Raw genomic sequence first — 72,089 nt, 5'->3', positions numbered from 1 at the left:
CCTTCTTTCTCACCCTTCGAGTTTTGGGCTTGAGGTCCTCTGACCGAGAGACAACTTTTCTCTTTTTATCTTTCCCCGGTTTTAGGATCGGGGACTTGGTTCCTTCCTCACCACTCGAAGGCCTCAAAACAACATCCTTGGTTACGCCTGCATGAAAGGAAGTCAGTAACGCATGGAGCATAAAGAACATTTCGAAAAATATGAGAAGTGACCCTTATCGTGATTCTTGGCCTCCCACCTACCTTTCGCCAAATCACGCCAAGCGTGCTCGGCATAAGAGGAAGTCGAGGATAACTTCCGAACCCAATCCTCGAGGTCGGGTACTACTTGTGGCATCCAAGGGGCAGTTGTATATCGGAGGGAGAAATCATATAGAATCAGAGAAAGATACGAAAAGCAACGCCTTATGAAAATCACTTACGGTCAAAATTCCATTCCTCGGGGAACAACATCTCCTCTTCCGGGATAAGGTCATGGGTATTCAACCGAATATAACGGCCCATCCAACCTCGATCCTTGTCTTCGTCAATGCTCGACATTAAATCTTTCGTTGTCCGACGATGGAGCCTGATTAGTACTCGAAAGATTTGAGGCCGATACAATCGTAATAGGTGATTTAGGGTAAAATCCAGCCCCCCGGCCTTGTTGGAGAAGAAGCGAAGTAAGATAACTATGCACCATAGAGAAGGATGAATCTGACCGAGGGTGACCTGATATCTTTTGCAAAAATCATTGATCACTGGGTCGACGGGACCCAACATGAAGGGGTAAGTATAAATACTTAAAAAACCCTCCACGTGAGTGATGATGCTCTCTTCGGGAGAGGGAATTTACTACACAACCTCGGGACCCCAGTTGCAGTCTTTCGTCACAACCTCGAGATGGCCCTCTGTTATCGAGCACTTGTACATCGACACATGCTCACATCAACTCGGAACCGACGAAGGATTTTCAACCTTAAAATCGATCTTTAGAGTACATGAGCCAGGAACATACTCGTGGGGAGGCGGCTCCACTGGTGCCTTGTCGCTGGACAGCCGTGAAGAGGAAGCTTTCTCCTTTCGAGGTACAGTTTTTGAAGTTTTTGCCATTGATATAAGAAAAATAAAAGCAAAGGAAGATGAAAGGTTGATGGTGCCAAACGCTGGCGAAGGTGGCTCTACAAGCGGCGAAAAAGATGTAAAAGTGGTAAATGATAAATAGAAGGGTTATTTATAGGTTTATACCGTGGCGGTTCAGTATCAGCGGTGGCCAACCACTGTCTGACATGCATTAAATACCTTGAAAGACTATATTGACGAGACAATAATCACGTACGTCATGATCAAGCCCAGTGAAAACGTCAGCTTATAATCCGATCGAGCCGTTGAAAATCATATCGCTTCTCACCACATTCTTCCTGAGAAATGAGGGGACTATCTGTATACGGTCGAAATCGATTTCAGCCTTCGTACGTTTGATCAAATTCGAATAGTAAGCGACCGAAGTGAGACTTCGAGACGAGTTCTGAAGATAGTACAAACAAGCTTCGAGCTCCAAGACCGATCGAGGAATCGGCTCGGTATCATTATCGAGCCCATGACCAAATCGAACCACAAGGCAATGTGAAGGTTGTCGGAGACGCACAGACCGATTAACACTCACCTCGAAAGTCAAACTCGAACCAAGGATGAGGGCTCAACCCAATACCGAGCTCGAGCCAGTATCGAGCTCGCAGACAAAAGTCGTTGCAACCGCACTAGGGGAGAGAATCTTGGCGGGAATCGAGGAAGAGACAATTCTTCATGAGTTCTCCACTATATATTTTTTATTATTATAAATAAAGTAAGATCCTTCTACTATAAAAGGGGGAATCCTTGTGAGCACAGGGCATGTCCACACATTGTAACAAAGGACTACTTCTCTTATTGAAGAATAAATCTCTTGAGTTTGTTTTACTCAGCATACTCCATCTTCTTGTTCAATAATTTATATCCCGTTTTTATAGACAAGAATCTAAACATTTTCACTTCTACGTACGATTTATGTCAAGCTATATCACATATCCTTAGAATTACTTATAAATTTAACTATATCCGACTTTCCGGGTATACAAAAACCATTAAAAATAAGCTTTAAGCATGCATTTATATTTTTTCACTTTTAATTTACGATCTATCCATAGGCCTTCTTCTTTATTTTAGGTTGCGGGAATCTAAGTTATTAAAAACTTTTGGATCTTTTGGAAGCCAGCACTTCAAGACATAATTTTAATAATTGTTTACTACATTTTTGTCTCCTTTGAATCTATTTTTGCAGCTACGGGCATTTTTTGTGTTTTGCAAAATGAAGTTTACCTAAATTATTCTATCTACTTGAGAATTACATAATGGAACGGCTTGTAGCTCATAAGTTATCGAATTGCTATTTTACTTTTATTCAATTTTATATTTTTCTTTGTAGTATCATCACCTTTGAGTAGAATTGAGTTTAATCTTAATCTCTACATTATTTCTACTTATATTTTGAAATATTCACAAAATTTAAGCATGTTAATATTTTATCTCACTTCATAGTACTTATATATATCATTAACATACACAACACACTATGTAATGAGTGAGCTTCTTCCTCAAGATTAAAAAAAATCAAAATTTTATTAAAAGGGATATAAAGATGCAAGAAAAATATTGTTTATTGGAAAACAATTAGAGATTTTATACGGGTTGGAGGAATTACATTTGGAAGAAGCTAATTTTGATTATTTACCATAGCAACAACAACAACCTAGTATAATTCCACTAGTGGGGTTTGTAGAGGGTAGTGCGTACGCAGACCTTACCCCTACCCTGGGATAGAAAGGTTGTTTCCGATAGACCCTCGTTCTCTCCCTCCAAGAACTCTCCACCTTACTCTTGGGGTGACTCGAACTCACAACCTCTTAGTTGAAAGTGGAGGGTACTCATCACTAGAGCAACCCACTCTTGTCTACCATAAAAGAACCATAAACAAAGACACATTCACTTATATAAAATTAGTTTGTCTTTTCTTAAATCATTGGAGTATATCTAGTATCATTAAAAAATAATATATTAATCACGATCAATCTGCGACGACTACTGGTGAGCAATTAATTATTTAAGAGTTTAAATAGTAAGACATTTAGATAGATAGCAAGGCTAACATTGTTGACACATTCAAAGACCAAAAGTTTCTCCTCCTTCGTATTTCAAAAGGACACAAAACGAAACAAGTTCCAATGGCTCAATTGTGATGACCCAAAATGTTATCTTTAAATTTAATAATTAATTCTGTATTATAAGACCTCGAAAAGAACTATTTATCATTCTTCAACTTGCGTGCGCAGTCCGTAAAATATTCCAGAAAGTTTTTAGATGAAAAATGGATTAAAATGTGAATTAGAGCTTTAAAACTAAACTGAGTTGACTTTGGTCAACATTTTGAGCAAACAGACTCAGATCAATATTTTGACAGTTCCGGTAGGTCCGTATCATGATTTGGGACTTGGGCGTATGCCCGAAATCAATTTCCGAGGTCCCTAGCCCGAGATATGGAATTTTGATGAAAAATTAAAAATTTAAGTTCAAATAGTGACCGGATGTCGAATTATGTGCAAACGACCCCGAAATAGAATTTTAATGATTCCAACAACTCCGTATAATAATTTTGGATTTAGCAGCATGATCGGAATTTTATTTGGAAGTCTGTAGTGAAATAAGACTTGAAATGGCTAAAATAAGAATTTAAGTTTGGAAGTTTGACCGGGGAGTTGACTTTATGATATCGGGGTCGGAATCTAGTTTTAAAATATTTTACAGCTCCGTTATGTCATTTATGACTTGTGTGCAAAATTTGAGATCAATCGGACTTGATTTGATAGGTTTCGATATCGAATGTAAAAGTTGGAAATTCTTGAGTTTCATTAAGCTTGAATAGGGGTGTGATTTGTGATTTTAGCGTTGTTTGATTTGATTTAAGGTTTCAAATAAGTCCGTATGATGATTTAGGACTTGCTAGTGTATTGGGTTGAGGTCACGAGGGCCTCGGGTGAGTTTTGGATGGTTAACGGATCCAAAGTGGGACTTAGCTGCTGCAATTTTTCTGCTGGAAATGCTGTCAAAATCGGGTTGCCTGTCAAAATCGGGCTTCCTGTCAAAATCGGACTGCCTGTCAAAATCGAACTCCCTGTCAAAATCGGGCTCCTTGACAGATATGTAAGTTATAAAAACAGGGGACTTCGTCCCATTTGCCATTTTTGATGAAATGGAACTTGAGGAGAGGCGATTTTGATATATTTTCAAGGAAATACATTGGGGTAAGTGATTCAAACTCGGATTTGGTCAATATACGCGAATATATCATTGTTTTCACCATTTAATTAGTGTTTTGAAATAGAAATTTGAGAAATTTTTAGAAATCTCATAGAAACGAATTTTTGAGATTTCGGTCTCGATATGGAGTTGGATTTGAGTGAAGATGGTATGGTTGGACTCGTAATTGAATGGGTTGTCAGATTTTGTTAGTTTCGCCGGATTCCGAGACGTGAAAAATATAGTATTTTCTTATGAAATTGATTCCTATAATTTTTGTTGACTGTATCGAATTAATTATGACTAGATACGAGTCGATCGGAGTAGGAAAATCGAGAAAAAAGCATAATACTTGGTTAAATTGGAGCAAGTCGAAGTAAGTGACTTGTCTAACCTTGTGTGGGAGAAATTTCTCCTAGGATTGGTATTGAAGTAATAAATTGTAATGTGTTAAAAGTCGTGTACACGAGGTGACGAGTGTGTACACGGGCTAAATGTGAAAGATTATGTTTTTAAATTGTATAGATCACTATTGCGCATTTATTAAATTATTTTATCTTGTTATATTTTTCATCATTGATATGAGATATATACTTTAAATTTGTTTGACCTTTTCCTGCTAATTGTTTTATCTGTTTAGTTGAAATTTGGTTTCTTTTATACTGTGCATTATTTGAAGGTTGATTTTCTTTAAATTAAATATTATTAATGTGAAGTATTTGACATTTTTAAATTTGATATTGAAGAAATGTATTAAAGAGTTTGAAATATTATTTTCCTGAATTATTTATTCCTAAATATTTTTGTAAGATTTTTGTACTCATTGTGATGGAGCCGTGAGCTCTTTATTGTAGAAAACTATTATTGATGATTTATTTTGGCATGAGCCATGAGCTCTTTATTGTAAGAAAATATTGTTATTGAATTATTTTGGCAAGTTAAATTATTTGAGCACTTGAGGTGCAAATTGTGATATATTGTGATATGGATACGCATGCGGTGGTTTAAGGTCTGGGTATTGAAATGCATGCGGTGAGATAAGGGTGGCTTGATACGCGTGGCTACTAGAGAGAACTACTAGAAGTCATGCGGTGTGATAAGGATGGCTATAAAGCGGGATGCCATTTCGAGAAAAATATTTTCTTTAAAATAAATTGTGAAGGCACCCGCGGTGAGATAAAGAAATGAGATATTGTGAATTTATTTATGATTTGGGACTACGAGGCGGTACCTCGGGAGTTCCCTTGTTGGTATTGATTTGTGGCCGTAGTTGCCTCTGATTATTATTGTGATTTTCTTAAAAGTTGAGAAGAATTCTGTTTTGTTTCCACGGGGTATTTATTGCCATTGTTTTTGGTGTAATTCAATGTGACATACTACTTGATTCATTTCCATTGACATTTTATCTATTATATTGTTTAAAACATTTTCCATGATATTATTTATTCTCCAGTAGGGCCTGACCTGACCTCGTCACTACTCTACCAAGGTTAGGCTTGGCACTTACTGGGTACCGCTGTGGTGTACTCATACTACGTTTCTGCACATCTTTTTTTGCAGATCCAGGTACTCCTTACCAGCCCCGACATCAGTGAGTTACCTGTACACGGAGACTTCAAGGTATATCTGCCAGTGTCCGCACACTCCGAAGTCCCCTTCAATCATTATTGTGTTGCTTCCTTATTTTCTTTAGACCTTGCTATATATAGAGACATTGAGGATAAATTTTTAGAAGTTTGTGACTTATTTCTACCAGGTTTTGGGAATTGTAAATTATGTAATGTTTCAGATTTCTATTTTTATTCCGCATTGACAGGCTTACCTAGTCTTAAAGACTAGGTGCGATCACGACATCCTACGGAGGAAATTTGGGGTCGTAACATCAATCTATTAAGTCTCTCATATATGCACGGAGGTCCTCCTTATCCTTTTTATCATATAAGTAACTAAAAAAGTAATAGTGATGAGAAAAAAAATTAGCTAACAGGGAGTGACATCTTTAATATCATAGACTAAAAAACTGAAACTAGCTACGAACGTTGTCGCTAATCTATTGCTAAATTGCTCGTAGCTAGTCGAAATATTTGATAATCAGTTGTTAACCCTTGCTAAGTAGGATTAGCAAAGGATTTTGATTTAACTACAAAATTTGTCCAATGCTAATTTCTATTTTATTTACTTGTGATAAGTTGGTTGAAATCAATACTTTTTTCTATCTCATGTTAACTATTAGGCATGCTTATTGTTAAACACTCTTAGTATTTACTCTCTTGTGTTACTTTTTTATTTCTCATTTTTATTTTCTCAGTAAAGCACGAAGTCACTTCGCAAAATATTATTCTCCTTTTTTACCCTTTAAAATATAGATTACACTAGAAAAAATTGTCATTTAACTATTTTTAAAATTTTTAGGAATAGTCATTTCTCACGACCCGAAATTCCCACCTTCGGACCGTGATGCGCCTAACATTTTACTTGCTAGGCAAGCCAACGTTAGAATATTATTATCCATTTTAAAATAATTTTTAAATTTATTAATAACAAAAAAACAAATGCGGAAGTAAAGTCTGAAATGTAGTGAATAATTCAAAAAACAAATAACGGTGTCTAAATATCATCCCAGAATTGGTGTCACAAGTGTACGCGCTTCTAGAATAATACAAATAAAGGTCTGAATAAAATAAAGTTGTCTTGAAACAAATACACAACTAAAGTAAAGTAGACGGGGGACTTCAGAACTGCGAACGTCGTGTAGTTCTACCCCAAGTCTCCTGAAATAGCTGAAATCCGAGCAAGTCTATGGTATGCCACTAGGACCAACTCCGAAATCTACACAAGAAGTACAGAGTGTAGTATCAGTACAACCGACCCCATGAACTGGTAAGTGCTGAGCGTAACCTCGACGAAGTAGTGACGAGGCTAAGGCGGTTCACTTACATTAATGTAATGACCCGACCGGTCGTTTCGGGAGTTATAGCCCCGTTTCTCCCATTTCTATTTCATTTATTCTCTTAAGCTATATTATGATAAACTAGGTTAGTTGGTTCGGGTCCGGAGTAGTTTCGAAGTGGAACGAGACACTTAGTCTCTTATTTAGAACCTTAAGTTGGAAAAGTCAATCGGATGTTGACCTATGTGTAAACGACCTCGAGTTTTAATTCTGATAGTTCCGTTAGCTCCGTTAGGTGATTTTGTACTTAGGAGTGCGCCCGAAATATGATTTGGAGGTCCATGATAGAATAAGGCTTGAATTGGCGAAATTAGAAATTTGGCGATTTCGGTCGGCAGTGGAAAAATTTAATATCGGGGTCGGAATGGAATTTCGGAAGTTGGAGTAGGTTCGTAGTATTATTTGTGACATGTGTGCAAAATTTGAGGTCATTCGGACGTGGTTTGGTTGGTTTCGGCATCGGTTGCCTAGTTTAGAAATTTAGAAGTTCTTAGGCTTGAATCCGAGGGTAATTTGATGTTTGGATGTTGTTTTGAGTGATTCGAAGGTTCGACTAAGTTTGTATGTTGATATATAACTTGTTGGTATTTTTTGTTGAGGTCCCGAGGGCCGAGGGGTGATTCCGGGTGGTTAGGGGATTTGTCAAAGTTGGAATTTGTAGTTGAAGCTGCTGCTTCTGCTATTTCCGCACCTGCGGAAGGATGAGTCGTAGGTGTGAGGTCGCTGGTGCGCAAAAGGGGGTAGAAGTTTTAAATCAAGTAAGAAATTATCAAAGAAATGAGTTTTTTTTAACTAGTTTGGGCGAAGAAAATGACATTTCAATTAAAATGAAGCATCCAACGACTACTAATTTGGATGTAAAATTTATTAAATTAAAACATAATAGTAATTTCTTTTATTTGAAATAACTCAATTTTCGAAAATCAGTAAAAACCATAAACACAAATTCTGTAGAGTCTTTTACAAAGAGCCAAAGCCAACACAATACAACAAGGAATATCAAAACACATAATAAAATCAAATAATACATCACGGAAGAACACAAGAATTTACATATCGCGGAAAAACAAAATAACCAACGACAAGTGCATCCATAGAAAAATATGCAAGACATGGAGATCTCCCGAGGTACCGCCTCGTAGTCCCAAAAGTAAATATGCAAGACAGGGGGATCTCCTGGAATACCGTGTCGTAGTCCCAAAGTAAATATGCAGGGGAGGGGGATCTCCCAGAATACCGTTCCGTAGTCCCAAATAAAATATGCAGGGTAGGGGGATCTCCCGGAATACCATTCCTTAGTCCCAAAGCAAATATGTAGGACAAGGGGATCTCCCAGAATACCGTTCCGTAGTCCCAAAGTAAATATAATTTCAACAACTGCACATCAAGTGCTCACATATCACAAATGGCTCATCAAGTGCTCAAAATTTTCAACTTGCCACAGAAATCAACAATACATCATTTTCCAGAATAACGAGCCCATGGCTAGACCATAATGTACACAAAATTTAACAAAATATCCGGGAGTGAACAACTCAACAAAATAATATTTCATATAAATTCAAGATGGCAATCATACAAAATCATCATTTAAACACAATTTCAACAAACAAAGATCTAGGCATGACAAATAGAGGATTTAATAAGTGCCAATAATTTCCAACTTAATACATAAGGGGGTCTAAGGATTTTAATCAACGAAATTTGCACATATAAACCGAGTACGTACTAGTCTCCTCGCGTACATGATTTTCAATTACACAGTTTGCATATAATACTCAATGCGTAAGGGGTATTTCCCCCACTCGAGATTAAGCAAGACACTTACCTTTTTTTTTTAAAGTTATGCCGAGATTCTAAAATCATCTTCTTGCTTGAATTGACCTCCGGACCGCTCAAATCTATGCATATTAATTGTATAACTCCATTAAAATTCGTCGGAAATAATTTCGGATAATAATACGTCGACTTAAAAATTATTCAAAAAAGTCAACAAAAGTCAACGCAGGACTCGCCTCTTGGAACCCGACAAAATTTTCATGAAATTCGAACACCCATTCCGTTACGATTTCAACCATACCAATTTTATCGAATTCCAATAACAACTCGACTTCCAAATTTACATTTTCGTTTTTGGAAGATTTTAAAAAAAAATTGATTTTTCCTCCATTAAATCCGAATTAAACGATGGATTCAAAGACATAATCATGGAAATTAATCAAAACCGGATAGGAATCACTTACCCCAAACACCCACGCAAGAATCTCTCCAAAAATCGCCTTCTACTGAGCTCCCAATTAGATTTTGAGTTATGAACTCAAACCCCCCGTTTTGGGACTTTTAATTTTGCCGAAAAATGCCTTCATCGCATTCGCGACCATAGCTTCGCGTTCGCGAAGCACAAAAAATGTGCTTCCCATATTCCTTCTTCACGTTCGCGATATCCCCATCGCATTCGCGATGCCTTCCGACCTCTGCCCTTCGCGTTCGCGAAGGCTTAACGCCAGGCAGGCCCCCCAATCTTCCTTTCTTCTTCGTGTGCGCGTTGCTTGGGAAGCGTTCGCGAATGCTTGCCCTGCTAGTTCTTCGTGTTCACGTCCACAGATTCGCATGCGCGAAGGCCAAACTATCAGTCCCTTAAATTCCTCTTCGCGAACGCGGAACTCCCTTCGCATTCACGAAGAAGGAAACCAGACTTCAACAACAACAGTCCAAACAACTCCAATTTGGTCCGAAACACACCCGAGCCCCTCGGGACCCCGTCCAATCATACCAACCTGTTCCATAACATAACACGGACATGCTCGAAGCCTCAAATCACATCAAACAATATCGAAATCATGAATCGCACCCTAATTCAAACTTAATGAACTTTAAAACTTCAACTTATACCATCGATGCCGAACCCTATCAAATCACGTCCGATTGACCTCAAATTTTGCACACAAGTCACATTCAACATTATGGACCTACTCCAACTACCGGAATCAGATTCCGACCCCTATATCAAAAAGTCCACTTCCGGTCCAATTCTCTAAACATTCGACTTTCGCCATTTCAAGCTTAAATAAGCTACAGACCTCAAATTCACAGTCCGGACACGCTCCTCAGTCCAAAATCATCATACGGAGCTAACGGAACCGACGAAACTTCATTCCGGAATCGTCTTCACATATTTCTAACTACGGTCAAAATCCTAAGATATAAGCTTCTTTTTTAGGGACCAAGTGTCCCAAATCACTTTGAATCATCCTGTAACTGAATTCAACCACACTCAAGTCAATACGCGTCATACGAAGCTGCTTTGGGCCTTATGCCACAGAACAGGACTTAAAATCTTAAAACGACAAATCGGCTCGTTACATAAGTCATGAACATGATTATTCTTTTCCTGAATTTTTAATTGTCGCGACGCATATGCAATCACCTTTCCATCCTGCATCAATACTGCACCAAGCCCAACGCGAGATGCATCACAATACTCCGTATAAGATCCTGAACCTGTGGGTAATACCAACACTGGCATCGTAGTCAAAGTAGTCTTGAGCTTCTGAAAGCTCAACTCACATTCGTCTGACCATCTAGATGGGGCATCCTTCTGGGTCAATCTGGTCTTAATAGTTCTTCATAATCAATTACAGAATCGTCAATTAACTCCATGCTAACAAAAGTCTTGTTTTAAACCTTCACAATATTGATAACGAGATACGAGGCATTAAGACCTCGTAATTATTTACCCGAATTAACGAGTCGCATTTAATGCCACCTAGGCGGGCACCTACCTCGTAGGTTAAAACTCAATAATTACAACACGAATTTGGCAAGTATGCACAGAGAAATTTCATACATGAATTTTCAAATAAGCCTAACAGGCATGACTCCATATTATTGCTATGAATTTTCCTCACAAGGATCTCGTCCTTATATAACTTCCCCCGCAGCTCGTAGCCTGGTTTAAACATATCAATTTATAATAAAATGCGAAGATCTCGTCCTCAGTTCTGAATCACAAGTAATATGCACATCGTGCCTATCGAAAATTTCCTTTTTCTCCTTTTAAATAATTTCGGTTACACAAAATCACAACACATAATGAACCCCACACCATTAGGGCATATAATTCATAATTTGTAACTAATTATCTGGAAAGTACATCAAAACTTACCGAAATGAGTAACAGAAACCCATATTTATCCTCACAGCTCCATGGAATGATAGGCGTTGTTATCTCCATAGAATCTCCTAACAGGAGTAAACACATAAGTAGATTATAGAATTACGAAGCTCACTCATAAGTGGAGCACAATAAGAGGACTCGTCTCGATACTCAGAACCGAATCAAGTTATGCAAATTATTCCTTTATATTAAATCGAGGTCGTATTAGTAACAACACCATCTAATGTAGCGACCTCTGCCATATCATAAAATATCAAGGGTTGGGCCTCCACCTCTTGGACACCTTCTACCCGCCTGTCCTCCACCCCTAACCGGTCGTGTGGGTGGTGTAGTAACTGCAATGGGGCACGCAACCTGAGTGCTTTGATGAAATATGTATGTCCTAAGTATGGGACAATTTTCTCATGATGTGCCTAGTATCACCACATTCATAACAACCCCTTTGAGGGTCTGTTTGCTCATACTGAGTCTGTTTTAGATAACTGGAATGACCATTGTAGGAAACTCATGTCAGTGGTGCATTAAAAGAACTTACTGGAGCACCCCGATTAATCCGATGTGCGAGTTGAGCTGGCCGACTGCCCGAGCTCTCGTCATAATGATTTATACTTGCAAAGTAGAATCCACTGAATACTCCAGATCCTCGAGACGTCCTGGTCTCCTTAGTTTCCTTTTTCCTCACCCCGAACACGGTCTAATATCTTGGCAATTTCTAACACTAGTGGAAATGAAGTATCACCCTATAGCTCCCGAGTCATACAAAATTTTACGATCATAATTGAGTCCTTTAATGAGCCTGTGGACTCGCTCTCTTGCTATAGGAAGCAAAGTAGGAATATGGCGGGCTAACTTATTGCACCCGATGGCATATTATGACACCATCACGGTGACTTGACGCAACCATTAAAACCTTATACACCACGCATTACGGAGAGTCTTGGAACCAAACTCTTTCAAAAGCGTTCTAAGAACTGAGCCAAGTGGGCGGTGTTGCATTGGCTGGTCTGCCCTCTTCATAGGCTTTCCACGGGCACCTGTGGAGAATTATCTCTCCCAAGGCCAATTTCTTCTTTTGTTATGCTGACTCAACACTGTTGAGCTGACCCATTTCTTAAAGTACTCTTCGAATCTTCTTTGGGGTAACCCTTACCCCTATTTATACACAATGGTCGCAAAAGTAAAGCTCCATACATGCAAACCTTGGCACGAACCACATAGTGTAGAATCTCGTCAACCACTGTACTTCCTCCGAAGCACCCCAAAATCCAAAACCATAACGTCTACGCTGAGTAGACATTCTGTAAATTTAAAGTTGTTTCTCTAACTCCTTTGGTACTGAAGTATAAGATTATTAAGTAGGCGGACATACCGCAAGTCCCAACTTTATCCTCTACAAAGTTTCAGGCCTTAAACATGTGTATATTTTTGGGGAACCTTACAGTACCATATATATACATTTCATGCCAAAACTGATATGACACACGACCCCGCAATCCATCCATTGATAGTAGACTCCCCCCACTCGATGCAAAGTTATAGTTCACCATGTCCGATAATCCATAATATTAATCTTCACAACTCGTATAAATCAACCAGATGCCAAGGTCTGTTGCACCCTCCACATGATTCACTGGGTGGTCTCTCAATGCGGCCGTATCTTCAGTCGGAACCACACGTTGAGACAATGTTTGAGCATCTCTAGCTCTCTCGTAGTCCATCTGCGGCATCTCAAATCGTCGACGCACAACTGATACCGATTGCGCAATGTCATACACGAGTGGATACAAAGGAATACAAGATATATGTTTCAAGCTAAATCAATGTCGCATGATAAGGAATGAAAGAAGTGATATTGTTCCTAAACTTCATATCCTCTAAGAGATAAGTACAGACGTCTCTGTACCGATCCTTCAGACTTTACTAAGCTTGCTCGTGACTCGTGAGACCTATGTAACCTAGTGCTCTGATACCAACTGTCACGACCCAAAATTTCCACCTTCGGACCGTGATGGCGCCTAAAATTTCACTTGCTAGGCAAGCCTATGTTAGAATATTATTATCCATTTTAAAACAATTTATAAATTTATTAATAACAAAGAAACAAATGCGGAAATAAAGTCTGAAATGTAATGAATAATCCAAATATAAAAACAACAGTGTCTAAATACCATCCTAGAATTGGTGTCACAAGTGCACGAGCTTCTAGAATAATACAAATAAAGGTCTGAATAAAATAAAGTTGTCTGAAAATAAACACACAGCTAAAGTAAAGTAGACGGGAACTTCAGAACTGCGAACGATGTGCAGTTATACCTCAAGTGTCCTCTGAATAGCTGAAATCCGAGCAAGTCTATGGTACGCCGCTAGGACTAACTCCGAAATCTACACAAGAAGTGCAGAGTGTAGTATCAGTACAACCGACCCCATGTACTGGTAAGTGCTGAGCCTAACCTCGATAAAGTAGTGACGAGGCTAAGGCGGTTCACTTACATTAACTTGTACGCAATATTAGTAACAACAACAAATAATAGAAATAAATCAAGTAACTTATTTATAATAATTGAAGCCAACTCAGCAATCATAATCCATTATTATTTCAACCAATTTCCGTTATACCGTGCAAACCGCTTCCACAATATATTCATTTTCAATCCTCTCATATAATTATTTTTAATCAAGTATATATTGACTTTTAAATAAGTCTATTGCGGCGTGCAATCCGATCCTCCAAATATTGACTTTTAATAAGTCTCTTGCGGCGTGCAACCCGATCCTCCAATATGGACTTTTTAATAAGTCTGTTGCGGCGTGCAACCTGATCCTCCAATATGGGCGTGCAACCCGATCCTCCAATATGGACTGTTTAATAAGTCTGTTGCGTCGTGCAATCCGATCCTCCAATATGAACTTTTTAATAAGTTTGTTGTGGCATGCAACCTGATCCCCCAATATATTTATTTCGATCAATTCTGTTGCGGCGTGCAACCCGCTCCTCCAATATATATACATTTACCAATTCAATGTTGTTGCGGCGTGCAACCCGCTCCTCCAACATATTCATTTACGAATTCTTATAGAAGAAATTTCCCCAATAAATACAATAATTAATATACATTTATAAGACAACAAGCATACAATAATTATGAAACAAACAATGACAATTAGCAAGTTATTATGAAAAGCAGGGAGAAAATAAACAGTTTAATATTTAATATGCTAAATGTCAAATAACAATTAAGACACATAATTCAAATAGCATGTAACAATTAATGCAGGAATTCAAGAATTAATAATTGACAAAGAATATGAAAAAAATAATTATTATAATAATTAATTCATGATTTAAAATAATTTATAATTTTTCAACTAAGTAAACAAATAATTAATTTGACGACGTATAGACACTCGTCACCTCGCCTATACGTCGTTCACATGCATTTCACATAACAAATAATTTAAGGGTTCTATTCCCTCAAGTCAAGGTTAACCACGATACTTACCTCGCTTTGCAAATTCCAATCAATTACTCGACCACAACTTTTCCTTTTAAATTTGTCTCCAAAAGCTTCAAATCTATTCACAAACAATTTGATATACTCAATACGAATCATAGGAATTAATTCCATATGAATTTAATAATTTTTCGGGAAAAAAATCCGAAATTCATTTATATATTCGACAGTGGGACCCACATATCAAATCCCGAAAAAACTCGCGAAATCCAATACTCGTTCCGCTACGAGTTCAACCATACAAAAATTATCCAATTCCGATATCAAATGGACGTTCAAATCTTAAATTTTTATTTTTGGAAAATTTTATAAAAAACTGATTTTTCTTCCCTAAATTCACGGATTCATGATGTAAATGAGTATGGAATCATGAAATATAATCAATATAGGATAAGGAATACTTACCCCAAGAATCATATTCTTAATAACCCATCATTACTCAAACTCGAAATTGAAGATTAGGGGTTAGAACCTTACCTCTTTGATGAAGAACTTGAGGGATTTCTTGTTGGATTTCAAGGCTTGGACAAGAATTTGATGAACAAGACACTTTATCTACTTTCTCTCTCCAGAACACTCTCACTTCTCTCTAAAATCATCAGATAATTGCCCCAAAACCTATTTATCAAAATAGGGTAGGGTTATGAAAATAGGAAAATTACCCCTCTGAAAACAGGTAGGCGATCGCACAATGCACCGCCAAATAGGTATGCGGGTCGCACAATGGATCGCAAAACTGATGTCCAGAAGTGGTGTGCGCAGGGCAGATCGACGACCATTTTGCGGGTCGCAAACCTGTTTTTGCAGCTCGCATAATTGATTTGCGGTCGCACAATTTGCCGCATAATCGCATTTTTTAGCTTTTGGTAATTTGGTCATAACTTCTTGTACGAATGTCCAAATGACGAACGGCTTGAAGCGTTAGAAACTAGACTCAAAGATCTTTCATTTGATAGATAATACACCATATAAAACTTGGAATCATGAGAGTTATGCTCATTTGAAGTTATATCTTGTGCGAACTCACTTGAAACTTTAGTCTTATGAAATTTCCAACTTCTACATTCAATGCCGAAACCTATCGAATCAAGTCCGATTGACCTCAAATTTTGCACATAAGTTATAAATGACATAATGGAGCTACAAAATATTTTGGAACTGGATTCCGACTCCGATATCAAAAAGTCAACCCCGCGGTCAAACTTGAAAATCTTTAGCCTTTAAATTACTAGTTTCTGTTAAATGGTCATAACTTGAGCTAGGGACCTCCAAATTAAATTTCGGACATACGCCCAAGTCTCAAATAATGATACGCACCTACCAAAACTGTCAAAATATTGATTCGGGTCCGTTTTCTCAAAATATTGACCAGAGTCAACTCAGCTGAGTTTTAAGGCTCTAGTTCACATTTTAATTCATTTTTCACATAAAAACTTTTCGAAATATTTTACGGACTTTGCACGTAAGTCGAGGAGTGATAAAATATTACTTTTCGAGGTCTTACAACACATAATTAATTATTAAATTTAAAGATGACATTTTGAGTCATCACATTATTTAATTATTTTCCTGATATTTAGGAATTTAAAATTAACTAAACTTTGTGTATTGAATCCTTCCTTATTTAAGTTTCAACTTGTAAAAGAAAACTAATAAATAAAGTTTGTAAATGTAATTATCAAATCCTTCGAGAACTTTCAATTCCTTTTAGGCTTAAGAGTTAAGAGTATTCTTTGTTCGGTTATAAATATTTAGGTTACAAAGAGTAAGGCCACAAATTAAAACTATTCACTATTTTTTCTAATTGAAATCAAAATTCTATATCTATATTTATATTTGTATCTATCTGTATTATATTAAAAGCACAAAATTCTTAACTAAATATTATTTGCCTAAATACTGTTTTCTTAGTCATGTTTAAGAACTTGCTAAGCAAAAACATGAAGTTTTGTGAAGTACCCCAACAAAAAAAAAAAGACCCATGGAAACTCTATGTTTTTACATGATAACCGCTATTTAATTTCTTTAGACTTTCTTAGTCTTGTTTAAAAAAGAAAACAATACTTTAATATTAAAAAATATATAACTTCAAATTTCTCATCTTACTCTTTAAATAAATATATTTTTAGCCTCATAAATATCACGATATATTTAATAATACAAGTTTTAAAAGTATTTCCTTCTTAATTTCGGGTCCGATTAAACACCTTAATTTGAGATACTTTTATTATCTATAGTTAAATTACCAATTATTACAACATATAAATATCAATTACTTTATTTTAGTGTCTGAATAGTTAAATTAACTCTCACTACAGATAAAATACCAAATACTTTTGAAGTATTTTAATTTCTGAATCTTGTACTAACTTTAAATGAAAGTAGAGAAAAATCATTCTATAGTATAGTATTAATTAGAGTCAAATTAGTAAAAATATTAACTTGAAGCAATAAGAATAAAATAGTAGAAGATAACAACAACAACATTAACAACAATAACAACAACAACAACAATCCAGTATAATCCCACTAGTGGGATCTGGAGAGGGTAGTGTATACGCAGACCTTACCCCTACCCTAGGGTAGAGAGGCTGTTTCCGATAGACCCTCGGCTCCCTCCCTCCAAGAACTCCCCACCTTGCTCTTGGGGTGACTCGAACTCACAACCTCTTGGTTGAAAGTGGAAGGTGCTCACCACTAGAGCAATATTTTATAAGTAGTCATTAATTATTTTCTTTCTGTTTACATTTATTTTAATAAATGAAAGCTCCCTATATATTTCTTATATTTTGATTTATTTGTTGTAAAATATTAATTACAAAAAAGGTCCATTTTTACATCTTTACTTTGTAATTTTTAGATTAATGATTTTTCTCTTCTAATTTAGGATCATAGTAATTTTATAATATTTTGTAATTTTCAAACCACTATTATTTTTTACTCTAAATCAAATTTATTATTAAATTTTACTAATTAAATATGTTTCTATAAATAATCAAGAATATTTCACAATCCAAATCCGAATATAAATGTATGGAACGAAAACCTAATTTTCATAATCTTAATCCCACTTGGACTCGATTAGGGAATTTCTATGATGTCCTCCTACCTTCGTTACCTATATAAATGGATATCAGATACTTGTTTTTTTGGCCAGCTCTTACTTCTTTCAGTTTAGTTAATGTTCAGAGAAGAAAATTCATGACGTGAATTTGAGTTCAAGAATGTCCCGTAGGCAAAGGCGGCTTCATAAAATTAGTGGCCTAAAGTCAAATTTTAATAAAAGACCTTACACACATATGCAAAAAAAATGTCAGTGTTGCCATTTTTTTCATACTTGTTATTTATAGTATAATATTCTTAAATGATAAAACGTTTAACTAGTATTATTATTATTTATATTAGTAAGACGTAACTTAAATAAATAAAATGTTAGACATGTATTTTAATATTGTACCTTTGATAGTGTTGTAAAAAAATATATTTACTAATATGAAGATTTAAGTAATTTAATTCAAAGTTCTAAAATAATTTTAGTGTTAAAGAGTAGACAATATTTTTTTATTTCTTTTGTCCAAGGTTTTTTGTACTTCGTTTTATTTGCAAACTTTAATATTGTCTATGTAACGACCTGACCAGTCGTTTTGAGTATTACAACCTCGTTTCCCCATTTATTGCTCAAATTTTACTTTACAATTATTGTGTGAATTGCCGGGGCAATTGGTTCGGGTTCGGTGAGGTTTTTGGAATGAATTGGAACACTTAGTTCCAAGGTTTAAAGCTTAAGTTAAAATAGTAACCGGATATCGACCTATGTGTAAATGACCCCGGAATGGAGTTTTGATGATTCCAATAACTCCGTATGGTGATTTTGGACTTAGCAGCGTGTCTGAAAAATTATTTGGAAGTACATAGTGGAATTTAGCTTGAAATGACGAAAGTTAAATTTTTGGGAAGTTTGTCCGGGGGGTTGACTTTCTGATATCGGGGTCGGAATCTGATTCTGGATATTTGAATAGGCCTGTAATGTGAAATGTGATTTGTGTGCAAAATTTGAGGTCAATCGGACGTGATTTGATAGGTTTCAGCGTCGTTGTAGAATTTGGAAATTTCAAAATTTATTAGGCTTGAATCCATGTGTAGTTCGTATCTTTGAGGTTGTTTGATGTGATTTGAGGCCTAGAGTAGGTCGGTGGTGTATTTTAGGACTTGTTGGTGTATTTGGACGGGGTCCCGAGTGGCTCGGGTGAGTTTTGGTGTTAGATTATTGAATCTTCAAGAGAAATAGAAGGAAATTTCTATAATGTCACAAAACGAATTTTTTAAGTTTGAATACCGATTTGGAGTCAGATTTGGGTAAAATTAGTATGGTTGAACTTGTAATTGGATGGGTTGTCGTATTTTGTGAGTTTCGTCAGATTTGAGACATGGGCTCCACGGGTGATTTTTGGAGCGTAATTTCGGATTTTATGGAAAATATTAACGTTTTGATATGGAATTAATTCTTATAAATTGTGTGGACTGAGTCAAATTATTGTGACTAGATTCGATCTATTTGGAAGATCATACGCGCAGAATGGAATTCTTGGAGCACTGCTTAGCTTGCTCGACATTGGATTTGGCTTGTTCGAGGTAAGTAACTCTTCTAATCTTGGAGTTGAGGGTATGAACCCTGAATATATGTATTATGTAAATCGTTGGGAGGTAACGCACATGCTAGGTGACGGGCGTGTGGGCGTGCACTATAGAAATTGTGACATAATTATTTCTGTGAAATTTTGTAGTTAAATAATTCTTGGCATTTTACATGTTGTTTTATGTGTTAAAGAAATTGAGCTGAAAAGCATATTAAAAATCATGTTGAGGCTATGTGCCAGTATTATTGGGACCCACGAAGGTCATATTGCTGTGGATTATTTGTTTAAATTGAAAATTTATACTCAGTCATATTCATTTTATTGCATATCATATCTCAGTCTCTATTGTTATTTATTGATACATCATATCATCATTTTGGGCTATTCTCATGACATTGTGAGCCCATGAGAGAGAGAGACTGGGGAGATTGATGACTGAGGGAGGCCGAGGCCCTGATTGTGAGGATATTTTATGGATCGGGGTTGCCCTGCCTGCAGCAGGCCTTATTGGCTTCTTATTGCACGTGAGTTAGTCCTGCAGCACGTGAGTTGGCCGTGCGGATCCTTATATTATTATTGAACGTGAGTTGGCCGTGCGGATCCAGAAGTTTATATTATGGCACGTGAGTTGTCCGTGCAGCACGTGAGTTGTCCGTGCTTATAGCGCTTGGGCTGTAGGAGCCCCTCATGAGTCTGTACACCCCCAGTGAGCGCAGTCGACTATAAACAGGGATCGGGCTGCATGCCGCAGCAGGTGTTGTATAGCGTTGAGCGATTGAGTGTGCTGATCATAGTGAGAGAGAATGCGACACAGTGAGATTTAGTACTCTGAGAGTGTGAGTACATGAGTACAATCTCTGAGATACATTGCATTGACATGCACACATGACATATATGCATAGAGATGTGTTTTTCTCATGTTGTACGATATCACATTATTCATGATTTTTCACACATGTTGTCAGATGAGCATAGTGATGCATTTGTTTTACACTGGTTATCTGGAAAGAAAATGAGATATTTTATTTATTATTGAAAGGATTGTGAAAAAAATTCTGTTTTCAAACCTATTCACATTTTTGGTAACTTTGGCAAAAGATTTGGATTTTTACTGATGTACTTGAAAGGAAGAACTATTATTACTAAAATCATGATGTGACTGAGCATTTTATCTTTGAGTTACTTCTGGTATAATTTGTTTTATGTCGTTATTAACTGTTGTGGATTAGTGGTTTTGGACCTGACCTTGGTAGAAGCTCGTAACTGCTTTCAACCTACGGCTAGGTTTGTTACTTACTCAGTACATGGAGTCGGTTGTACTGATACTACACTTCTATACATTGCGTGCAGATACTGGCTGTCGTTGTTGCTGTGCTCGATGGTTGCTGGGTCTGAAGATGTACCTGCATTCCTGTTGTAGCTGCCTCTTGTTCAGGGTAGCCTTAGATTTATAAAAGTTCTGTTTATGTATTATTCAAACAGACTATGTATTTATTTCATTTTCTCTTTGTACACTCTATTCTTAGAAGATTATAATTTTTACTACCAGTTCTTGGGGAGATGTATTGGTTTTAGATATTTTCTTTTAATTAATTTTATTGGAATTGAATAGATGGAAATTAGCTTACCTAACGGGTTGGGTTAGGTGCCATCACCACTAGTGGAATTTTGGATCGTGACAGTCTAGCTTGAAATAAAATAATAAAATCTATTATTAAAAAATTTTGGGGACCTAAATCAAAGCTTTACTAGTCTCCTACTTGAGCCACCTGTCCACTCCTAACATTCCCAATCAAATTCTATAGAGTCTCAATTAAGATAAGACAACAATCAATGAATGTGTTATTTAGTTATCATATATGAATGGAGCTGGTTGAACAACACGTTCATGGGGCAATGATCTATAAATAAATGTTAATCATTAATCAGGGATGCTCAATGCAACTGGTGGCTTAAAACTAAAATATATGAAAAGTCCCTGAAACTTCTTTCATAAAATCTATATAATATTGCAACAAAAAAATTCTATATAGCTTTGATCTAATGGTGAGAGAGCAACGTATAATGTGTGGGTTATGTGCACGTCATATGGCGTTGAACTCTCCCCTATATAAAATATAGCATTAAGTAAAAATGGTAAAAAGGTTAAGCCTATTATTCATCGTGTTTTGAACTTTATGACACTTGTCTCGGAGATTTGTTAGTTTAAAAATATGAGACACAAAAGAACTTGCTTTCTGATGTATGGATCAATCAAATGTGACAAAAAGGAATAGCTAATTTAGTGAATCTGATTTGAAATTAGAAAGCAAAATAGTAAAAAATATTTTAAAAAAAGAATTGATGAGAAAATAAATATGTCATTTAATTTAGCGAGAGAAATTTTTTATCTTATTAACTCATTCAATCCTACCTCTATCAAATTTTAACAAAATATTAAAATTTAAAATATTTTATTAATAATTGTATATATATAAATTACATATATTATATAATGATATAATAGTACTTTATATTTTTGGGGACTTAAATATTTGGGGGTCTAAGGCAAGAGCTTCACTTGCCTTACCCTAGAGCCCCCCTTGCCCATATGAAAATAAATATCATGTGTTCCAACCATGTTTCTCCTGGTTGATTATGGATTCTTTCTACGCACTCACCGAGGCTTTTTCTGAATAACACCTTTGATCTTTAGCTTCCAGTTTGCGCGATGGATTATGTAACGACCCGGTCGGCCGTTTTGAATATTACAGTCTCATTCCCTCATTTACTGTGTAATTTATGCCTTACAATTATTTTATTGCTTTCCAGGGTAGTTGGTTCGGGTCCGGAAGGAATTCGGAATGAACACTTAGTCTCATAATTGAAAAATTAAGTTAGAAAAGTTGACCGGATGTGGACCTATGTGTAAAAGACCTTGGATTCGAATTCTGATAATTTCAATAGCTCCGTATGATATTTTGGACTTAGGAGCGTGTCCGAAAAATTATTTGGAGGTCCGTAGAGGAATTAGGCTTGAAATGCCGAAAGTTGAATTTTTGGGAAGTTTGACCGGGGTTGACTTTTTGATATCGGAGTCGGAATCCAATTCTGAAAATTGGAATACCTCCATTATGTCATTTATGACTTGTGCGCAAAATTTGAGGTAAATCGGACGGGATTTGATAGGTTCCGAAGTCGTTTGTAAAAATTAGAAATTTCAAAGTTTATTAGGCTTGAATTGGGGTGTAATTCATAGTTTTAGGGTTGTTTGAGGTGATTTGAGGGTTTGACTAAGTCCGTATGATATTTTAGGACTTATTGGTATATTTGATTGAGGTCCCGAAGGGATCGGGTGAGTTTTAGATGGTTAATGGATTATATTTGGCCTTGGTGAGATAGCTGATATCTGCTGCTGCATTTTTCTAAATGTTTCTTTCGCGTTCGCAAAGAGTGTTTTCTGAGTGTGAGGTTTTGTTCTTCGCGTCTGCGAAGGGGAGGACGCGAGTGCGAAGGTATGGTCTGTGTGTTCATCGCGAACGCGTGAGTGGTGTCGCGTTTGCGAAGAGGAGTGAGGCTATTGAGGACTCCCAGGTCCTTGTTCTACGCGTTCGCGAGGTGGTGGTCGCGTTCGTGAAGGGTAAGATTTGCAAAGCTTCGTGTTCGCGAAGCCACGGTCGCATTCGCGAAGGGTTAAATTTGTGGGCAGTCGAGTTGTACTTCGCGAACGCGAGGGACCTGTCGCGTTCGCGAAGAAAAGAGGTCTGGACAGAGAGTTTAAGTTCTGAAAATGGGACTTAGTCCCATTTTCAGTTTTTGACGGTTTGGAGCTCGAGAAGAGGCAAATTTAGAGAGTTTTTCAAGGAAAACAATGGGGTAAGTATTCTTAACTCAATATTCGTTAAATTACCCGAATCCATGATTATGTTTATCATTTAATTGGTGAATTAAGTTGGAAAAGTTTGAAAAAACCTCTTGGTTTAAATTGAAGAGTTGAGGGTCGAGTTGGGGTCAGAATTTGATAAAATTGGTATGGGTAGACTCTTGGTTGGATGGACTTTCGGATTTTATAACTTTTGTCGAGTTCCGAGATGTGAGCCCCACGACGATTTTTGAGCTAAAATACGGATTTTTATGAAAAATTAGCATTTTCTTATGGAATTAAGTGCAATGAATTTTATTGACTGAAACGAATTATTTATGGCTAGGTTCGAGGCGTTTGGAGGCCAATTCACCAGGAAAGGACATTGCAAAATAAGAATTTCACGGCTTGAGGTAAGTAACAGTTTTAAATCTTGTCATGAGGGTATGAAACCCCGGATTTTGGTATCATGTGATTATTTTGGAGGTGACACACATGTTAGATGACGGGCGTGTGGGAGTGCATAGAGGGAATTGTGACTTGGTCATCTCGGGAAAACTATAAAGTTGAATAATTTGTTGTTAGCTATATCCTCTCTATGTGTTGATAAAATGTGATTTTAAATCATGTTACAATTCATACTTAGGCTATGTGATAGTACTATTAGGACCCACACAAGTTGCGTAATTAACGAATTGTCTGCTAAATGCTATATATACTCAGTCTCAATTGTTTTGCACATTTTATCTCAGTATTTGTTATTATTATTGATACATCATATTATTGTTGTTTGGGCTGATATCATGATTATTGAGAGCCCGAGAGACAGGAGGAATTTATGACTGAGTGAGCCCGAGGGCCTGATTGTGAGATATTGATATCACAGCACGTGAGTTGGCCGTGCGGATCCTTATATTATACTATAGCACATAAATTGTTCGTGCAGCACGTGAGTTGGCCGTGCGGATCCTTATATTATACTATAGCACGTGAGTTGGCCGTGCAGCACGTGAGTTGGCCGTGCGGATCCAGATATTCATATTATGACACGTGAGTTATCCGTGCAACACGTGAGTTGTCCGTGCAGCACGTGAGTTGTCTGTGCAGATTATAGCGCTTGGGTTATAGCCCCTCCGAAGTTTGTACACCCCCCATTGAGCGCGAGTACTCATTAAGTGTGAGTGCTGAGGGCTGAGAGCCGAGTGGTTGAGCTGTTGTGATGAGTTGAGCGACCGTTTCCTGAGAGGCTATACTTGCTTTGAATTTTTTATTGTACTTGGTTGCTATCTGTCATTGTTGTGAAATATCTGAAAGATTTTATATCCGGATTACATAAACTGTATAAAATTGATTTGACTTAAACTGCAGGGTTTGAAAGCATGTCTATTCTTTGCTGCAATTACTAAAAGTGAATTATAAATGGGTACCTCGTAATTATATTCAGTTCCTTAGTTATTATTGTTACTTGCTGAGTTTGTTGTACTCATACTACACCTTGCACTTCGTGTGCAGATCCAGCTGTTCCCAGATATAGCGGGTGTTGATCATTTCGCGCAGTTTATTTTTAGGAGATTTTGAGGTAGCTGCCATATTCCACAGATCGTGCCTCTCCTTATCTATCTCCTTGTTTACTGTATTTGGTCTCAGACTATTATAGACTGTATTTTCCGGACTTGTATTCATATTAGATGCTCATGTACTCAATGACACCAGATTTTAGGGAGTATTCGTGTCAGTATTTGTGGGATATTGTATTGTATTAAATTATTATATTTTCAAGCTTAAGAGAAATTGTGGTTTATCGAGATTGTCGGCTTGCCTAGTATCGAGATAGGCGCTATCACTACAGGTTGGGATTTTGGGTCGTGACAAGTTGTTATTAGAGCCCTAGGTTACATAGGTCTCACGAGTTATGAGAAAGTTTAGTAGAGTCTTACGGATCGGCTCGGAGATGTCTATACTTATCTTCGAGAGGCTGCAGAACTCTTAGAAAAATTTCCCTTCTTGTATTCTATCGTGCGGAATTGATTCCGCTTGAAACATAACTCTTTAGATTCCTTCCACGCATTTCATATGCGCATATGATCGCTCGGTATCAGTTGTGCATCGCCGACTTTGGATTTTATGAATGAGGTTCAAGATGTGTATTTTGTGTTTCGGTAATGGGCCAGTCTGGAGGACTTGAGGCCGGGGTTAGACCGCAACTTATGCTCGGTAGCTTCAGTTATGTGAACTTGCACATTTGGACTCATATGTCCGGTAGTGTCATTATGAGTGGAATTCGTGGCTCGATGAGCGGTTGAATGACTATATGTATAATGTGAATGTGGGATGTGTTCAGATGGGTTGAATGAGACAAATACAGTTTACTTGTGCCTCAAAAGTTGACTATTGGGTACTTGATATCTTTCTTGATTTGACGTAAGGTCTCGAGTTATGAGTGTATTGAAGGATCTTTCACGTTGATAAGTTGTGAGACAAATTAAATTCTCATGTCTTGTCAATGAGTTTGGACTCAAGGAGAGTAAGTGATTGTGTAGTAATTGTGGTTGCGAATGGATATTTCTAATGTTGATGGCTCGAGAAAGATGATCTTCGAAGAGGCTTAGAGTCGGTAACATTTTATTAGTTTAGGTGCGACAGAGATGCATTTTGATTTGATGCAACAGTTGGGCAGCAAAGTGTGAGAGAAGACATGACGGGAAGTGTTTCGCGGTGGTTGAAGTACTAGCAGGTCAAGTAGGAGAAGTAGAGGTTAAGAAGTTTCTTAAAGAAGGTGGTTTAACCAAAGTAAGAGTGGCAGATTAGCATATGGATTTTATGGTAGGGTAGTCTCGTGCCTTGAGAAAGTGTAGAACGATTTGGAATCGTGATAAAATGTGATTTGGCCTACAGACTTTATTTGGAGTGATGGTTACTGTACAGAGAAATATTGAATATGACTTGAGTTCGGAAGGCATTGTTGAACTTTCAGTTAATGTCAATAGGGAAAGTGCAAACTTATACAAATGGTGGGCGAGCATGAGCTCAGGAGAATTTACTGATTTCATGGTCGTTGCACCTAGTGAAGCGTCCTTGGAAGATGTCGGTAAAGAATTCCACAGGTGGATTATCTCTGGTGAGTAGTTAGCGGTGGCGAGATGTTGATGAAACTTCTGCGAGAAATATTAGTTGCTACCTGGTAAGAGGTCGAGTGTGTGACTGTGGCTGGTGATTCAGAATGTTCATGAAAATCTTAATAAAACACTTCGAGAAGTCTGGCGGGTTAACAGTGTGAAATCTTGGTAATTGAGAAGGAGAAATTCTTGCGGGTTCTAATTTTATATAATTGCAGCTTAAAGCTAAGTGGGGGAGCCTGCTATTGACAATTCGATTTCATGGTTATGTGTTAAATTTTAGGTTTGGTCGGAGACATACTTGTGGATCATTTATGACTTGCAGAGATGGAGATCGAGGATGACCCGAGTAAGGAAATTCCTGAATACGGGTTATATGGCACTTTATAGAAATATGAAAATTTTAGAATGATTAAGTTGTTATTTTGAAGGATGTGGTGCACACGAAGTATGAATTTGATTGGTCATGTTAAGGCATGGTTACTTATTTGAGTGTTGACTATGCTAAAGGAGCACATGTCTTTCGGCCCGTTTGGGGCAGAGTAAATTAGATTTGAGCAGAGTGGATGACTATCGAGAGGGTTCTAATGGGTTCAAAATGTATATGTGGAAATTGAAAATTTTTTGAATTTGTATATCACTAGAATCAGTTACTTACGTTGGATGGTATCGGGACTTGCAGTAATTCTGTTTGACTATGGATTCTATATTTCAGTATAAGAAAGGAAAGAGGAACAATTTTAAATTCGCATAAGGTATTTTCAGAGTGAGTGTTACGGTTGGGGTATTTATGAAGGTTCTTAAGAAGAATACAGTGGCTTATGGGCCTTAGGGCGATGTGATTTTATGTTAGGATGTCTTGTAGTGAGCTTTGAGTAAGGATAATAGTGTTTTGACAAGGAGAAATGTCAACTTGAGGGTGATTCAGAAGAAACTCGGAGAAAATAGGACAAATGGGTAACATGATGGATCAGTATGGTAATGGTATGCTCGGTTATTTTGGTTCTTATGATGATGTGGAACTTTACGGGTATTTTGTGGCAATACACTCGGATTTGTCAACTTGTGTGGCTTGGTGGAGTTGGAGGAATTCAGCTCTGATAGTTTGGTTATGTGCAAATGGATTTCAAAGTGTTCATGATGGTTTCTACCATAGTTTGAACCGGATATTTTCTACCGGTGAATGGAACGTGTTGTGTATTGTGATTTCCTCTTGGAAAGGAGCAAGAGAGAGGTTTCTAACTAATAAGGTATGTAATTTGTTGTGACTCAGAGTTGATGATGGGATTCTTGTGCTTGTCACATGATGGCATAATAGATGTGGTGTGTTGTGCGGGATTAGAATTTACATGTACAAAATAACAGTTCAGTCTTAAAGAAAGGTAACGAATGTTGGATAACATGGTCAGTTTCAGATATTTCGATTAATGTATAACTGCTCTATAATTCCTAAGAAGGGTGCGCATTTCAGAAGGCGCGTTGTGTTTTGACTTACGGATGTTCATCGGTATTGCAGTACTCACCTGCTTGATAGACTACTGATATTCAAATTATTTCTATGTGACACAAAAGAATTATGAAAGTATTCCTCATGGGAACATCGTGAATGGAAGACATGTTAGTCATTCTAGTGCTGGAGTTGAGATCAGTTATGGTGATTCATGAGTTCGATGAATTTGGATACTGAGAGTTCTCAGAAGCATATTGTTTCAGGGTTGCGAACTGTTTAAGGTGAGTATTTTATTTAAATTAAGTGGAGTCACTAGTTGCGTTAATTATTTATGATAGTTATGCGCTATGAGTGCGCATATATGTGAGGTTTGAGCCCATGTGCGGGATTTAGAGAAAGTATTCATACTCGGAGGAATGCTTAGGCTATAATATGCCTAGAGTTGACTGTTAAGTATAAAGTTATAATGTTTCCCGTATTCGTACCTTTGTTGAGAACTATATGGGCTATACTTGTGGTTACAAAGAAGATGATTCCCGAAATAAACGGGGTAGTTACTAATTCTACGTAAAATTGTCGATTTGAAGTGTGATAGCAGACTTTACATATGCTTGTACTATGGAGTGCTATTTATAGCAGTCCAGGAGCATGAGAATCTTATTTCATAACCATATACAAGTGTACTTGTTTAATTACTCCCGTATGATATGCTGGGACTAGAGGCATGTGACCATGCCAGGCGGTTCATATTATTGGCACGTGAGTTGTACTTGTCGTGTGTGGGAATTTTATTTCTTTGATAATTTATCAGATTTAATTATTTTCCTTCCTCTACGATAAAAATTACATGAGTAGCGTATTTGAGGAATTGTGTACATGTGCCTACGGTTATCCACTTCACGAAATTTGAGGAGTTGGTTGTAACATTGTGGTTGCGGTGGTACTTGTTGAACTTGCAATATGGTTCTCTTCCTTGAGACTTCTCCCATATTTGGGTACACAGATTGCGCAGTGGTGGCAGGAGTTATATTGATGTGGCGTGTCTGTGGGATAGTTGTGTTTAATAATATAAGGTCAACGGACCTAGACTGGGTAGTATCATGTTTGATTATAGTATATTCAGAAGGATAACATTGAAAGTTGGCTTAGAAATTTGCTATGGTTCTTATTGAATGAGAGGGAGCTCCACAACTGGTCGATCTGATGAATGATTACGAGTTTCTGCGTGTTTCTTTTATTATCAATAGTGTACGAAGGTGTTGGGATGAGTTTTTGTTCGTTATGGGGGTTTAATGCTAGTACTTGGTTGGTTTGGAGTAGTTACTGTGATCAGGAATGGGGCTACGAGCGGGCGAGTTATGTAATATGTTGGGTGATTATATCCGTGATTATAGTTATAGCTCGATGCAGCTTATTCAGACTCATACAGTGTTTAAATGTAAGATTCGTGTCTTGAAGGTTGGGAATTGAATTCCAAGGTTTTTGGGCCAAGGCTAAATTAAGGATTTCCAGTTGTATTGTGTTGTCAGGCCTGTGTGGAATAGGGTGACGTGGGATCACCCCCGGGTACGCGCGTGGTAAGATGAAATAGTGATTTGGTGGCTTGGAACCACTCTTGGCACGTTCGAGGACGAACGTATGTTTAAGTGGGGGAGAATGTAACGACCCGGTCGGTCGTTTTGAGTACTACAGCCCCGTTCCCCCATTTACTGTGCAATTTATGCCTTACAATTAATTTATTGCTTGTTAGGGTAGTTGGTTCGGGTCCGGAAGGAATTGGGAATGAACACTAAGTCTCATAATTAAAAAATTAAGTTAGAAAAGTTGACCGGATGTGGACCTATGTGTAAAAGACCTCGTATTCGAATTCTAATAATTCTAATAGCTCTGTATGGTAATTTTGGACTTAGGAGCGTGTCCGGAAAATTATTTGAAGGTCCGTAGAGAAATAAGGCTTGAAATGCCGAAAGTTGAATTTTTGTGAAGTTTAACCGGGGGTTGACTTTTTGATATCGGAGTCGGAATACGATTCTGAAAATTGGAATACCTCCGTTATGTTATATATGACTTGTGCGCAAAGTTTGAGGTAAATCGGACGTGATTTAATAGGTTCTGGAGTTATTTGTAGAAATTAGAAATTTCAAAGTTCATTAGGCTTGAATTGGGGTGTAATTCATGGTTTTAGCATTGTTTGAGGTGATTTGAGGGTACGACTAAGTCCGTATGTTATTTTAGGACTTGTTGGTATATTTGGTTGAGGTCCCGAGGGGCTCGGGTGAATTTTGGATGGTTAACGGATCATACTTGGCCTTGGTGAGATTGTTGATATCTGCTGCTCTATTCTTCTGATTTTCTCTTTCGTGTTCGCGAGTGGGCCCTCGCATTCGCGAAGAGTGTTTTCTGAGTGTGAGGTTTTGTTCTTCACGTCCGCGAAGGGGAGGACGCGAACGTGAATGTATGGTCTGCGTGTGCATTGCGAACGCTGAGTGGTGTCGCGTTTGCGAAGAGGAGTGAGGCTATTGGGGACCCTCGAGTCCTTGTTCTACACATTTCGTGAGGTGGTGGTCACGTTCGCGAAAGTCTGAGCTGGTAAAGCTTCGCGTTCGTGAAGACGTGGTCGCGTTCGCGAATCCTCGGTCGTGTCCGCGAAGGGTTAAATTTGTGGGCAGTCGAGTTGTGCTTTGCGAACGCGAGGGACCTGTCGCGTTCGAGAAGAAAAGAGGTCTGGACAGAGAGTTTAAGTTCTGAAAATGAGACTTTGTCCCATTTTCAATTTTTGACGGATTGGAACTCGGGAAGAGGCGATTTTCGAGAGTTTTTCAAGAAAAACAACGGGGTATGTATTCTTAATTCAATATTGATTAAATTACCCGAATCCATGATTATTTTTATCATTTAATTGGTGAATTAAGTTGGAAAATTTTGAAAAGACCTCTTGGTTTAAATAGAAGAATTGAGGGTCGAGTTGGGGTCGGATTTTGGTAAAATTAGTATGGGTAGACTCGTGGTTGGATGGGCTTTCGGATTTTGTAATTTTTGTCGAGTTCTGAGACGTGGGCACCACGGGCGATTTTTGAGCTAAAATTCAAATTTTTATGAAAAATTAGCATTTTCTTATGGAATTAAGTCCAATGAATTTATTGACTGAAACGAATTATTTATGGCTAGATTCGAGGCGTTTGGAGGACAATTAACAAGGAAAGGACATTGTAGAATAAGAATTTCACGGCTTGTGGTAAGTAACAGTTTTAAATCTGGTCCTGAGGGTATGAAACCCCGAATTTTGGTATCATGTGATTATTTTAGAGTTGACGCACATGCTAGGTGACGGGCGTGTGGGCGTGCACCGAGGGGATTGTGACTTGGTCCTTCCCGGAAAAAATATAAAGTTGAATAATTTGTTGTTAGCTATATGCTCTCTATTTGTTGATAAAATTTGATTGTAAATCATGTTACAAATCATACTTAGGCTATGTGATGGTATTGTTGGGATCCACAGAGGTTGCGTACTTGTCGAATTGCCTGCTAAATACTATATGTACTTAGTCTCAGATTTTACTTGCACATTTTATCTCAGTCTCTGTTATTATTATTGATATATCATATCATTGTTGTTTGGGCTGATATCATGATTATTGAGAGCCCGAGAGACTAGAGATATTTATGACTAAGTGAGGCCGAGGGCTTGATTGTGAGATATTGATATCACAACACGTGAGTTGGCCGTGCAGATCCTTATATTATACTATAGCACGTGAGTTGTCCGTGCACCATGTAAGTTGGCCGTGCGGATCCTTATATTATACTATAGCACGTGACTTGGCTGTGTGGATCCAGATATTCATATTATGGCACGTGAGTTATCCGTACAGCACGTGAGTTCTCCGTGTAGATTATAGCGCTTGGGTTGTAGGAGCCCCTCCGGAGTCTGTACACCTCCAGTGAGCGCGGGTACCCATTGAGTGTGAGTGCTGAGGACTGAGAGCCGAGTGGTTGAGCTGTTGTGATGAGTTGAGCGATTGTTACCTGAGAGGCTGTACTTGCTTTGCATTTGTTATTGCACTTGGTTGCTATCTGTCATTGTTGTGAAATCTCTGAAAGATTTTATATCCGGATTACATGAATTGTATAAAATTAATTTGACTTAAACTGCCGGATTTGAAAGCATATCTATTCTTTACTGCAATTACTGAAAGTGAATTATAAATGTGTACCTCGTAATTATCTTCCGTTCCTTAGTTATTATTGTTACTTGCTGAGTTTGTTGTACTCATACTACACCCTGCACTTCGTGTGCATATCCAGGTGTTCCGGACATAGCGGGTGTTGATCATTTCGCGCAGTTTATTTTCAGCAGATTTTGGGATAGCTACCGTGTTCCGCAGACTTTGTCTCTTCTTCTCTATCTCCTTGTTTGCTGTATTTGGTCTCAGACTATTATAGACCGTATTTTTCAGACTTGTATTCATATTAGATGCTCACGTACTCAGTGACACCAATTTTTGGGGAGTGTTCGTGTTAGTATTTGTGGGATTTTGTATAGTATTAAATTATTGTATTTTCAAACTTAAGAGAAATTGTGGTTTATCGAGATTGTCGGCTTGCCTAGTATCGAGATAGGCGCCATCACGACATGTTGGGATTTTGGGTCGTGACAGATTACGGGTTAGGCAAAGCTCTAGAGAATTCTCCATGTGGTAGGTTTATGAGATACAACGAAAAGTTGGTTGGAGGGGCTTACAAAGATGTTTACGTAGGGTTTGATCGTGTTGAGAATATTGAAGTGGCGTGGAACCAAATCGATTTTGAGGGAGCATATGATGAAGAGGCACGAGAAATCCTACTAAAATTGTACACGGAGGCTCATATACTGAATTTCTTAAAGCATGAAAGTATTATCATGTGTTTTTCTCGGTTGTTCGACAGCGAGGCCAAAACTATAAGCGTGATTACAGAGTTGTTTCCCTCCATCAGCCTGAGAAAACTACGACGTACTAAGTCCAAGTGTGATGGCGCTGTCAGTGGTATTGATTTGGCGGCTATCAAGAACTGGGGTAGGCAAATTCTTGAAGGTTTGAACTTTCTCTACATAATCAGAACCCTAAGATCATCCATCGAGACATCAAGTGTGACAATATTTTTGTTCATAGTGGTGGGAAACAAGTTAAGCTCGGAGGATTTGGTTTGGCAATTGTCTTATCGAGGGTAATTTTGCAAAAGAGCTAATTAAGGGTAATTCTGCATTCATGGCTCCCGAGTACTATGATGAGAAATACAATGAATTGGTGGATATATATGTTGGGATATATACTATTAACCATGGGTTTGGTTTAGATATAGTATTTATTATGAAATAATTATTTATTCAGTTTTAATAAACTTTTAAATAGATCATATATTAGTTTGTGTCATTTGCTTATACAGTAAATGATTTAGTGTATAGAGTTTAGCTTATACACGGAAGATTGAATTATCGGTTCTTATAATTATAAAGTTTGAGTTCACAATCTAATGATGGAATTGGACAAACCATCACGGATGATTGTAGAATAAGATTAAATATAATTTATCTTGATTATGAGAATGATTTAATTCCAACTTCTTGTGCTAGTACATTTTGTATGTATTGAACGGACCAAGTAGAGATAAGTATTTTATATTGACTTAATAAAATAAACTCTCTAGCCATTAAATGTACTTATACTCTTAATCTTGATATAATTATTATTAGTTGTGTATATTATTATTTTTTTGATTTATTAAAAGGTGAGATTCTTTCGTGGGTCAAGATGCCTGGTAAATTGGTTAATAATAATGTACATTGGCGAAGTAATAGTTAGTTGATGGAATCCATGTCTCGGTTTAGAGATTGATGATACACCTTTATGAAAGCTTATAAGTTTTCATGTGTAAACCCGGCTGGTGGATTTTGTATCCGACACATGAAATAAGTTAAGCGAAAGTCTAAAGGAAATAATTAATAAATTAAATCGTTAGTATTTTAATTTAATTGATTAGTATCTGAATCTTAACATGGGGAGTTAAATAAGATTTAATGGATGAATTTTGAAATTGAATACGGAGCGCAATTACGAATTTTTAGTGGAATAATTCGTAATTAATTATGGTGGATATTAATTTCGAAATTTAGAAATTAATTTCATAATTGGAAGCCTTGTTAATTAAATTTTGTGATCCCTGTTGTGCCTAAATATTAGGAAATAAAGGAATTATTTTAAAGGGTGGAAAGAAAAGCCTAACAGGTTTTGAAAAGAGATTTTAACCTGAAAACTTGTGCTATAAATACATAAGATTTTTCACCTAGAGGGGGTAATACATGGTGGCCGAATTTCAGCCCCTTTTTCCTTGAAATTTCGCCCACGCGAAATTATTTTTTTCAGATATTATTTGGGTAACACAGTAGAAGACCGTGGAACTTTCGAGGATCATGATTGTGCGGGTGGTGGAGATTTTATTAAGAAGTTATGGAACTGAAGACTCACGAGTAGAAGAGATATGTTCACGTTTCAAGAGGTAAACCGGTTGTCTAGATTACATGTGATTTTGATACTGGAATTGCTTACGCTGCTTATATTAATCCATCAATATATGCATTCGGAATGTGTCTTCTTGAGATGGTTACTGGTGAATATCCATATAGGGAGTGTAGCAATGAGTTGCAAGTATTTAGAAAAGCATCCGCTGGTGTGAAGCCGGCATCTCTTGCAAACGTAAAGGACTCTAGAGTGAAAGATATCATCGACAAGTGTTTGCTTCCCATGTCTCTTAGGCCATCTGCACAAGCGTTGCTGAAAGATCCGTTCTTTTTATACGACGGTGGATCGACATTGGAGGCTTGTACTTCCACTGCCAGTTGTGTAATTAGTCATCCTTTTCAGAGATTACATTGTTGCGCAAACTAGGGATTTTGTTAAGAATTTATGTTTGGTGTGATGATCATTATGAATCACACATGCTAGTTTAGGAGTAAGGCGTAATTAATTGATTAATTTTTTTCATACATTCTCTTTAGGAAATATTTAGAGCAGGAGCCTTTTGTTTTCCAGAATATGATGCTAATATCAAAATTGAGTTGACTATCTATTGATGAAGTAAATATATACTCATATCATAGTTTCTAGTTAAATATCTTTGTATTCTTTCACTCATAAAATATCAGGAATATATCTCCGTAAATCAGGCTTACAAATAGTGATTGCAGATCATCCAGTAATTACGGAAAATTTAAACAAAGCTTTAATATTTCATTAGTGTGTGATCATTTTACTTTCAATTCTTTTGGGAGGGATATAGTTTTCTTGATTTCACCATCTTCATTCCAAACACTTGTGAATTTGTCTACAACATCATCAGTTAAGAGCTGAACACCCTTTTCTTTTGCAATTTGACAAACTAACCATGACTTCAAGTAAGTGAAATAAGAATCTTAATCCATCACTTTCTCGATCTTAAACTGTAATGATCCATTATGATTACGATCATCGACTGGCTCAAATAAGAAATCAATGATTTTGTACTTCCCATCCACCAATTTTCTTGGAGATTCCGGTTAATGTCCAGCATCAATTGTGTAAATATTCGCAAAAACTACACCTACTGAGTTGTTTACTTCAGGCACAGTGTAGCACTGGGCTGCTATACTCCATTTGGTTTCTTAAGTAACCATTTCACTTGTTGATAAAATGTTGGGAGATCAAACCAATGCATTGATTGAGCAATTGAAACCAAACCTATAGTTGACTCTGCTCCTATTTTGGTTTCAATTTCAGCCATTGACATCTTCAAAGAGGTACATATGTATTGAACATTCGAAACCTTTGCTGCAAATTGCAGCTGCTTTGGACTTGTATCTGTGGCTATCATATTCTTGTATCTTAGCCAACTGAGAAAAACAATAATTTAAGAGCATTCAGGACAACAAAAACAGTTTGGAACAACAAGGATGCATATTTTTTGAACTCTTAAGTATATTTTACGACGTTTAAACATCCCCCAAAGGAACATAAATTTTTGATGAGCAAGTTAAATAAAAATATTTGTTATGTGTTTGCATCTCTTAACGTAACGAGGATATCAGAACAGGGGAACCATTTATCGAGAGCGTTTCTTACTGTAGTATATTACGAGCCTGCAACTTTGTCAAATGACGGCTCAAGCTTAGGTACTTGGTTTATAGTTAAGAACTCACTCTTATGTAACAAAAGACAATAAGGAAGGATATGATAATAGTCCTAATTATGATGTCTCTCTAGAACTAAATCTAACAGTCCTGTTTCAGTGAGAAGTTGAAGCTAAAAATGCATGATTTCTTGTTTTTTCATATGGACTATTTGGAAAAAGAGAAACAATATTTTGCCAATCTCTAAGAATAGAGGCCTATATGTATACTCTTTTTCTATGCTACTATATGTTTAATCATAAAATAAAATTTTCAGTCACAACTTATATTTAGAAGAAAACGGGTTACTGATAACCAAGTTTTACTTCACTTTCTCAACAACCTCTTGATTGTATTGATTGTCCATTACCATAGATAACCGTAACTGGCATATTTATAGCTATAAATGCCTTATAACTGCTCTGATTCTCCTTCCTTATTTACTTCTGGTTCATGTATCTTCTCTTCTTTTTGATCCTTATTCATTCCGTCCTCGCCTCTTCTTTGAGAACTGCCAGGCCCGATCCTCTTCTTTTTACTGTCTCGTGGGTGTTTCTCCCGTGCCTTCCTCGTATTCTTAATTCTATTAATTGAGAATGCCACGTGTCGCTATATCGTTTCTCTACGTGTCATGCTTCGTCAGCATACCAACATTCCACGTGTATTTCCTTTTTTCCACCAATACAGATAGTCCCCCACTTTCTGAATATTCGGGAAGTGGTAAGCTTTTATGGCGGGAATTCTTTGCAGCTGTTTTTTGAGTGTCATCATGTCTTCTTCAGAATCAATGGGATGTACATCATATCAATAACTGCCCATGCCACGTGGCTTCCAACGATTGACTCTGCAGTTTTTCAGCGCTTTTTAGGGTTTTTCTGTGGCTGTGTCAGTCACGAAGTGACGGTTCCATTATGAAAAGATTCATAATGACCAATTTTAACAATGGTCGTGCCTCCTTATAAATACTTCATTCTTTTTTTTTTTGATTTCTTAGTCTTCCTTTTTCAATATCCATCATCTTATTCCTTCTTTGCATTTTCTGCATCCTTCCTTCCGTATTTCTTTGGACAATCATGTCTTCACCAGACCCTCGCAAGGTTTGATTGTTGACGAACTTGTTCCTTCTAATGCTCCTACTAGAAGTAACATGGGTGGTAGGTTTCGTAGTCTTGGTTCAATATCTAAATGTGGTTCTTCTTTCTAGAGTAGTACTGCTAACCCATTTTCTTCTAGGCCTAGGGTTCCTTTAACTCTTAGATATTCTTCTAGTAATAGATTTAAATGATCCTATGTGTGAGCCCACAATTGCAAAGATTGTTCCTCAAAAATTTTCCTCTATAGCTGATCGTGAAACCATAAGGAATCAAGTTTCTTTTATGGCCTCCCACAATTCTACTGACTTTTACCCGAGTTTAATCACTACTGGTCTTCTTTCCCTGATTCGATGAGAGTGTTACTGGAAACAAGATTTTCTAATTTTACTCCATAGTGCCAACCAGAGAATTACTTCCTATCATGCCGGTTTATTTTTGTTTATACCTACCCCTTCACTTTAGGGTTCAAACCTCCTATTGATCCTGTGATCATTGAATTTTGTAGTTACTTCAACGTGTGTCTTGGCCAGATTGACCCCATAGTATGGAGGGTTGTTGCATGCCTTCGTTATTTAGCAGATTTGGTTTCCATGCCTTTCACTTTTCGAAACTTGCTTCATCTGTACTCTCCCAAACTGTTTTGTGAAGGGGTCTTTACTCTCGTGGCTAGAAGTAAGAGAGTATTGATTAGCCCTAAAGATGATCGGGAACATGACTGGTATGCCCGTTTTATTGCTTCTCCCACTAGTGGATTAGTGTGTGAAGAAAACATGCATTTCCCGGAGAAATGGAACTTTGCACGTCAGCTTTCGTTTTTAAAAAAAAATCTCAAAGGACTTCATGTAATCATATACCCAAATTTTCAATAACCATGGAAGTTTTTGATGAAATTCTCAACTTTCGTGCTTGGGTAGAAAAGATGTTAACGGCTGCACCTATGGAGAAAAGGTCCTGGAAGTACCTTGCTCAAAAATTCAGTTGGGAAATGAAGACGCACAGTAATATTTACCTTCACTATTTTTCCTCTTCTCTTCCTTGTTTGTCTGAGAATTTCTCATCCTTCCATTTTTTATTATTGTTTCCTATTCGTGACATTAGTCCCGTATCTGTTCCATCAACCAGGCTTTCCATGAGTCTTGCCCAGAAAAGAATTTTAAGTGTTTCTTCTTCAAAAAGAAAAACTAACGGTCCCCGTGGTTCTGACGACGAAAACAAAACATAGGAGGGTTCTTTGGTGCGAAGGCAACGCGTCAGGAGACGTGTGATTTTTGTTGATGAAACTACTCCTTCTCATGACCCTTCATCAAGTTCAATCCCTTTTAGACTCACGGATGAGCCAGAGAGTGCCCGTTTAGTGATTTCTGATGAAGATGCTGCTGATCCTCCCCCAAGTTCTGTTGATAGATTGTTTGCTCGTGGATTGAAGGGTGATGAAGCTTTTGGGCATGTTTCTGAAGAATTACCTCTTGCTTCCTTTTCAGTTTCAGTTTCCATTAACCCTCTCGTGTCTTTACCTGATGCTACTCCTGTTGTTATTCTCGTGGCTGCTTCTGATGCAAAGGCCGAACCTTCTTGCAGCAAGAGGGCAATGAAAAGAGTTGTTGTTGAGGTTCCTGAAGGTGTTAACTTATTAAGAAAATCTGGTCAAGCCGGCGTAAGGTTGAAACCTCTGCTAGGCCCCATAGAGAAGAAGAAGTTAGAAAGCCATAGCTCACTGACTTTAATGAATGATATCATTCATTCTTCCTTGAAGGTACAAGATTAATTAGGTTTCTTTCCTTTTCTCTTTCTTATTCATAACTCTTCCTCCTTTTTTGCAGATCAACTTTATTGGCACAAAGCTTATGAAAAGTTCTTAGGCGGACCAGCAAGTCATAGATTTGCGCACCGAAGCTGATAACTGGAAGGAACAATTCGAAGGTCTTCAACTGGAAAAAGAAGTTCTGGAAAAAGAGAAGAATGCTTTGGAATAACAAATGAGAGTTATTGCCGCTGAATTAGCAGTTGAAAAATCTTCCTCTTGCCAGATTGGAAAGAATAAGGATATACTTGAATCCTCCTTTGCTGAACACCTTTCCAAAGCAACTGAAGAAATAAGGAGTTTGAAGGAACTCCTTAATCAAAAAGAAGTTTATGCGAGAGGATCGGTTCAAACACTTACTCATGAAGTTCAGGAAGATCTCCGCATCTCTGCTGATAATATTCAGTTCTTGGAAAGTTCTCTTGCTCCTTTGAAGATTTCTTATGACTACACTGAAGCAGAAAAAGAAGAGCTAAGAGCTAAGATTGACCAGTGGGAGAAGGATTATGAGATTCTCGAGGATAAGCTATCTATGGATGTGAACTGGGCTTGCTTAAACCCTCGCCTCGAGACTCTTATTGAAGCTAACCAGGAGGGTTTTGATCTTAATATTGAGATTGCTAAGGATAAAGAAGTAATTGATAAAACTCAGCAAAGTCAAAGTTTTTCCTCACCTGAAGACGAAGGTCCCGGGGGTGATGGAGATAGATTTGTTGCTGGTGAGGCTGATATTCAAGCCTCTTCTTCTCAAGTTAATCCTTCTTCTCCCGTTGGTGATGCTCCCATGGATGATGCTTCCATTGATGATGCCCCTTATTTTTTTCCGTATTTTTGTTAACTTTTATTTTGTTTCTTTTCCTTTAGCTTAACAACTTTTTGGAATGTTGTTTTTGGGAAGGTTGTTTTTTGGTTACCCTTGTCTTCTTTTGGGGTTTAAATGACAAATGAATACTTCTGTTTTTCCCAAGGCTTAATATATATATATATATATATAAATATCCTTATTGCTTTTGTCGCATATTATGATTTTTTTCCTTTTAATATTTGAGCTTACTCTTGCACTTAAAATGCTTTAACAGACCGTGACTTCAATATACACGGGTTTTTATAAAAGATGGCCCTTTTATATTAACAACACTGATAAAGATGACGTCTCATCTTTATATTGGTGTAAATATATGAAATACAAAGTAGACATACAAGAAATAATTTGAGGAAGTTTTATAGTTTGTACTTTTAAATAAATTTCGTACAACATTTTCATAATTATTTGTACAACACTTTCATATTGTAGGCGATTTTAAGATACAAAATCGGGTCTATTATCCCGTGACTAAATTTTGGCCATAACCTAAAACTTGTAGGAACATGGAATGTATCTTGTATCCTTTTCGCGAGTTCACACCTTCTTAAGGTTTCTTCAAGGTTTTTGATTCAGGCTTTTGGCTCTTTTGCTTCCTTGTCTATATGCATAGTCCCCCCCCCCCCTCCCCCAGTGTTAGAGCTTTGAAGTATGAAATCTTGAACACTGGATTACTCCTTCTTTTTGGTCCATTCCCTGAAACGGAAAATACAAATGGGACTCGGAGATATATATTTAGAATGATGACTGCATAACCCTTTTTCCATCAGAAAGGTTCCAACCTAGACCGGGAATAATTTAGTATTTCGCATGTCTTTTGGGTTTAATATTATCATTTGGTACGGGCTAGATTTTTGCCTATCATCTAAAATTGTTAGTAAAATTTAAAAGAATAAAATAAAATTGTATCCCAGTGATACCTGCCCAAGGGTACTTCCTTTATCTAGAAGTAATACTTCTTCTGATGAACAACGTTCCAGTTTGATGGTAGTATTTTGCCATCAATGGTCTCCAACTCATTTGCTCCCTTTCTAGCGATACCTCGAACCCTGTAAGGGACTTCCCAATTTGGACGTAACTTTCCCGAATTAGCCATTTTTATTGATTGAAACACCTTTTTGAGGACGAAGTCCCCAATCTTGAAGTATCTCAGATTAGCTTTCCTGTTGTAATATCGCTCAATCATCTGTTTTTGATTTGCCATCCTTATTAATGATGCTTCTCTTCTTTCTTCTAGTAAATCCAAATTCATACACATTTCTTCCTCATTTGACTCCTCAATAGCATGTGTGTATCTGGTACTTGGTTCACCTATTTCTATTGGAATTAAGGTTTTAGTACCATAGACAAGTGAAAATGGAGTCTCGCCCGTACTTATTTTTTATGTCGTTCGATAAGCTCACAATACCCCTAGTAACACTTCTGGACATTTGCCTTTTGATTCCTCTAATCTCTTCTTCAAGTTATTAATAATAACTTTGTTTGTTGACTCAACTTGCCCATTGGCTACAAGATGGTAAGGTGCGGATGTTATCCGTTTAATCTGCCAACTCTGAAAGAATTATGTGATTTTCGTGCCGATGAATTGTGGACTATTGTCACACACGATTTCCTTTGGAACTCCAAACCGGTAGATAATGCTTCGCCAAATAAAGTCCCCAACTTCCTTTTCTTACAACTGTTTGAAAGCTCCTGCTTCTACCCATTTTGAAAAATAATATATTAAAACTAATAGAAATCATACCTTTCCTTTAGCTTGAGGTGACTGGACTACGATATATATGCCCCATTTCATGAAAGGCCATGGCGAAATAACTGAATTTAACAGTTCTGTTAGGCGGTGCATGTTATTAGCATACGTTGACACTTATCACATCTGGTTTCAAAGTTTTCCACTTCTTCTTCCATTTTTGGCCAGTAATATCCTACTCTTATTAAAGTTTTTACCAATGATCTTCCCACATCGTGATAGCCGCAGTGCCCCTCATGTACTTCTCTCATCACATATTCCTTTTGTGAAGGTCCTAGACACCGTGCTAAAGGTCCACTGAACATCTTTCGGTAAAAGTTTTCACGAATTAAACAATACCGGGCGACTTTATGGCGAAGAAACTGTGACTTCTTCTTATCTTCGGATAAAATTCCGTACTACAAAAAGTTAACAAATTCGTTCCTTCAATCCCAAGTTAGATTATTAAAATTTACCTCGTTCTTGTTTTGGTCGAGTGCCGAATGAAATAAATGTATTACAATAGCATTTTATGTATTTGTTATTTCCGCAACAAACGCGAGATTGGCTAACACATCTGCTTCTGCATTCTCCTCCCTAGGTATTTGTATGGCTTTCCACAACTGAAATTGTCTGACTAATTCACGTACCTTTTCCAGATATTGTTGCACTCGTGCCTCTCTTGCTATGTAAGTCCCCTGCATTTGGCTAACTACTAGTTGCGAGTTACTTTTGATCACAATCTATTCTATACCAAGTTCTCGTGCTAGTTCAAACCTGCAATCATAGCTTCGTGCTCTGCTTCATTGTTAGTGATAAGATAACATTTTATTGCTTGCCTTATGACTTCCCTTGAAGACGGAATTAGAACAATACCTAAGCCCGCTCCTTTAACATTGGAGGAACCATCGGTAAATAAAATCCAAGTCCCCGGAGTAGATCCGGTAAATACCTGTAGTTCCTTTTCTGCTTCAGGAACTAAATTCATGCTGAAATCTGCTACGAAGTTTGCTAAAACCTGCGATTTTACTACAGTTCTGGATTGATATATGATATCATACTCACTGATTTCTATTGCCCACTTAGCTAACCTCCCAGATAGTTCTTGTTTATGCAATATATTCCTCATGGGAAAAGCAGTTATTATAGAGATAGGATGACATTGAAAATAAGGTCTCAATTTTCAAGATGCCATAATTAATGCTAAAGCAAGTTTTTCTAAGTGAGGATATCGAGTCTCATCATCTAACAAAGATTTAATAACATAATAAATTGGAGATTGTTTACCTTTATCTTCTCGTACCAACACCGCACTTACCGCCACTTCCAACATGACAAGATAATAAGCAGCCTTTCTCCATTTTTTGGTTTGGCTAGCAAGGGTGGATTTGACAAATATGATTTGAGGGCTTGTTGGCATTCGTCAATCCATTCAAATTGATTTTGCTTTTTCAATACTGAAAAGAATTTAAAACTCTTTTCTGATGATTTGAAATAAAGCTCCCAAGGCCGTTATTCTTTTTGTTAATCTCTACACTTCTTTTTTGCTTGTGAGAACATCCGGTATTTCCTCAATAGCTTTGATTTGTGCAGGATTTACTTCAATACCCTTGTTAGAAATAAGAAAACCTAAAAACTTATCTGAATCCGCGCCAAAAGCACATTTTTCTGGATTTAGCTTCATATTGTATTTGCGGAGAATTTTGAAAGTGTCTGACATGTGTTGAAAATGATCTCCCACCTGTGCTGACTTGACTAGCATATCATCAATATAGCTTTCATAATTTTTCCCAGACATCTTAGTCACCAATCTTTGGTACGTGGTTCCAGCATTATTTAGACCAAATGGCATGACTTTGTAATAGTAAGTCCTCCTGTCTGTGATAAATGGGGGTTTCTCTTCATCTAGAGGATCCATCTTTATTTGATTATAACCTCATCTTGGATCACTTGATTTTTGAAATATCTTTGCTTCATCTTATTCTTCTTGACATGTGGGCATGATGGGTCCTCATTCAGTTTGTGGGTCATAACCTCTGGTGGTATACCTGTCATATCTGAATGCGACCAAGCAAATCAATATGCGTTAGCTTTTAAAAATTCAATTAACTTACCTTTCATTTCTGGGCTTAGATTTACTCCGATGTAAACTTTTCTGTCTGGCCTATGTATAAATAGCACTACAACTTCGAGTTCTTCAATAGTTATTTTGATGTTTTCATTTTTTTCGGGCTCTTGAATAACATCGGGTCTTGAATCAACACCCGTCTGTCCTGGAATGCCTTCAGTTGAGGTTAGTATTACTATATCCTCAACTGAATTCTGTAGTTGTTATTCCCCGCTTGCAACATCGTTCATCGTGGTTGAAAGCCTGTTGATCTCCACGGATTTGTCGAATTCCCCATTGTGAAGGAAACTTAATAACTTGATGTAATGTGGATGGTACAACATCCATATCGTGAATCCATGGTCTTTCTAGAATTATATTATAAGACATGTTTACATTTATCACCTGGAACTTTTATCCTTGATAACTCCCTCTGCAAACGTGGTAAGCACTACTTCCCCTTTTGTGATAACACTTGAATTATAAAATCTAGACAAAGATCGTGCCTTTGGTATCACCTTGTCGTTAGAGTGCATTTCATTCACCACCCTTAGTAGAATGATTTTTACGGAGCTACCTGGGTCAATTAAAACTTGTTTAACGTTAGTATCGTGTACAAGTAGAGATATTACCAGCGCATCATTATGAGGAATTATCAAGTCGTCCGCATCTTCATCATCAAATGTTATACTGTCTTCATCCAAGACTTGGCGAACTCGTTTTCCATGAGTGACCGTGACTTTTGACGTCTTTTTTGCAACTGTATATGTCACACCATTGACCTCTTCTCCCTCGGTTATTACATTGACTGTTCTCTTTGGAGATGGGGTTTTCGGAGGCTTTTGTCTATTCTTCATATATAACTGTCTAACTTTATCGCTCAACAGATAAGTTAGATAACCTTGCTTCAACAAATGCTCGACCTCTCCCTGGTGTAATCTACAATCTGTTATTTTATGGCCATGATCATTGTGAAATTCATACCAGAAATATGGATTTCTTTTGCTCGGGTCTGATATCATTTCTTTAGAATATTGCACATTATCTCCCATACCTCTTAAAACATCAACTGACTCAGAGGTACTGACATTATAACTGTAATCTCCAATCCTTGCATGTGTATTGGAGTCGATGCTTCGTGCATCCCATTCCTTTTTTAATCTAGATGAAGAACCAACATCTTTTTGCCTTGATCTCGATTCAAATCGAATGTTTTCTTGTTTAGACCGAGAATCTCGCCCTGCAGCTCCCATGTAAGGTTCGTACCTGTTTACTCCTTTCGTGAGTGTTTCACCAAATTGTTTTAACTAAAACTGATTCAATTTCCTGCTTGGTTAAATCATTGCCCTTCACACCAGTTGTGAACGTAGTTACGTGATCTTGAGGATCAGTTGTTCCATCATATTTTGGAATATCAGGCATTTTAAACTTTTCAAGAATCGGCAAAGGAGCTTCACTTGGATTCTAGGGTTGTTGTGAATATTTGTCAATATCTACTCCTTTAATCATAGGGGGTATGCCAGGTATTTGCTCTATGCGATCATTTTGCTCCTTCAACTGTTTCTGCAAAGTTAGTACCAAACTTTGTAAATCAGAATTATTTGGTGTACCTGAACTTCCTTCACGAGATTCATTGGGAGTTCCTCCACTCCCATAATTGTCGAGCTACGAGCGTGGATTTTCTAGGGTTGCGGTATTGACTGGTGGAGGAGTTGGTGGCACAGTTGGAAATCCCCTAACAAAGGCTTGAAGAGGACTGTTCACATATTCTGCAATCAATTGCTTTGGAGAGTCTTGTTTGATAGTTTGTTCGTCCCCTTGTTCATCATTTACATGTGACGTAGATCATTCAGGTGATCTATCACGGGATTGTTGAGGAGATCCCTGCTGAGAGAGGAGTGGTGGAGTTGCTCCCTCTTGTAGGTACAACTGGTTATTATCGTTAACAGATGACATTTGGTTGTTAGGAAAAAAAATTTGGAAAGTAAAAATATTTTCAGATTCCCGGTAACGGAACCAATGTGTTTAACCAAAAAATAAAATTTTCAGTCAAACCCTATATTTAGAAGAAAATGGGTTACTGATAACCAAGTTTTACTTCACTTCCTCAACAACCTCTTTGGGAAAATAATAAAAGCAATAGCGTAAATTGACAGAAAGAAATAAGGAATCAAACGACGGCCAATCCCTAAAATCAAGGTAGAAAACTTTGATAAAGCAAGAAATTAGAGAGTATATTTCAGTAGTCCTTGGAGCCTTTGTACAAATAAAATTTCGTATCCTTATATAGGAATGTACAATCATAACAATTTTCTCACTTAATTATATTGATTTCCCATTACCATAGATGTAAGTGGTATATTTATAGCTATAAATGCCTTATAACTGCTCTGATTCCCCTTTCTTATTTACTTATGGTTCATGTATCTTCCCTTCTTTTTGATCCTTATTCATTCCGTCTTCGCCTCTTCTTTGACAACTGTCAGGCCCGGTCCTCCTCTCTGTACTGTCTCGTGGGTATTTCTCTCGTGCCTTCCTCGTATTCTTTATTCTATTAATTGAGAATGCCACTTGTCACTATATCGTTGCTCCACGCGTCATGATTCGTCAGCATACCAACATTCCACGTGTAATGCCTTTTTTCCCACCAATACACTATATACTAGCATATAAAGTGTATTTTCTGAAGTAAATATATTCTCTTCAAAGAAAATGTCATTAGCACAGCAAAAGGAAAGAGAGACTTACAGATTTAGCAGCTTGGCCACTACTACCAGTGCCAACATCCCAAACAAGGTCATGACAAGGTGCCTTTGATGAAATGAAATTGAATAATTCCTCAGGGTAACTTGGCCTAGCTACCCTCTGAATATTGTTGTGCCTGCTTAATGAACAATTCTGCTATTTTTAGGTCTCCTCTTTTTCATTTTAGTGCAGAGTTACGATCCTACTAAAAATCATCTCTTATTCAACTTGCTTCGATCTCTAGCCGCCGTCGCGGTGATTTTGTATTTGGCGTGCACCATATATAAGATTTTTTACTTATTTGACGTTGCTCAAAAGTCAAAACGCATCCGAATTTCTCCAAAATCAATTATAATCATAGCCACAGATCACGAACTGTTATACCAACATTATACCATGTTCAAAACACATTTTAGAAAGCAGTTAGTCGAAAGAACTGGTCGGGACATTACATAAAGTCACCAGTCGCTCGGATCCGGTGGAGATAACATCTGTGATTATTCTATCTTCTTTCAATTGAGTAATAACGGGTGAAAAATAAAAGATGCTTTTTTTATCACCCTACAACAAATTTGGTTATCACTGATTAGGGTGTACAAACCAAACCGATAACCCGTACCAACCCGATAATCCGAGTCAACCGGAAAAACAAATTCAATTAGTGGTTTGGTCTTGAAAAATAAAACCCGACCATAATAGGTTTGGTTTGGTATTAACTAAAAAAAGTCAAACCGAACCGACATTATATGTATACATATTTTATATATTAGATAGCTAAAAATATTTTTTAGAATGTAAGTTATAAATTTTTTTAAATTTTTTTTATAATTTCTGTATTTAGCATAATATTTTAAGTTAGTTTTATAGCCCATGTAAATATATTTTTTTGTCTGGCCCATAAAAGAATAATTGAGCCCAAACCAAAACTAGTCCTAAAGCCGATCTAGACTAGCCATAAACTAGTTCTAAAACACTAAAACAATTGAAACCATTTTGCCTCTTCTCCAAAGGCAAGAAACCCTACGTTCCATTCCAAAACCCCCCAATTAGCTCAAACCCTATCAACTCTCTTTTGCTCTCATCGGCAAGGCTCTTTCCTTTCTCATTTTACATGTTTTCTTTTAGCTGCATACATACACTTTGCTTTTTTCCGATTAACTAAGAGTTTTTTTTTCCAATTAGCGAGTTATTTTACAAATCTGTTGTATTCCTCCCTATTGTCGAATTTATTTGTTCATTTTGTTTCTCTTAGTTGATTAACTTGAGTTCTCTATACTGTTACTTAAGAAGATATTGATTATAGAGAAGTTTAATTTTATAACTTGCATCCCATCATTCTTTTATTTTAAGAGAGATAAATAGTAACTGAATATGTTCTATTTGCAGGAACTCTTTCTCTGAATGGAAACTACAAATTCTGGAACAGATGCGGAGGTTGTTGTCAATAATTCTTTGCCAGTGGCAGCTCAACAACAAAGTAAAGATACTCCTCATCGACGCACTCCTCCTAAAAAGGAAAAAAGAACGACTCCATCAGAAAATTCTAAATCTGGGAATAGTGGTAGAGAGACGTCCGAGATTTAGAATCACTTTTCCAAATTTATTGCTAAAGGAGGTAAATGTAAGGCAAAATGCAATTATTATCCTAAAATATTTGTTGTAGGTAGCAAGAATGAGACTACTACGTTATGGTCGCATTTAAATGCTACATGTCACAAATCTCCCTTTAGAGTCATTGATAAGAGACAATCAACATTAAAACCTATCAAAGAAGGGTGACTAGAAGGTGGTTCGGGTGTTTCTGAAAGGGTAGTGTATAATGTGGATGATATTAGCATGGCGATTGCCAAATTTGTAATTCTTGATGAGCAACCTTTTAGAGTTGTTGAGGCTCTTCCCTTTCTCATTTTACATATTATTACTTGTTGATGTTGTATTGGATCCTAGATACAAGATAAAGTATGTGAACTTCATTCTTACCGATGCATTTGGTTCTTTGTTGGGAAGATTGAAGTCTAAAGATGTGGTAAGTGTTTTAAATTGCTTGTATAATAACTACAATGATTCTTTTTTTAGGCTTCTCATGATAATATTGGAGGCGATACTAGTATGAGTGAAGTTCGTGATGTGTTGCAATCTAAGTGGGAGGAACTTTTGGAAGATGAGGGAAATATTAAAAAAATGTCTGATCTTGAGATATATTTGATGGATGATGTGGTGAAGATTAAGGATTTTAATATCTTAGCATGGTGGAAAGTTTCATCTAGTAAATATCCAATTATTTCAAAGATTGCAAGGTATGTTCTTTCTTTTCCTATTTCTACTGTTACATCGGAGTCGGCTTTTAGTATAAATGGTCGAATTCTGGATTCTTATCGGAGTTCTTTATCACCAAAAACAGTAAAAGGTCTTATTTTCACTCAACAATGGATACGATCACCTTCCAAGGAATATAAGTTTGAAGACATATTATAGGAAGTCCAGCAAATTGAGCAAGTTGAAGAAGGTAATAATTTATATTCAATTCTTAATGAATATAGTTATTTTTTTATATTATTTAATATTAAATATGTTAATTGTTTCTTTACTCTCAGAATATGCAGACTCGCCTTTGAGGATTGATTAGATGGATAGTTAACTACAATTTGCTTTATGATTATTTTTGAAATCTTTACTACTTCAAGGTAATTAATTAGAAGAAAGTTGGTGCATGATTTTTAATCAATTAAGATGCTTTAATATTACATTGTTTGTCTAAGGTTCAGTTGATTTGGCAATTGAAGAAATTAGACTTTTTACAATACGTAAAGCAATTGATCTGTCCATGATAGGATATATTTCTAACTATCAGTTAATTTGGCTTTCCTTTCTTTCTGGAAAACCTTTAAGTATGGCCTTTCAGTATTTTCTTGATATATACTCTGCCTTAATATATTTTCACATACGCATTCAATAAAAGCTTTTAATATTCTTTTATTTTATTGTGTTCAATTATTCTCTTTTCTCCCTTTCTTTGAGTGAAAAAAAGTGAGAGGAGTTTTTCAACTTGCTCTTTCTAATTGTTTATCTAAGGTTCAATTGAAGTTGGACAAGTCAATTGCTTTAAGCTTTTATTAGCATTTTGGTATAAAATAGAAAATAATTTATAAAGTAGAGACCTTTAATTGTTTACAAATATTTCAGGTATTACAAAAATTATCCTAAGGGAAAGGATAGAACTGCAGCACATCTCCCAAAGACAGGAAGTGAGGTCATTATGCCTTTACAAGTATTTTGGAAACATGCTCATCTGGTTGTAATGTGTACTAAGATGCCCAACTTCTTAGAGTTTAATATATTCTCTTTTTGTTTTGTTTTTTTTTTGGATTCTTGGGTGTAATGTCTACTCTTAAAAAGTTGATGATAATTCTTATATAGATTGCAATATGATATGCAGTTTATCTTTTTGGTATTTTTGCATTGGCAGAAGAAATATCATTTGGAAAGATCGATTACTATAGTTACATGGTTATGTAAATTGGGACTATTTCACTGTCAATGAACACTATTAAACAAGAGAAAGTATGGACACTGTTAAACATGAGAAAGAAAGGAAATTTGAGGAGTTTGTTGATCGCGTTTGTAACCAGATCTTGTGGATGTGCAAATGTTCTACAAAGAACTTCTCTATATGTTTGTTCCTTTAAAAAGATTATCTTTGAAAAAGAAGGGATGATTGATTAGAATTTTCATCAGTTTTCTAGAACTGAAATTGGAACCATACAACCTATTGGCTAGCATAGTTGAGGTCAATGCTAAAAAACAAAAACATGGTTGTTATTGGTAAAATTGTATTTAGGACTAAATAAATATTTGGAGCATAAGTTTATCGGAAAAAAATTCGAAAAACCCAAGAAACCCGAGAAAACCCGATATTGAAAAATCCGACTTTTGTTGGTTTGGTTTGGTCTATAGATTTAAAAACGCGATACAATTGGTTTGGTTTGGTAATTACAAAATCCGAACCAACTCGACCTATGTACACCCCTATCAGTGACGAATTATTTTGTCACCTAAAATTTAGTCACCAAAGAATTTATTGGACGAAATTTTGTTTTTTGTCAATCTTTTGTCCCTTAAATAGCGTCACTAATAGTATACAGAGATACTAATAACTTTGTGGTTCATTGCTAAATAAAGTTAAATTAACTATAATATTGTTTTACGTCCTCAAATACGTAGTATTTATGACAAACTATCATAAAAGTACAAAAAATTGCAGTTGATAATGTGGTTTCGACACTAAAACGTGCATTAATGATGACGAAACTACCTCGTTTTTCTAACTATTTAGTCTAATAAGTAACGATGTCAATTGTCTCTAAAACTATATGTATATTTTTTTCCTAGTTGAAAAACGTAATTTCATCACTAATGACTGTCTTTAATCTACAAAAAGATTTTTCGTCCCTAAATGTATGATTTAGTGACAACTTTGCTTTTACAAAAATATCTGTGGTTGACGCAGTATCCTGTATGCGTTATGTTAAAGTAAATGAAAAGATAAGAAGTTGCAGAAACTGCAATTTCAATTTTTGATTGTTAGGGAGGTTTAAGTGCTTTAATTCTGATGACTGATGTAAATATTTGAAATTTTTTATTTTGTATCCGAGGGATAGACTCTGGAGATTAGCAGGCTGTGAATTGGCCTAGTTTTGTACATATTCATTTGGTGATTAAAGGAAATTTTAATTACCAACAAAAAACTTGTATTTTGTTTTTTGAAAACTATTATGTTGTCGCTAAAATTATTACTTTACTGACAAAACAAAATGATCAGTATAATTTATTATGATTATAATTATTCATAAAATACAAAGTTGATTCGTAATCAATAAAAAGGTAATCACCAGACAAATTTTACTTTTGTCACGAAATATAGTCAATTTGCGACAAATTAATGTAAATTAGTGGACGTTTAAATCCGCAACGATACTATTTACAGTTTGTACTGTTTTACTAGTTTTTTAGTTAATTTAGGAGTTTATAAACAGTGACAAGTTTTATTATATGTATTTTACTCTTTAAACTTAGAGTCATACAAGTTGGATACAGTGTTTTAAAAGGCGTGGGCATAAGGCGAGGCGTTTTACATATGCCTCAGCGAGGCGTAAGCCCCGAGACACGGGGGCGTAAGCCCCATAGGTATTTAATTTTTAATATTTTATAAAATAATATAATGACAGTAAATATTTATAAACATGTAAAATTGCATAAAAATTGAAGAAAACTATATATATGTGTGCTCCATCCCCACAAAAAACTAATCAAAATAATCTATTATACGTTACTTACAAGCATAAGTAATTTGAGTCTAAAAGAATAAAGTTTGGGGCGTGAGGCGAGACGTTTTGCTTGATATGGGGCGAAGCGTAAGCCTGGAGGCGGGGGGTTTGTGGGGGGAGGGGGGTGTAAGCCCCATGGATCTTTAAAATTTTTAATTTATAAATTAATAAAATAATATAATAACACAAAAAAATATAAATTAAAAGTTAAAAATTAAAGGAACTCATAGAAAAAAATATCTAGCATGATTCTTAAGTATAACTAATGCATACAAATCACGTATAACATTTTTAACTTTCAAATAATTAAAAACTTATAATTTCTTTAAAAAAGAATGATCAAACTCCACGTTTTACCTTCCTAAAAGTAAATAATTAATAAAATCTTATTAGTACGATAATTAAAATATTACTCCTTCATGAATAAATAGAAATTAGTTTAAGATATCAAATTAATAAAAGTGTATAACAAGGAGGGACAAATGAATTAAGACACGACAAATAACAAGTGAAGATATAAATTCGCAATACTATGTCTCATTATTAGAGTTATGCACAAGCTTCATATTTCTATCGATGAATAGAACTTTTATCGACAAGGGAGACTTGCTCAGTTGGTAAAAGCACCTCCACCTACGACCGTTAGGTCGTGGGTTCGAGTCACCTTGGAGGGGAAGTGTGAAAATACTATAGATCATCCTAATTTGGGAAGGGTTAAAAAAAATAGAACTTTTATCATTAATTTGTTAAAGAATTTTGAAGGCCAACGATATTAATTAGGAAATTCGATACGTGATTTACGTTAGAACTGTTAGGCGAGCGTTGGCCGTTAGGCGTGTTTAGGGCGCACAGTCGGGCGCTTGAGGTGTAAGCCTCACAGAACTAAGGCTCATACATGAGCCCCAGGACGTTTTGCAAGTGCCCCGCCCAAGGGCGAGTCCCAGAAATGCCTTTTAAAACACTTGTTGGATATAACATAACAAAATAAGAAAAACTTTACCCACAATCATATAATTAAGAACTAAAACTATATTGAGATAATATCTCTACAAACTTCTTAAATTCAAAACAATAAGTAAAATCTATCCTAACATGAAAATCTAAATACATGAATATTGATAAATTAAAAGACATGCACGTTACTTCCTTGTATGTTATCGTAGAGCTACTTCTCTAATAACTTTGCACTTAATCAATTTCCACTTTCATGTACCTACGTGAAAAGAAAAGAAAAAGATAATTCTAATACATACTTTTGATATTATTAATTATTGTGAAAGCATGAATATAATGTTGGTTGACCAAAATAGCAGCAAATATTTCTACAAAAAATAATTACTTGGTGGATAAAATTATAATATTCCAGTGCCATACTAATTCCATTTGAACAATAACACTGTGCAGTAGAATGAATTTGCATAGACTTTTAAATCTTTTTTTTGAATAGGACAGAATTCTTCGTCGGATTTTTTCATTCTTTTTTTCCTATTAAATAAAAATTATTTTAAGATTAATTATTACCGTATTTTTGCTATAATACCATGCAACTTGCGTTAGTGGCAGTGGCGCAGCCACATAATGTAAAGGGTGTTCAATTGAACATCTTTTATCGGAAAATTATACTATGCTATATAAAAAATTATATTGTGTATATATGTAAAAATTATTTATACGTATATATTAAACTTTGAACACCCTTCGCAAAAGTCCTTATTTTGCCACTGCAATATGGACACAATATCTCAAATAATTGAAATTAATTTGAAATTTGATTGATTTAGAAGTCCACACAAATTCATTTTAATCAAAATTTTAGTAAAATTAATATTTGTTTTATACATTAGATAATGTTTAACTAATGTAAAAAAGATGTTAATACCAAATGGTTTTAACTAAATCCGTCGCAAAATGGCCAGTTGATGATATAAATGCAATTATTACTTATTTTATATACTAAATAATATTTGAAATATAAAAATACGGTATAATGGAGAGAATTGAACTTCCAAAATCACATATATATTAGTACTCTTTTCATTGTTTTCTTATTTATTTTATAACTCTATATGTAATCATTTAGAAGTTTCTAAGAAAATGTATTCACAACGAAAGAGGTATTGATATATATTGCTTAATACATCTCGAAGTTTGTTTTCTACTTCATTAGGCACTAAATAATACTTAATTAAAGTTGTAAACAAAAAAGTAACAGGTCATCGAATTTTCACAACTACTAGTTTACTGGTGAATTCAACTTTATGAGGTTATTTATAGCATGCTATGTAGCCTCAAAATTAAAATGATATATTTTGTGAAAAAGATTTGTGCCTGAAGGATGATCGATGTAAGAACTACTAACTTCTACTGTGTAGTAATATATCAATAGAAGAAAAGGACGCATACTTTATTTATACGAGAAGCAATGGTGAAAAAAGTGTAAATGTTTGTGACATGGTAATAAATAATCAATGAATTGTGTTATATCCTTTAAGAATAAAATGGATGTTGGTTCACTTGGTCATAAATTTTAAGGCACGGTACCATCTTCTACTCCTTGTTTTGGGGCATGACGTAAGATAACCATCACACACATATATCAAAGCAGAGTGATGATACTAAACTAATAAGAAAAAAAATATTAATATTCTGCGATGAAGCACCTATGTCTAATTGTGAGACTGTCGAAATAGTTGGTGGAGCTTATATATATATATATATAAAACACTATTTCAGATAAGAGTGGGTTGCTCTAGTGGTAAGCACCCTCCACTTCCAACCAAGAGGTTATGAGTTCGAGTCACCCCAAGAGTAAGGTGGGTAGTTCTTAGAGGGAGGGAGCCGAGGGTCTATCGGAAACAGTCTCTCTACCCCATGGTAGAGGTAAGGTCTGCATACGCATTACCCTCCCCAGACCCCACTAGTGGGATTATACTGAATTGTTGTTGCTATTGTTGTACCCCAGGATAGGGGTAAGGTCTGCATACGCACTACCCTCCCCAGACTCCACTAGTGGGATTATACTGAATTGTTGTTGCTATTGTTGTACCCCAGGATAGGGGTAAAGTCTGCGTACACACTACCACCCCAGACCTCACTGGGTTGTTGTTGTACATAACACTATGCCAATAAATCGTTTGATGAAAAAGTAATGATATTTGAAGGAATTTATTTTTTGAAAAAAAAGTAACTGTTTTTGGAAGTGATTTCATTATGTACTATCAATAATTCCATAATCGAGGAGAATATGAACTATAAATCTAAGCTTATTAAAACATGTCATCAAAAGAAAAAAAAGTTGCTGACAAAAATATGAGAACAAAGACAAATTTAGCGTTCAGAGATTCTGTGACGATCTAATGGGTCGTTTGGAGTATGAGCTTTTATTTCTGTGTTCCAAAACCCACCATAGCTTCATTTGATATTTTTTTTATTTGTGTGTGTGGTCCGTATCTCTTTTCGGAAAGCGTTTATGTTAAAATTTGAAGAAAATGTGATTTTTAACTTAAAATGAGACTAGAGTTGATTCACGGTCAACATTTTTGGTAAACAATCCCGAATCGGTATTTTGACGATTCTGGTAGGTTCATATGATATATTTAGACTTGTACACATGTTTGGTTGGGGTCCGAAGTGATCCGAACGTTTTTCGGCACATTATGTGCGAAATTATGAATAATGAGTTTAAGTTGATTTTTTTAAAATTTTGAAGATCATTATTTGATATTATTTCGATGATTTGAGGTAGCGAGTAAGTTCATATCATGTTATTACACTAGTGTGCACATTTGGTTTGGAGTCCGAGGGGCTCGGGTGAGTTTCAGGTGGTTAACAGATGAGTTAGGATATTTTGCAATTGTTGGTGTTCAACAATTGTTGGTGCATGATTGCAGATCTCACAAATGCGAGGTCTAGCTCACATTTGTGAGCATCGCTTTTGCGATCAAGACATCGCATTTGCCAGCATGGGCCTGGGTTGGGAGACCACGCAGTTGCGAGGAAGTGTTTGCTTTTGCGATGGTGGGACAGTCGCAATTGTGAAAAAGTTGGTCGCATTTGTGACCACCGTACATCTTTGTAAATGCGAAGTAGCTATCTGCATTTGCGAGGGGGCAGCTCGCATTTGCAATATTATTGTTACTGTTAAGTTACAGCATGTACATAGTGTCCCACATTGGTAGAGGAGTAGTATGTCCTTGTATAGTATAGCTATAAATAAGGCTCTTGTGTTGTATTATTCATTCATTCAATATATATCAATAACATATTTTCTCCCGTGCCTTCTCACATGGTATCAGAGCAATTGTGAGAGATTTATCGCTGTGCATAAATTCCAGCGATTCCGGGAAGAGAAATTAGTCACCGGAAGTCTTTTTCCGGCGACTTTTTAAGGCTGTTTGCGTCTGTTTTATCTCAGTCAGTGTTGTGCAAAATCCAACACTACCACAAGAGTCGTCACTGTCCGGCGACCAAACCACAGTACTATTCCGGCAGCTACAGTACTATTCCGGTAGCTACAGTACTATTCCGGCAGCTACAGTTTTCAGTATTCTGTTTCTGTGTTTTCGTACACTGTTTCAGCAGATTACAGTTGATTCTTTCTCCTATTTGGTAATAATTTGCAACAATGTCTTTGGGATTTGATGCTTTTGGGTCTAGAAACATGAATTCTGGAAACTCTAGTGCTATTATTACCTCAGAACCTCTAATGGGAGGTTCAAACTACTTAGCTTGGGCTTCATCTGTCGAGTTATGGTGTAGAGGTCAAGGTGTTCAAGATCATCTAATCAAACAGTCTAGCGATGGAGATGAAAAGGCAATAGCACTTTGGGCAAAAATCGATGCTCAGTTATGTAGCATCTTGTGGCGATCTATTGATTCCAAGTTGATGCCCTTGTTTCGTCCATTCCAGACATGTTATTTGGTTTGGGCAAAGGCACGCACCTTATACACTAATGACATATCTCGCTTCTATGATGTGATTTCACGGATGACAAACTTAAAGAAGTAGGAATTGGATATGTCTACTTACTTAGGTCAAGTACAGGCAGTCATGGAGGAATTTGAGAAGTTGATGCCAGTTTCGGCTAGTGTGGAAAAACAACAAGAGCAGCGACAGAAGATGTTTCTCGTTCTTACCCTCGCTGGACTTCCTAATGATCTTGATTCAGTACGCGACCAGATTTTGGCTAGTCCGTCTGTCCCGACAGTTGATGAATTATTCTCTCGATTACTCCGCCTTGCTGCAGCACCAAGTCCACCAGTGATCTCATCACAGATACTTGATTCCTCTGTTCTTGCATCCCAGACAATGGATGTTCGGGCATCTCAAACTATGGAGCATAGACGAGGAGGAGGTCGTTTTGGAAGATCTAGACCCAAGTGTTCTTATTGTCACAAACTCGGACACACTCGTGAAATATGTTATTCCTTACATGGTCGTCCACCCAAAAATGCTTACATTGCTCAGACCGAGACTCCAGGTAACCAAGGATTTTCTTTATCTAAAGAAGAATATAATGAGCTCCTTCAGTATCGAGCAAGTAAGCAGACATCTCCACAAGTAGCCTCAGTTGCTCAGACTGATACTTCCTTTTCTGGTAATTCTTTTGCTTGTGTTTCCCAGTCTAGCACTCTTGGCCCATGGGTCATGGACTCCGGCACTTCTGATCACATCTCTGGTAATATATCACTTTTGTTAAATATTGTATATTCACAGTCTCTTCCCACTGTTACTTTAGCCAATGGATGTCAAACTAAGGCAAAAGGAGTTGGACAAGCTAATCCCTTGTCTTCTATCACCCTAGATCCGTTCTTTATGTCCCTGGCTGTCCTTTTAGTCTTGCATCTGTTAGTCGTTTGACTCGTGCCCTCCATTGTGGTATATATTTTATTGACGATTCTTTTATTATGCAGGACCGCAGTACGGGACAGACAATTGGTACCGGACGTGAATCAGAAGGCCTTTACTACCTTAACTCACTCAGTCCTTCCACAACATGTCTTGTTACAGATCCTCCAGATCTAATCCACAGACGTTTAGGACATCCGAGTTTATCCAAACTTCAGAAGATGGTGCCTAGTTTATCTAGTTTGTCTACATTAGATTGTGAGTCGTGTCAACTTGGGAAACATACCCGAGCCTCCTTTTCACGTAGTGTTGAGAGTCATGCAGAGTCTATCTTTTCCTTAGTTCATTCTGATATATGGGGTCCTAGTAGAGTCAGTTCATCCTTGGGGTTTCGCTACTTTGTCAGTTTCATTGATGATTATTCAAGATGTACTTGGCTTTTCTTAATGAAAGATCGTTCTGAGTTATTTTCTATATTCCAGAGTTTCTGTGCTGAAATCAAAAACCAATTTGGTGTTTCTATTCGCATTTTTCGCAGTGATAATGCCTTAGAATATTTATCTTCTCAATTTCAGCAGTTTATGACTTCTCAGGGAATTATTCATCAGACATCTTGTCCTTATACCCCTCAACAAAATGGGATTGCTGAGAGAAAGAATAGGCACCTTATTGAGACTGCTCGCACACTTCTAATTGAATCTCGTGTTCCGTTGCGTTTTTGGGGCGATGCAGTTCTCACAGCTTGTTATTTGATTAATCGGATGCCTTCATCTCCTATCAAGAATCAGATTCCTCATTCAGTATTGTTTCCCCAGTCACCCTTGTACTCTCTTCCACCTCGTGTTTTTGGGAGCACGTGTTTTGTTCATAACTTAGCCCCTGGGAAAGATAAGTTAGCTCCCAGTGCTCTCAAGTGTGTCTTCCTTGGTTATTCTCGTGTTTAGAAGGGATATCGTTGTTATTCTCCAGATCTTCGTAGGTACCTTATGTCAGCTGACGTCACATTTTTTGAGTCTAAACCTTTCTTTACCTCTGCTGACCACCATGATATATCTGAGGTCTTACCTATACCGACCTTTGAGGAGTTCACTATAGCTCCTCCTCCACCTTCGACCACAGAGGAGTCTAGTGTTGTTCCCCCTAGTTCCCCGGCCACAGGAACACCACTCTTGACTTATCATCGTCGTTTGCATCCTCCATCAGGCCCAACTGGTTCTCGTCCTGCACCTGACCCTGCTCCTGCTGCGGATCCTGCTCCTAGTACACCGATTGCACTTCGGAAAGGTATACGGACCACACTTAACCCTAATCCTCATTATGTCGGTTTGAGCTATCATCGCCTGTCATCTCCCCATTATGCTTTTATATCTTCTTTGTCCTCGGTTTCCATCCCTAAGTCTACAGGTGAAGCGTTGTCTCATCCAGGATGGCGACATGCTATGAGTGACGAGATGTCTGCTTTACATACAAGTGGTACTTGGGAGCTTGTTCCTCTTCCCTCAGGTAAATCTACTGTTGGTTGTCGTTGGGTTTATGCAGTCAAAGTTGGTCCCGATGGACAGATTGATCGACTTAAGGCCCGTCTTGTTGCCAAAGGATATACTCAGATATTTGGGCTCGATTACAGTGATACCTTCTCTCCCGTGGCTAAAGTGGCTTCAGTCCGCATTTTTCTATCCATGGCTGCGGTTCGTCATTGGCCTCTCTATCAGCTGGACATTAAAAATGCCTTTCTTCACGGTGATCTTGAGGATGAGGTTTATATGGAGCAACCACCTGGTTTTGTTGCTCAGGGGGAGTCTCGTGGCCTTGTATGTCGCTTGCGTCGGTCACTTTATGGTCTAAAGCAGTCTCCTCGAGCCTGGTTTGGTAAGTTCAGCGCGGTTATCCAGGAGTTTGGCATGATTCGTAGTGAAGCTGATCACTCTGTGTTTTATCGGCACTCTGCTTCAAGTCTCTGTATTTATCTGGTAGTCTATGTTGATGATATTGTTATTACTGGCAATGATCAGGATGGTATTACCAATCTGAAGCAGCATCTCTTCCAGCACTTCCAAACTAAGGATCTAGGCAGATTGAAGTACTTTCTGGGTATTGAGGTTGCCCAGTCTAGCTCAGGTATTGTTATTTCTCAAAGAAAATATGCTTTAGATATTCTTGAGGAGACGGGGATGATAGGTTGCAGACCTGTTGACACTCCGATGGATCCGAATTCTAAACTTATGCCAGGACAGGGGGAGCCGCTTAGCGATCCTGCAAGCTATAGGCGGCTGGTTGGAAAATTAAATTATCTCACAGTAACTAGACCAGACATTTCCTATCCTGTGAGTGTTGTAAGTCAGTTTATGAGTTCTCCCTGTGATAGTCATTGGGATGCAGTTGTCCGCATTATTCGATATATAAAATCGGCTCCAGGCAAAGGGTTACTCTTTGAGGATCGAGGTCATGAGCAGATCATTGGATACTCAGATGCTGATTGGGCAGGATCACCTTCTGATAGACGTTCTACGTCTGGATATTGTGTTTTAGTAGGAGGAAATTTGGTGTCCTGGAAGAGCAAGAAACAGAATGTAGTTGCTCGGTCTAGTGCAGAAGCAGAATATCGAGCAATGGCTATGGCAACATGTGAGCTAGTCTGGACCAAACAATTGCTCAAGGAGTTGAAATTTGGTGAAATCAGTCGGATGGAACTTGTGTGCGATAATCAAGCTGCCCTTCATATTGCATCAAATCCGGTGTTCCATGAGAGAACTAAACACATTGAGATTGATTGTCACTTCGTCAGAGAAAAGATACTTTCAGGAGAGATTGCTACAAAGTTTGTGAGGTCAAATGATCAACTTGCAGATATTTTTACCCAAGTCTCTCACTGGTCCTCGTATTAGTTATATATGTAACAAGCTCGGTACATATGATTTGTATGCACCGGCTTGAGGGGGAGTGTTAAGTTACAGCATGTACATAGTGTCCCACATTGGTAGAGGAGTAGTATGTCCTTGTATAGTATAGCTATAAATAAGGCTCTTGTGTTGTATTATTCACTCATTCAATATATATCAATAACATATTTTCTCCCGTGCCTTCTCACAGTTACATTTGCGATATTTGTACCCCTGATAAACTGTTCGCTTTTGCGACCAGTGTCTCGCATTTGCGGGCATCACAAATTGTTCGCAAATGCAACATCTGTAACTGGTTAAAAGAGGGAAAAATCAAGGCTTGGTTCATTTTACACCATTTCTCAACTCCAAACACTCTAGAGGTAATTTTTGAAGAATTGTTTCTTCCCAAATTCATTGGTAAGCAATTCTAATTGGTAAGCAATTATCTAGCGGTGCTTCTGCTCGGATCATATCTACATCGGAGACTTGAGGTAGAGTTGCTGGCGTTCGCAGTCCCTAAAGTCCCCATCTATTCTATCTTTACTGTTTATTTCATTTCAAACAGTTAAATTTTGTTCAGATCATACTTTATAATATTATAGTTGCTCATGTACTCGTGACTCCAAATTTATGGGATTAGACTAGACCGTGTGAATATTTGGATTTATTTTATATGTATTTCAGTTTCACCCATCATTAATAATTGTTGTTATTTTGTTTGAATTGTTAAAATGATTAATTGATTATCTATCGTTGGCTTGCCTAGCAAGTAGATATTAGGCACCATCACAACCCCGAGGTTAGGATCCCGGGTTGTGACAGATTTCTTGTTTCATGTCAGACATGAAGAAAAGCATACAATAATAGATAATTTTATCTCTTATTTAGATCAATTATATTAGTTGTTATTTCCAATAGTGACAGTAATGCCAAAGATTGTGTAATAAAAAAAATATTTTTTTCATTAAATAAAATATAAATTGTGCACAAATATTTTTTGTTTAGAAACGGATATTTATATTAATAATAATAAACTACTAAGGTGGCATTACATCACTTGTACTATTACTAGGGACAACACTTAAGTTTCCAAACGTTGTTTCACGACCCGAAATTTTCACATTCGAAATCGTGATGGCACCTAACATTTCACTTGTTAGGCAAGCCAACGTTAGAATAATTTTAACCATTTTTAACAATTCATTTAAATTAAATAGTAAAGAAACCAAACAGTTGGAAAAATGTCTGAATTAAAGTAAACAAACCAAATGATAACGATGTCTAAATACCATCTCAAAATTGGAATATGTTTTACATTTAAGAGTTATTAAATTATATTGTTGGATCGGGTTGCGCACCGCAACAGATTTTATTTCAAGTTTATATTGTTGGAGCGGGTTGCACACCGCAATAAAATTAAATTGAAAAATTATATTGTTGGATTGGGCTGCATGCCGCAACGGATTTATTCTAAGTTTATATTCCAGCAGATGTCAACTCAACAAGCACACAGAATTCACATAACAATTCAAGGTAGCAATCACACCAAATTATCATATAAAACAAATTCGACAACCAAAGATCGAGGCATGACAAATGAGGATTTAATAAATGCCAACGATTTTTAATTTAATACTTAAAAATGCCTACGACTTTAAACCAATAAAATTTTCACATATAAGCCCGAGTACGTACTTGTCACCTCGCGTATACGGCCTTCACATTACACAAATGGCACATACAACTCAATGTCTAAGAGGTAATTCTCTCACTCAAGGTTAGGAAAGATACTTACCTCTTTGAAGTTAGGTCGATATTCCAAAATAACCTTCTTTCTTGAATTGACCTCCAGACAGCTCAAATCTATCCAAATTAATTGTATAACTTCATTAAAATTCATCGAAAATAATTTCGGATAATAAAAGATCGACTTAAAATTTTACATTAAAAAGTCCACCATAAGTCAACGCGGGGGCCGCCTCTAGGAACATGACAAATTTTTCATGAAATTCGAATATCCATTCTGATACAAGTCCTACCATACCAATTTTATCAAATTACAATAACAAATCGTCTTCTAAATTTTGAATTTTCGTTTTTGAAAAGTTTTACAAAAATTCCAATTGGCTCCATTAAAACTCGAATTAAGCGATGAATATAACCACATATTCATGAAATATAATCACTTTCAGATGTAGAATACTTACCCCAGTCAAAGTCATGAAGAATTCCTTAAAATCACCCAAGAACCGAGCTCCAAAAATTCCAATCGAAAATGAAGAAATGACTGATTTTTGACCCTTTATGTTTCTGTCTATTTTCGCTTCTGCAGACGAATATGCCGCATCTGCGGTCTCGCTTTTGTGAGACAAAAAACGCATTTGTGATCCTCACTGCCCAGCCCAAGCTCGCACCTGTGGACAGAATGCTGCATCTGCACTTATCGCTTATGCGATGTCCAGTGCGCATTTGCGATGCCTTCCGCTTCTGCGCCTTCATTTCCCGCTTTCTATCACGAATGTGCGGGAATTGCTTCGCACCTGTGACCTCTGCCCAGTACACTCCCAGTTGCTTTTGCGATGAGCTTCATGCTTCTGCGACCAAGGCATCGCAGAAGCGATTCCACCAGCTGCTGCCCATTTTTCCAGCACTTTTCTTCAAGTCCAAATTGATCTGTTAACCATGCGGAATCCATCCAAGGCCCTCGTGACCTTAACCAATTATGTCAGCACATCCCAACATACAATACGAACTTAGTCGAGGCTTCAAACCACGTCAAACAACGCCGAAATTGCGAATCGCGCATCGAATCGAATTATGAGTTTTCAAATCTTCCAACTCCTATAATTTGTGCCGAAATGTATCAAATTAATCCGGAATGACTTTAAATTTTGCACACGAGTCATAATCGATATAATGGAACTGTTCCAACTTTCGAAATCTAAATTTGACCTCATTATCAACCAATCGACTTACGATCGAGTTTATGAATATTTCAAGAACTTCATTTTCTAAATTTTCGCCGAAATGTGCTGCATTTTCCTACGGACTTCCAATTCCAAATCCGGATATACGCCTAAGTCCGAAATCGCCATATGAAGCTATTGACATCATCAAAACTCCATTCCAGATTCGTTTGCTCAAAACTCAAACTCTGGTCAACTCTTTTCATTTAAGCTTCAAAAATAAGAATTGTTCTTTCAATTAAATTTCGAATCTTCCGAAAATCAAACTCGACCACACACGCGGGTCATGCTACATATTACGAAGTTGCTTGGGACCTTAAGTCTCTGAACAGAACATTAATTCTCAAAACGACAAGTCGGGTCATTACATTCTCCCCCTCTTAAACATACGTTCGTCCTCGAACGTGTCAAGAATTATTCCGAGGACATTCAATTACTGAGTGTATCCTTACACACTTACTCGCGGGTGATGCTACGTCACCGCAAATTTAACATAGGTCCGACAACACCATATCAATTGAGATTATTTCTTTTATATACTGTAAAACTAATTTCTTACACTCCAAATATTTTCAAAAGACCTAATTTTCACATCAACACACGGTATTAATCTCAAAAGGCTGTAGCAACTCGTGCCTATGCACACATAATACGTATGCCCAACATATCTCTAGTCATAACAGTTGTTCATAATTTAATTCCAGCATCCTAAATTAACCTCAAATTAATCAAACCCTCCATTCAAATTTTCACAATACTGACAGCAAATCGCGAGGCATGAAGACCTCATAATCATTTACCCGAATTAACGAGTCACATTTAACGCCACCTGGGCCCACACCTCGTGGCTAAAACTCAATAGTTACAGCACCAATATCGCTAAATATGCACAGAATCACACAGAAGGATTATCAGTTAAGCCTAACAGGCATGACTCCCTATTAGTACTATAGTACAATTTAAATTTCACAAAGGGAGAATTTAAAATACATAAATTTTCATCACAAGGATCGCGTCCTTATATAACTTCCACCGTGACTTATAGCCCGGTTTAAATATTTCACATCACATTAAAATGCGAGGATCTCGTCCTCAACTCTGAATCACAAGTACTTTGCACATTGTGCCAAATTGAAAGTTTTCATATCTTTTCTTTCTTCTTTTTAATAAATTCTATGAAACAATCTCACAAACCCATAAAGAACCCTCATACTGGTAGGGCATATAATTCATAAAATTATAATCAATTATCCCAAAATCACCTCAAACTCACTGTAGTAAGTAACAAAAAATCATTTTTGGACTCACAGTCCTCAATAATGTACAAACAAAATGATAGGCACGGCTATCGCAATAAAATCTCCCAATATGGGTAAACACATAAGTAGGTTACAGAATTACGAAGCTCACCCATAAGTGGAACATAATAGGAGGACTCGCCTCGATACTCAGAACCAAATCAAACTAAGGAAAATATTCCTTTATAACAATTGGGATCGTACCTATAATGACATAATTTGATGTAGCAGCCTCGGCCATATCATAGCAATTATACCAACGGGTTGGGCCTCTCCCTCTAAGGCGCCCTCTACCCACCTATTCTCCACCCCTAACTGGTTGTGCGTGTGGAATATTAACTGGAATAAAGCTTGTAGCCGGAGTATTCTGATGAAATTTGCCTCTCCCAAATCTGGGACAATCTCTCATGATGTGCCCAGTATCACCACACTGATAACAACCTCTTTGCAGGTTTGGATGCTCATACTGAGTCTGTGCTAGATAACTGAAATAACGACTGTAAGAACCATGTACTGATGGTGAACTAAAAGTACTAGCTGGAGCACTACGAGTATTCTGAATTACGGACTGGGCTGACCGACTGACCGAGCCTCCGCCATGATAAGTCATAGCTTCAGAGTAGAATCCACTGAATCCTCCAGAGTTTCGAGACCTTTTGGCATCTTTATACTCCCTTTCCTCACTTCGAACACGTTCTAACATACTGGAAATCTCCACTACTTGCTGAAATGGAATATCAGGCTACAACTCTCGAGCCATACATATTTTAAAATCATAATAGAGCCCTTCGATGAATCTGCGGACTCACTCTCTAACTATAGCTGTAACACCTCAAAAAATTTCAAAGTACTTAAGCGTTATTAAGAAATTTAATGTGCGCTAATTATATTATTTTTTGTGCAGACAAGGACTATTATATAAGTGATATCAATTTATCATGATAATATATGTATGAGGTGCACTAAGAATGGTTTATGGTCTAAGAAGAGCCCTAAGGCTAAGGCAAGTTCAAAATTTTATGATAGACTAAGGTTTCAAGTGATTTCACACAAGACCTAACTTCAAACGAGCATACCTCTATTGATATGAAGAGTTATATGGTATATTACCTATGAAAAGAAATTTCTATCTATCTAGTTTCTAATGCTTCAAACCGTTTATCATTTGGACACTCCTACAAGAAGTTATGAACAAATTACCAAAGGTTGGATCTGCGATCAATTTCGCGACCTCAAAACGGTTCCGCGGACCGCATAAGCATCGCAAAGTGGAGCAAAGACGGACAAACTATTATGCTGCAATTATGCTGTCGCATAATTCATTATTCTGCCGCATAATTGATTATTCTGCAATTATATTATCGCATAATTGATTATGCTGCAATTCTTTTTCCCACAAAAAGATTATACTATAGCACAATTGTACCACATAATTGACTTCGGGGGTCATTTTTGGAAATTTTCATATCTGATCCAATTTTGATATAAGGCCTTAGGGGTTCATTTTAGAAGGTAAAATGTGATTTTTTAGAGAGAGGAGAGAGTATCTTAGAGAGAGAAAGAGAAGACCTAGCTATTTTATTCATCAATTCTTGCTCAAGGCTTGAAGATTTCACAAGATCTTCATCTAATAGGTATGATTCAACTCCCTAGCCCTAGATTTCAGGATTTTGATTAAAAGTAGACCATGAGAGGTATTATTCTTGGGTGTGAAAGTATTATGTATACATATATGTACCAATAAATTTTGTGGGGAGATTGTTGAGCTTAAATAAGTAAAAATTGAGTTGTGGAATGAAGGAAATCTTGTAGAAGAACCTTATAGTTAAATTTGCACACCTAGTGTTTGATAAAATGCTCAAATGAGCTGAGATCATGAATATCTTCCTAATAATGGTTTGATTTTGTTATGTATCAAAATAGATTGAGATTTCTAGAATTTTCGGAACATTGTAGTAATTTAAGGAAAGCTCAAAGCGAGGTATGTTGGCTAAACTTCCTTCTTAGAATTGAATTCAATGATGTTCCCGTAAGTTTCAAGTATGGATATCTCAAGTTACTTATTCTATATTCCGGGTTGTTCCCAATAAATTTGAATGTCCCAAATAAGCAAAGTGTCGAGAATTATGTATTCAAAACGTGTTCTAAATGTTCCTATCACATTATGTTATCTTTTGGGAATGTGTTCAAGAAACATATGTGTATTAAAATATTATGTATTTGAGTGGTGTTTCAAATGAAGGTTATGATGTCGAATTGTGCGAGAAAACTCAATATGCTTAAGACTCTTAATTGCTCATATGTGTACCTAAAGTATTGATTGGGAATGTCTTATTGTTGATAACCTATTAAGATGTTTGGAAGTGAAATAAGTGAATTGGGGATATAAAGTGTGGCCAACATGCCAAGAGTGAAAGTTATAATTGTGGCCAATGGTGCCCATGAAATGAGATGATGTAAGAAAGATTATGAAATGAGCTTTGATTCAACTATTCAAAAATTGACTTGGAAAATAGAATTGCCTAAAAGCTTATGAACTCAAATGATGCCCATATGTGGTAGTTTTAGCTAATGCTATGTTTAATGAGTATTTTCAATGTGTTTTGCATTCTTACATATTCGTGAGTGGAAATTATGTATTGTACTTTTTGGGAAAAGGTAATTCAAGAAGAAATCCATTGTGTTTAAAGTCTTTATTACTAATGAACCTAAAGTTGTGATTTTCGGGATATTGTATATGTTGATATTTAGGATGATGATCCATGAAAGGAAAGATATGAAAGCGTGGAATATGAAATACGGTCATTGTGCCATGAAAGAAAAATTATATGTATGGCCAAGAGAGCCAATAAAATAATAATGTTGTAAGTGGTTGAATGTACGGATTACGTGACATAGGGTGTGAAAGGTTATGAGATGTACGTATTTGTACTTTTGTTTTCAATGTGTTATAAGACCCTACATTATTGCGAGTAAAGGCTATGATGTTCTTAAATGTTCTAAATGCTCTTGATGTTCTATGATCACCCATGGCAAGCACAAGTAAGTGATAGTATGAACATGAAATGTGATCGTTGCCTAAATGAGAATTTCGAAGTGTTGTATGTACCAATGGTTTCAACTATAGTTGCATGCTTCTGAAATAATATATGTAAATGACTTTGATTTTTAAGTCCCCAAAAGTCATGAACCTAGATAATGACCTCAAGGGGTCAAGGGAGTGAATAATGAGATGGAAGGGAGATGTCCTTTGGTAAATGACAATGAACCTTAAGAAAAGGAATTGGGCACGTGTGCCATTGAAATCGACTTATTGATTTACCATGCATGCACTAATATAATGAGTTATGTTTCTCCATGATGAGCATGAACATGAAGTATTCCAGTGAGGCGGTAGGACCGCTTTGCGTGAGGATTTTGGTATTGTGGAATACACCTCCACCCGCATATATTGGGTAGCACATATGGGGGTGAGGCGGCATGACCGCTTTGTATAGGGATTGTGGTATTTTGGAATACACCCCCGCTCACATATATTGGGGTGAGGCGGCATGACCACTTTGTATAGGGATTGTGGTATTGTGATACACCTCCACCTGTGTATATTGGGGTGAGGCGATAGGACCGCTTTATGTAGGGATTGTGGTATTGTGATACACCTCCACCTGCGTATATTGGGGTGAGGCGGTATGACCGCTTTATGTTGGGATTGTGGTATTGTGATACACCTCCATATGCATATATTGTGGTGAGGCGGCATAGCCGCTTTGTGTTGAGATTGTAGTATTGTGATACACCTCCACCCACATATATTGGGGTGAGGCGGTAGGACCACTTTGTGTAGGGATTGTGGTATTGTAGAATACACCTCCACCCGCATATATTGGGGTGAGGCGGTAAGACCGCTTTGTGTAGGGATTGTGGTATTATGATACACCTCCAACTATGTATATTGGGATGAGGCCGTAGGACCACTTTGTGTAGGGATTGTGGTATTGTGATACACCTCCACCTGCGTATATTGGGGTGAGGCCGTATGACCACTTTGTGTTGTGATTGTGGTATGGCGATACACCTCCATCCGTATATATCGGGGGTGAGGCGACATGACCGCTTTGTGTTGGGATTGTGGTATGGTGATACACCTCCACCCGCATATATTGGAGTGAGGCAGTAGGTAGGGCTGCTTATCGGGCGGATTGGGCGGTTATATACTCTTAACGGTTTGGCTTATCGGTTATTAGTTTTTAAATGTATTAATCCGCTAGCCACCCGATAAGATATCGGGCGGATTGGTATCGGTTTAGCTCTTATCGGGCGGTTTATCGGATTGTTTGTTGACCGCTATGACTCAAAATAAAATTCCTAAGAAGAGAGCTAAATAGAAGAAATAGAGAGATGTTTATTCCAACGTATTTTCCAGTAGAATCATCTATGGGGATGAGCTTATTAACAACTTATAACTATCATAAGAAATAGAAGAGAACACTGGGTATAATACATGATAATCAAAATTATCTAATAGTAACTAAATGGAATAGTAAATTATAACTAAATGTCTAATAGTAAATTAGTAATAGAGAATAGAGATAGAGTACTGGAAGTGGAAGAATGGTTTTTGATTATTTAATATATATATATATATATATTCTTAATATATATATATATATATTCTTAACGGGTTAACGAATTATCCGTTAAGAAAATTGAATAATCCGCCCCCAAACCGATAAGCCGTTAATAAAAAAAATTCAATTTGTTCCCTATCCGTTAAACCGTTAAACCGATACCAATAAACCATTAAGCTTTGATTTCGGTTCGGTTTTCGGTTTCGATTCGGTTTTGAACACCCCTAGCAGTAGGGTCGCTTTGTGTAGAGGTTGTGGTATCGTGACACACCTCCACCCGCATATGTTGGGGTGAGGCGGCATGGCCGCTTTGTGTTAGGGTGGTTATAAAGGATCCTTGACTTAATATCGATAAATTTGAATGGAAGCTCTTAATAAATTTGCTTGACGTTAACGGCTATCTAAGCCCATTTATTGTTACCATGATTCATCATATTCATGTTGTATTTCCAAGTCCTTGAATAGGTGTATAATATGATATGTAAACACTAAGGACAGTCTACGAAATGTATATGTGTAAATTAAGGGAGGAAGGTGCCACTTTCGTTGGCATTGTTTGTATATGTTATTACAATTATATTATATTATGTATTCCATGAATAGTTCATATGGCGTAGTTGATCCTAAAAGAAGGTTAGAATGATGCAAGTATAATAAGACTTGAAATGTGATTTTATTGGATGTTTCATAGTTTCTTGATGTACTTTAATTGCTTCTTATTTGAGTTACCGTATTTTTATATGTTGTTTTGACTGCCTTACATAAGAGTGCTATTCCACATGTACTCACGTCTCTTTTTGCCGGGGGCGCTGCATCTTTTAATGGATGCAGGTATATTTCTACAGGATGATATGGATCTTTGATAGGGATCTTCTTCACTACTCATCTTATGGTGAGCCCAATACAGTTCTAGTGGGTGTTTGGGTCTGGTTCATTTTATGTATATAGGTATCCATTGTCATAGAAGCTCCATGTACACTGTGAGTCATGTAATTAAAGATTTGAGTTTAGTCATGTATTTATGTTCATAGTATTTACAACTATTTATAGAGCTGTGTAACCACCACGAGAAAGAAAATATGGGCCATTGAGCCAAGTATATTTAATATGAAAGTAAAGATTTTATTATGTTATGGTAAATCATGCATGAGTAATTAAGAGAGGTTAATGTAAATTAGGCTTGCTCGACTGAGTTTACTCGGTCGAGCTCCACGATTTTGGGGTGTTACAAAAGGAACCAAGATAGGTGCATGGCGGGCTAACTCACTAAACTTGATGGCATATTCTGACACCGTCATGATGCCCTGGTACAACCGTTTAAACTTTGTGCGTCACGTATTCCGGAGAGTCTGGGGGAGAAACTCTTTCAAAAACATATCCCAAAATTGAGCCCAAGTTGGTGGCATTGCATCGGCTGGTCTACCTTCTTCATAAACTTGCCACCACTGTTACGCTGCTCATAATTGATGAAATGTAGTAAAGGTAACTCCACTCACTTCCACAATATCCATGGTACGGAGAATACAGTGACACTTTTCTAGAAATCCATGAGCATCCTCGGTAGCTGTGCCATTAAAGGTAGTTGGACTATACCTCTTAAATCTCTCAACTCTCTTTTGTTCTTCTTCTAATGCCTCTGGCCTAACCTCAAGCTAAACCTAAATAACATATTGTATCGATACTATACCCGAAACTTGACCAATGTGAACCTGCTGCTGTGGAGTAAGGGCGGTAGGAGTCTGAACTCCTCCCCCAATCTGTGAATTATTTGGTGAAACGGAGATAAATCCCGTGTGATTTAATGTACCAAACATGTTCCGGAACTATGCTAAAGTCTCCTGAAGTCCGGGGGTAACAACAGGTGTCTATGGTGTCTGTCCCCCAACTGGAGCTACTGGCGGCTCCTCAATTGTCCCTCTGACCGGTGCTCTAGCTGCGACACGTGCCATTCCTCGGCCTCTACTTTGGCCTCGGCCTCTACTTCGGCCCCAGACTCTTGCGGCCCTAGAAGGATGTGCTGGTGACTGCCCAGCTGACCCAGTAGCATGTGTCATCACCATATGTGAGAGAATGGAGATACAAAGTCTCAAGTTCCAAAGTCAACAAATCTATATGATAGGAATGAAAGAAGTGGAAATTTCCTAACAGTTCGGTAGCCTCTCGAAGATAAGCACAAACATCTTTGTACCGATCCGCAAGACTCTACTAGACTCGTTCGGAACTTGTAGAACCTACGAACCTAGAGTTCTGATACCAACTTGTCACGACCCAAAATCTCACCACATACATCGTGATGACACTTAGTATCTAAGACTATGTAAGTCGATTATAATAATAATAACTCAAGCCATTCTTTTTTTAATCATATAATTTAATACAAGTGTTGAAACAAAAAGTGGAAACAAGTATTACAACCTCCCAAGTCTGGTGATACTAAGTCACGAACTCTAACTAAATACATGCAATGATTTCAAGGATCGAATATACAATATTGTTCGAATAAGAGTTGACAGTACAATAAAATGAAAAGACTCCAAGGGACTGCGACGACCAAGCAGCTCTAGCTTGAATCCTTGCGATCACACTTTAACTTTGTCCCGAAGCCGGTATCTCCAATACCTGGCTCTGCACAA

General features: G+C 37.0%; 1 protein-coding gene and 1 pseudogene across 1 annotated transcript; one reads left to right on the top strand and one right to left on the bottom strand.

Annotated features, from left to right (window-relative positions):
* Positions 1-32,698: 32,698 nt before the first annotated feature.
* On the top strand, positions 32,699-35,101 carry LOC142171893 (serine/threonine-protein kinase WNK8-like). Its single transcript, XM_075235607.1, has 3 exons — positions 32,699-33,175; positions 34,545-34,871; positions 35,027-35,101. The coding sequence occupies exons 1-3, from the start codon at positions 32,699-32,701 to the stop codon at positions 35,099-35,101; spliced, it is 879 nt and encodes a 292-aa protein (XP_075091708.1).
* Positions 35,102-35,272: 171 nt separating this feature from the next.
* LOC107811663 (uncharacterized) lies at positions 35,273-46,921 on the bottom strand (annotated as a pseudogene).
* Positions 46,922-72,089: the final 25,168 nt, after the last annotated feature.

Source organism: Nicotiana tabacum, chromosome 17 (assembly GCF_000715075.1).
Source record: "Nicotiana tabacum cultivar K326 chromosome 17, ASM71507v2, whole genome shotgun sequence".
Classification (NCBI taxonomy): domain Eukaryota; kingdom Viridiplantae; phylum Streptophyta; class Magnoliopsida; order Solanales; family Solanaceae; genus Nicotiana; species Nicotiana tabacum.
The sequence above is the reverse complement of the archived record's forward strand: the minus strand, read 5'-3'. Positions and strand labels throughout refer to the sequence as shown.

Coding starts and splice junctions, on each gene's coding strand:
- LOC142171893 (XM_075235607.1), top strand. CDS start 32,699: ATGAGATACAACGAAAAGTTGGTTGGAGGGGCTTACAAAGATGTTTAC. Junction 33,176..34,544: donor AGTTAAGCTCGGAGGATTTG/GTTTGGCAATTG, acceptor CCGGTTGTCTAG/ATTACATGTGATTTTGATAC. Junction 34,872..35,026: donor GTACTTCCACTGCCAGTTGT/GTAATTAGTCAT, acceptor CATTCTCTTTAG/GAAATATTTAGAGCAGGAGC.